This window comes from Trachurus japonicus, chromosome 18, assembly GCF_045865225.1.
Source record: "Trachurus japonicus isolate A0001 chromosome 18, Traja_1.0".
NCBI classification, from domain to species: Eukaryota; Metazoa; Chordata; class Actinopteri; order Carangiformes; family Carangidae; genus Trachurus; species Trachurus japonicus.
In genome coordinates, this window is record NC_140924.1 from 9,744,928 (window position 1) to 9,816,733 (window position 71,806).

Genomic DNA, 71,806 nt, shown 5'->3' on the forward strand with positions numbered 1-71,806 from the left:
TAGCCGCACCGGGCAGCGGTCGGAGATGACATCATCCAGATAAGAGGTTAGTAGTCAACCTACAGGCGCAGCATGTTGATAACATGCCACACGGGCTCGGAGGGGAATAGCACTAGTGTATCATAACAAAATATTGGCGAAATGAATGAGTTTTGCGGCGGATAATGTGTTATTTAGAGGCTGCATTGCGTGCCCCGTGCTCTCGCATTATACGGATATACGCGCCGCTCCACTGGGGCTAATTTCATCAAAACAACTCCAAATGACACCAAAGTTGTCTGGGTGAGTAAAATGATCTTATTTTATGCTAGAAATAAGGTCCAGGTTGTAAAAAACGGAAATTATCCTTTAAGTAGCCTTAACCCTTAACCTTACCCTAAACCTAACATCAACACAGTAGAATGGTTAGTCGGAGAAATGAGCCGTCGGACTTTTGGGCAGTCGGACTGACGTATGCTCCCCTTGAATATGTGAGGGATAATTAACGAGTAGTTGTGTTAAACGGATTTAAGACATGACTTCTTTGGTGTTGTTTAGGTCTGTCTCCATCAGCAGCTGATCCAGAGTCAGTCCTGGTTCTGTCTCCTGGTTCTTTGACTCAGGTTCTGTTGATACGACAGAGGACGGTGGTTCAGACGGTGCATTTTTTTCCTTGTCTTTAAATCGCAGACTGACAACCAGTAAAACTGCTGCTGCTAGTGCCACTGCTACATAGGCTGCAATCATTCCCCAACTCCCTGGTCCTGGTCTCTCTGGTTCTGGTTCTGGTTCTGGTTCTGGTTCTGGTTCTGGTTCTGGTTCTGGTTCACCAACAGCTTCTGTAAAAGACATAAAACACTTGTTGGTCCTTCAGGTCCAAAGTTCAGTTTTGGACTGTCTGTTTGTGTTTGAAGCTCCTGATGTTTGTTTCCATGTGCAGTTTATTCTACTGAATCAACTCACCAGTGACGTTCAGTCGACATTCATCAGAGCCACTCTCATACTCAGTGAGGACCTGACACCAGTAAAGTCCTGAGTCTTCAGTCCTGAGTCTGGACACATGAAGTCTGACTCGTCCTTCTCTGAGGACGTCTCTGTCACACTGGACTCGTCCTGAAAACTCTTCATCCTCAGACGCTGAGACCTCATCACCCTCATGTAGATGATACAGGACTGAGACTGTGAGATTAGTGAAGGCTTCACAGTAGATGATGAGGAAGCTGGATGAGCCCTGAGTGTTGGTGTTGAAGGTCCACTCCAGTGTGATGTTGTGGTTCTCCTCTGCCTGATAGGAGCTCTGTGTCACCTTCACTACAAATGTTGGTTCTGAGGAGACAGAGGGAAAGTGAGGAGCAGACTAACTGAGGACTTGTATCAGTTTGTAGAGAATAAAGTGAAGGAGTAAACTCACCACAGACACAGGAGGTCAGTGTGAGGAGCAGCAGGAAGCAGCACATCATCTTCTCCCACATCAACAACTACATCTACACTCACTTCTTCCTGTCAGGACCAGGCTGCTTCATCTTTACACCAACAGAACAATCAGACAGAGGTGAGATCAGAGGATCGATGTGTTTGACTCTGCTAGAATGATACAAACTGTAGAATAAATCCAAGTAGTTTTAGGTCCAGAGTGAAAACCTGTTGCAGTAGAAACACAGGAGGACGATGGACGATCTCCCTTTGAAGCAGCTTCATTCATCAAACCAACATGTTCTATGTCTTGTTCCTTCATCAAACCAAATGCAGAATCATTTGGTACTCTGTTGCACTCTGCGAAGAAAATAAATGCAAAAAATAACATTTGCTTCAGATTTAAAAAATGACTGGGGTTCCTATCATTGCAAGAACAGCTGATGTGTATGAAACTGGTCTAGTGAGGAGCTGTGGCAGGTTTTTAATGTTTTGGCCAGGACCAGCCTTTCAAGGGCCGTTTCCTCTGCTTCACCATGGGTCGCTTTCAGGCCATACTTTTCTGATCCACCACTTCTGCTCTATTCTCATCTATCTTGACAGTTGTAATGTCAGATATTAATACATGAAAGGAGGCTCCCACATACGTGAGCTTAAACTGCTGAATAATAAGAACAGACATGTCCTGTTATTTTTTTGCCTACAAGTCAGGGTCCTAAAATGTGTGTTTCTCTTCTATAATAAACATTACACGTCTCGGAGTTTGCAGGTATCACACACACACCTGTTGCTGTGTTATCTCTCCCTCCTCTGCCTCCGGGCTGGGCTGCCTGGCTGTTCGGGCTCCCAAGTCTGCATGGACCCCTATGGGCTTAGATTTGAGTTCTCAACGGGCCCAACCCGACGGGATGCGCCAGTTCGAGCCGGGTTCAACCCAAGAATGTAGCAATGACACGGTCAGGTCGGGCTGTGCCTCGCGCTTTTTCTTTTTTGTTTTTCCTCTGGTGTTGTTGCCGAGCAGATGGTTTTGTGTGTCACCGGAGCTCTGGAGGGGAGGCTGGGCGCTGTGCAGCCCAGCACAGGGCGCTTGTGTGTGGGTGAGGAGCAGGGAGACTGGGCTTGAGTTGGAGCTCGGCAGAACTCCGGTGTACCAGGGGAGGCTCTGACAAGGGGTTGCTGCAGCCCCTGCAATTGAGCACAGTTCGAAATACAGATCACAACACAAAACCAGACTAAGAATTAGTCTAAGATTAAGAAGTTAAAAAGTTTGAATACAGATCACAACACATCGACGCAATGAAAAAGTACAGAAATGTAAAATGCCAAATAGCCAGACTAAAAAGAGCTCATCAACAAATGCTTCTGTATTATAAGTAAAGAACAGCCAATTCTGTCCAGGCTGCATGTGTTGTTTATTCTATCATATGTCTCCAGCATTTAAATTAGAGCTTTAACAATCAAAAACAACAACGAAACAGATGCCATAGGAGACTTCTGCCACAAACAATGAAACACTGTTACACTACTGGTGGTTTCTTAGCTGTTCTAACCACTGATACATGTTCAAACAAGCTGTCCAAAAGTTTTGCATCACAGCAACAATAGGACCTGTAGCTCCGTGACTAAAAACTTATTTGGCACACTAACATGACCCATAAACCAGCTATAAACCTAATCGCAAATTATCAAGATTTAACAGCTTCACAGCAATAAACTTCAACAAAATCAATGGTCATGGTGTGGGGAGATTTCTTGGGTGTGCCTCATAGGTGTGACTTACTATCTCCCTCATAGAGCCCGTCCACACAAATAAGGGTTTCAATGAATCTGTTTCAGTGAAAGTTTTTTGTTTTGTTTTGTTTTGTTTTGTTTTGAGGGGGTGAAAACGGTATTTTTTGGAAATTGGTCCCAGAGTGGAAAAATCTGAAATCGTAGCCCCAGTGTTTTCATGTAGACACCCAAACAGATCTTTTGTGAAATGATGATGTCATACCCTCCACCGCTCTGAGCTTTAACCTTGAGCCACACGTAACAACGACTGCTCCCTCGGACACTGCAGCTAAATATCGCTTGTTTAATCATCATCCATTGTCATATTTAAGCTGACATGACTTCAAGTGAACATTTAATCAGCTTATAATGTTTGGAGTTTGAATACAGCAGGGAGCTTTCCTCTTTTTCTCCGTTTTTGGTGTTTATGAGTAGAGTATCAGATCAGAGCAGTAACACAACACCCACTGTGATCATGTTGTGTCCATTGAAGTGATCATCTCAGAGCTCACTGACCAGTCCATCACCTGTCCCCAACATGAGACTATATGAACGTCACTCAGTTCACTCTGGACCAATCATGAAGCCACTAGAGAGACTAAATCTGTAGGAAACACCTGAAGACTCTTCAAATGACGTCTGATGTGAAGCTTCAACACTTTGAGCTTCACAGGAGGAAACAGATTGAAAAGAGCAAACAGACTGAAGATGAACTCTGCTGGAGAGAAAACTACAGGAACAAACTTCTTACCTGCTGCTGCTGCTGCTGCTGCTGCTGCTGCTGCTGCTGCTGCTGCTGCTGCTGCTGCTGCTGCTGCTGCTGCTGGAACAGAGGAGAGCTGATGAGACTCACTGATTATTATTATGAATTAACTACTAATAGTGACTTCGAGTGAGTGGTTAAAGCCTGTGTGAGTAGCGTACAGGTAAATTACTGGCACTACTCTGCTGTGATTTCACTTCACCTGGGGGTAAAGTCTTGTCACATACTTTGACAGTATTAATCAGTCATTGGTTAAAACTGACAGACCACACCTCCTACTGTCCATGTAGCCTATCTGATTCGAAGACGGTAGATGTTATCGTCCAACCATCTGGGGGTCATGCCTATGTTCCCACAGCCCTATGTTCCCTCAGCCCTATGTTCCCTCATTTCTAACTTTTGTTGTCACTGAAAATTAGGCCCTATGTTCCCTCAGCCCTTTGGTCCCACCATTGGTTGGGTTTAGGCAATGAAGAAAGGAGTTGGTTAAGTTTAGTGAAAAGACCAGGTAGAGGCTAGACAGGCCAGATAGGTAGAGTCCAGATAGGTAGAGAGAGTCCAGAGGGAACATAGGGCTGAGGGAACATAGGGCTGTGGGAACATAGGCACGCAACCCTGTCGCTAACAACTTTCTGGCTGATAAGTAAGGGCAGGGCAGTAAGGGCAGGGCTCTTGCTGCCCTGCCCTTACTGCCCTGCCCTTACTTATCAGCCAGATAGAATAAGACAGTGCCATAGAAAGAGAAAGTTGCCACACTCCCATAGGCCTCTGCTGTGAAGGCATGAAGGCGCTGAATGATCTGAAGCTGCAGCATGAGGACCTCGAACAGAAGTCCAGCGAGGTCAGAAGGCGTATTCAGACCTGGTTTGTTGTTGGAAGCACTGTCAGACCGTCACCACAGAGTGTGAATCAGATCTGCAGATCTCTGTGCCGGAGAAGAAGCTGAAGGCCCTGACCGAGCGTCTGGAGGAGATGGTCAGTGGTCACTGAAGGTTTTTATTTTAAGCATGTTGCAGACTTGTTTGGGCCTGAAAGAAATGTGTTTTTTTTTTTACTTGCAGGAAAATCTCGACTCTTGCAATAAATCAATCAAAAAATTGCAGGATAAAAAAGCTCAGATTTCCAAGGTAAGGAGTTTATATCTGCATTTGTCTTGTCGTACCAATGATGACATTTAAACAACTCATGTAGAGATGTTCACATTTGTGTGAAATTATTTTGTGTCCAACAAGCTCATAAGGATCTGCTGCTGAGCTTTGAAGCAAAGCAAAGTGTTTCTGGTCAAAGGCCTTGAACCTCTCAGAGCGATCTTACCATGACAAGTCTGGACAGGAGTTGGATTTTGGCTTGCCCTTAAGTGAGGCCTAAAAAAAACAGTTTTTACAATAGCCGCGATTCCACTGCAGGAGTTCCTGGTAAAAGGAGGGTGTAGGAACTTCTACAGGAACCGTCCTCTCACTCGGCCTTCTCGGTGGCCATGTCTCCGCTGCAGACAGGATCCACCGGGGTCTTATGGCGATGTGCGACAGTTTCGATCTTCTTCTTTTTTTTTTACTGCTATTGTTGTTGTTGTTGTTTTCCGGCAGTATAGACACTTTCTAAAAAAATTTTTTAAAAAAAACAAGAAAAAAAGATGGGGTTTTTAATTGCCGTCTCGATCATCACGTAATCCCGCGATCATGCGTTTATCACACTTTTTCTTTTTTTTTTACTTTACTTTACTTTATTTTATTTCTCACGACCACGTAAGTGGTATGGAGTACTAAGCCTACTGTTACTCTCGTCTTTTACTGAGTTATTCTCTCTTTTTTCCGTTCGTCTCGCGTTTTTAGTAATGTTGGGTTTTTAAAATGCCGCTTATTTCGGGCCTTTCTCTTAATGTGACATCCTGCTTTGAGTCTGACCAATCAGCACAGAGTAAATCTCAAGCCCCACCAGGACTTCTTCAGGGCCGATCCGAGTCCCTACAACCAGGCAGGGACTCCGTTCGGCCCCGTAAAAGTTCCTGTAAGTGGCCCTGTGGGGGAGGTTCCTGCAGCCAGACTTTTCACGGAATTGAGCCTATTTGAGGAGATAGGCCCATGGATAGGTTCATCCCCCAATGGCAGCAGGGAGGCGGGGCGAGGCCGCGGCGGGACGTCTCAGAATGATGAGGAGCCGGGGAGTCGAGGGGATTGGATGGAGGGTACAAGAGAGAAATTGACCAATAGTAGCCATCCGGGCCGCATGGCTACTATTGGTCAATTTCTCTGCAGGCCTGCAGCCACTAGAGAGAATGGATTTTTTCGTTCCTTTTTCTCTTCACATTGTGTAGGTCATATAAAGCCATAACCACCATCTAAATGACGTTAATAATAATGATCAATCTTTCAAATCGTAGACCGTAGCTTTAACAAGTAGGCCTATCGAGCCTCCTTCACGAGTAAACAGCTCCAGACCAGTTTAGAAGAAGTTGTAGTTTCACTATGAAGTGTGACAGAGCGTCAGCGCCACCTAGTGGAGGAAACCACTAACAACAAGTCCAGTGACTTCAGTGGAGATGAGCAGCCAAACCTTCATCTGGTCACAGCTCCAGAGTTTATGATACATCTGGTCTGAACCACTGACAGTCCTGATGCAGGCACCTGAACGTCTCACAGTCTGAACCAAGCACCTGAAGGCAGCACAAAGCTTTGTCTTTTTGTTTGATTGTTTTCATTTTATTGTGGATGTAAATCTCCACAGCTCCACAATCCTGGAAACTTCTGAATCTCTGACATTAAGACTCTGAAACACACAAGAGTTACAACAACTTCACTAGAGAAACAGACTTTTATTTACAGCACATTCACATTATAAACAATAAATAATAATGAAAACAATAATGTACAAAGCTGCTGGATGAGACCAAAGAGACAGAGACTCAGAGACTGGACAGTGTGTGGACGTCTCTGCTATATGCAATATAATGAGGTTTTAGTTTGGATTTTTTCAGCAGTGCATACTACTCAAGGCATTTGTCATTTACATGGTCGCCATTGACTGGGGCAATGTATTTTGGAGGTTTGATCGGTCTCTGAAGGTCTGAAGGTCTCTGAGGTTGCTCTGCAAAAAGCCCTGAGATTTCTGAGGGGTAACTGCCTGTGGATATACCATGGCTCAACTCTCAATGTTCTCAGATCAGTTAACATATTGCACACATTCTAGCACATGCACAGACGTGTGGAAAGAGCGTAGCTACATAACCTACCTACATCAACAACGGTCTTTTCTTAGCTTGCGACGCGTTAGTAAACCAGCAAATTAAAGCAGAAGTAAGTGATCCGGTCGTTTTCGCTAATGCTGCGTTCCAGGCAGGCTTTTGAAATTGTAAATTACAGCTTCAAGTCACAACTTACGACTTTGTAGCATTTCAGGCAACCCACTCGTGTTTTTCCGACCTGTTTTACCGGTGAAAGTCACTATAACGGCCACTCGTAACTTCCGACCGGTGAACTCGTACCAGATCGAACTGGTACCACTTCACGGTCGGAAAAATACGAGTTTCCTTGAACGCACCATAACAGTCCTCGTCCCTACGTCGCCACATTCACGGCGTTCCTTGGCTGCACACACAGCCCTGCATGCCGTTCTCTCTCCTCATTGGATAAAAACTGTAGGATACGATAAATGTTTTCTCTTCGGCTCAGAGCAGAGCAGAGTGACTGACAGACCCGTGTTTCAGTCCAAACACTCTATGTAAGTGATTGCTGTCTGAAGATATAACTATTTAAGACTTATATTAACACAAATATATCACTTACTTCTGCTTTAAAGGTTGGATGTGGAGAATGCTTATTAAAAGCTATATTTTTTTTCCGAAAATAATACAACCACCGGGTGTTCAGACGGGTACAGAATACAAGTAGGCTATTGCTTTTCCATAAAAAGTTGTATTTAGTCTGAATTAACTAATTTAAGAAATTTTGACAGGTTCGACAATGACTTCATGTTTACCTCGTACCAGCCAAACCTGATCATGCGGATTTGGTTTTCAGACACGATGTAGAAGGAGGCTCCACTATCTCTGTAACAAGTTACAAGTCATTTAGCCTATCTAGCATCACAATTAGCCCAAAGCTGTTTCATGAAGGTAAAAATGAAACATACGTTAAATATCCTGCATAGTTTCTCTTCTCTGTGCTCCTCTGATCAAAACGGTGTCTCAAACAACGGTATGTTATAATTAGAAATGGTCTGCCAACCGACTGCTGGAATTATTTTTCTGTTGTTGTAATTCCTATCTTGATCAATAGATGGTGGTATTCTGCTAATTATCTGACTCAACATATTCAACCTTTAAGCATTTCCCATCTAGAATCACCACTGAACATGTGTGAGCACTCAGGGTGATGGTGGAGCAGCTTCTAACGGCTCCTTTGAGTCACGGTTTGACTTAGCTTTAGTTAGCTTGTAAGTCCTAATTTTAACCTGGTATGTTAGGGCTTAATTTATTTGGTTTAGGTAGGCCTATTTACAGTTAAATTTAACACAATTCTCAAACATCCTTTAGCTCTGCTTAGCTGTTATCAACAATAGATGATTCAGAGACAGTCCTGGATTCTGTCTAGGTCGATCCACATGACGATATCCACGTAAATCTTCACGTCTGGCAGCACAGCACAGAGCAGATACCAGAATAACTGCTGCTACTACTATAATCAGTCCAACATGGGCTGCAATCTTTACCCAACCCTCTGGTCCTGGTCTCTCTGGTCCTGGTCTCTCTGGTCCTGGTCTCTCTGGTCCTGGTCTCTCTGGTCCTGGTCTCTCTGGTCCTGGTCTCTCTGGTTCTGGTTCATTAACAGCTGCTGTAAAAGACATAAAAATACTTATTGGTCCTTCAAGTCTGAGTCTAAATGTGGACCGTTTATGTTTGAACTTCTACTGACTCAAGTAAATCAACTCACCAGTGACCTTCAGGTGACATTTATCAGATCCACTCCCATATTCAGTGAGAACTTGACACTGGTACCATCCTGAGTCTTCAGTCCTGAGTCTGGACACATGAAGTCTGACTCGTCCTTCTCTGAGGACGTCTCTGTCACACTGGACTCGTCCTGAAAACTCTTCATCCTGAGACTCTGAGACCTCAACACCCTCGGATAGATGATACAGGACTGAGACTCTGTCATGCGTGTTGGCTTCACAGAAGACAACGTTGGGCTCTGCTGAACCCTGAGTGTTGGTGAAGGTCCACTCCAGTGTGATGTTGTGGTTCTCCTCTGCCTGATAGGAGCTCTGTGTCACCTTCACTACAAATGTTGGTTCTGAGGAGACAGAGGGAAAGTGAGGAGCAGACTAACTGAGGACTTGTATCAGTTTGTAGAGAATAAAGTGAAGGAGTAAACTCACCACAGACACAGGAGGTCAGTGTGAGGAGCAGCAGGAAGCAGCACATCATCTTCTCCCTGTCACAGGAGACAACAACACATCAACAACTACATCTACACTCACTTCTTCCAGTCAGGACCAGACTGCTTCATCTTCTCTGTGTTGTGCCAGAAATACATAGAAATGTTTTTTCTTTCTGAGACTTTTCATCATTTACATGAAGAAAGTGAAGTTTAGTGTAATTGATTGATCCTTTCTTTATGGGCTGTAGCTTCTACAAGGTCTGTACTGTGACTTTGAGACATTTGTAGGGGTGATGCATAGGTGTCAGGTTAAATACGTGATGTGAAGCAACAAGCCCAAACCACATACTTTCAGTTTGCTCTAAACTTGAACTATTGCGGAAATGGTGAACAAAGAACAATAAAGAAAGTGTTAGATGTCACTCATTAAACTCGCACTGAGCAGAACTGAGCCGTGCTCGAACACGGTCCCTGGATCCACTGGTCAAAATCCACTCAGGTGTAAAGATCCAGATTTTCATTCTAATAACTTTAAAACTGCAGATGGTCGATGAAGCACTGGATGGTTTATGTCCAAAACATAATTTCCTCTGTGATCTAACAAGGCAACGTTTGCTTAATTAATATTTTAAAGTTTTCATTCACGTTTTGCACTTCACTTTGACCTTCAGTCTCCATTATGTTTTGTTGTATCATTTTCTTTTTAACTCATTTGTTTATTTACATCTCTGACACCAGCACTTAGCTACTTCCTATTTTTAATAGTTTACCACCTCTAAATGAGAAAACTGTTAATTCAGTTTTTTTTTTATCCAACAGAAACAGACTGAACTGAAGAGAAAGTGGCCAAAATCTTAAAATTGTTAAAGGATAAGATAAAATAAAAAAACGTTTAAAGAGGATTATGCCACTATGTGACTTCCAGCGGCCGTCAGCGTTGTTAAAGGGTTCAATTACATTCATCCAGTTCAGGTATCAGGAGTGAACATAAGCAGAGAGAGATGAAGAAATTATAAATTAATTTACCTGTTAATATCACTGGACAAGTGAGGAGGAGGAAGGAGAGGATTATAGATGCCCAATGTCCTGAGGAACCACAGTGGAGAGAACAACTCAGTCTGAAGTCTGAAGTTGTCTGTCCAACTTAACAGGAAACAAACAACCAGATATAGAGAATAGGAGGAGTCAGTGCTGTAGCTGCACTCTTTCTGTCTCTTTGGTAGAAACTATATGAACTGTGACTTTAGCCAAAGATGCTGTAACACTTTATACTTTCACTTTGACTGACACACACTAACAGCTGCGGTTTAAACAACTCTAACAGAGACTAAATTGGTCACAGTCGTCATGAAGTTTGAACATATCGACACAACAACCTAATTAAAGCAGCAGTAAGCGGAATATTTGTGTTAATGTAAGTCTTAAATAGTTGTATCTTCCGACAGCAATCACTTATATAGAGTGTTTGGTCTGAAACACGGGTCTGTCAGTCACTCTGCTCTGCTCTGAGCCGAGGAGAAAACTTTCCTTGTATCCTACGAGCTTTATCAAATGGGTAGAGAGAACGGCATAAAGGGGCAGTCCTCTCTGTGTGTGCAGCCAAGGGATGCGCGTGAATGTGGTGACGTAGGGACGAGGACCAATAGATCCATGACGAGGGCGGGGGCTGCTAACTCCATCGGCTGACAAGACGTTAGACAAAACGACCGGATCGCTTACTTCTGCTTTAATAGTTTAAATACAAAAATCTGAAACTTTATGAACATGGATTAACACAGATGAATAAGCATTTTATATTACAAATCAGCAAGCACAAAGAAAGGCTGAGGCAAGAGCATGCATAGTTAAGAGTTGAAAGAAAGAAAGAAAGAAAGAAAGAAAGAAAGAAAGAAAGAAAGAAAGAAAGAAAGAAAGAAAGAAAGAAAGTGTGGTATATTGATGTATTGATGAAAAGAAGGGATCACCGCCAACACGTATTCACTTGTATTCAAAAAGGAGTTTATTAACAATAAGAAGAACAGTGTTCAAAAAATGCCGAATCCTGGAGCATCTCTGGTGCCAATGTGAGATCTCTCTCTCTCTGGCTAGAAACCATAGCTTTATATGCTTTCTAAATCCAAAACTCCACCTTCTCCCAACATATGGCTTATTATATTAGGCACATTAACACGAGCATTCCATGTTTCCTATAGATCTAATCAATTCTAAATAGTCTGTATCTGTTTAACATACACAGTTCATGTTCAAGAAATACAACCTAAGTGGAAGCGATATCACTCCTGACAGTACAGCCGTCTATCTCGGAGCTGACATTGCTTCTGGTAAGTCTCTGACATTAGAAAGAGAAATAACTCAAACACACACAATATACAATGCCGGGGGTTATTGTAGACAAAACACAAATGCAATGAGAATGAGAGACGACACAGTTCAGTGATGTGGAAAGTACAAAGGTTTGATACTGAGCTACATTCACAGTGTGATGTCCTTTTGTCCTTTTGTCAAACTCAGGTTTTCATGATCAAACTCAACTGATCCCCAACCCACAGTGATCTACAAGTTCAAGTCTTAATGAAACAGGTGAGATCTATTACAACCCAACTACACTGTTACCACGAGTAAGTAGCTAAACCTCCTGTTGTTGCTGTGCATTGTGGGAAATCACCACTGTCAGTATTGGATCAATGGTTGTTGATAGTTGAGCTGAATCTCAGCGTCTCAAACCAGTGGAGCGACTCTGACTCCTTTAAACAGAACATCATGTTTACAGTTCATATAATAAGACAACGGTTAAATATGACAGAGGACAGTGTGTGTAGTGTTACATAATAGGAGCTCTGTGTCACCTTCACTACAAATGTTGGTTCTGAGGAGACAGAGGGAAAGTGAGGAGGACACTCACACACTAACACTAACAACAACAACAACTGACCCAACCACTACAGATAACAGTGAGGATTCAATGTTCTGTTCTGTAATGTTAACACTATAATGGTATGGTGATTGACTCCTTCACAGATTAGATTACCTCCTCTAAGCCTCGTGAAAACCCAAACAGGTGAAGTGAATCCATGTTCTTGACTCTGTTTTGGCAAACTCTGGTCATAGCAACACAAACGCACCTCCACTTGTTCTGACTCAGTCGATTTACAGTTTTTCTCAATTGCTAAAACACTAAACCCTGTTGTCTGAATCAAATTCTCAGTTGCCTGAACCCACTGATTGAATCAGTCACTCTTTTGGCAAAACCATCAGCACTTTTCACCTGTTTAGACACATCTTACCAACACATTTTCATTGTGATGCACCTGTGTTGCAAAATGCTGAGCACAGGTGGCAAAAGTCAAACACAAGTGAAGCACAAGTTTCACCGGTTGAACACAACAACTCAAAATTGATAACACTTGTGTCCAATGATGTGAGGGCCCCATATACTGTAAGCTACTTCAGGATGAAGACCTGATCCAGTACAGAGAAATGATGCTGTGGCTGAGTTGTGCACTTCTCATTTCTATATTTTTGTACTTTATTTTTATGTAGGCCTACTGTATACAAGTGCTAAATGCACAAGATTTCTGTTTGTCTTTGTACTGTACAAGTGCTACGTGTAAATGCACAAGATTTCTGTTTTTTGTACTCCTTTTTTTTTTACTATGTACAAGTGCTAAATGCACAGGTTTTTTGTTTTGCAAGAGGAGAAGATGAGAGGCGACAGGGTGAAGAAAGAAAGGATGAGGGAGGGAGGGAGGGAGGGAGGGATGAACTGGGCAGAAAAAAAGAAGGAAGGAAAAGGGGATGAAATGGATGTGGAGAGGTACAGTAAGGAGGAGGGTGAAAGAAAGGGAAGGAGAGAAGTGCTACAGTGTAAATGCACAGGTTTTTTGTTTTGCAACATGCATTTAGCTACAGTGAACGATAAACATTTATTTCTACAGCTTCATGTGCTGAGCATTGTGTTTTCTATTTTTCTATGTTGTGTTTAGTGACTGCTCAGTAGTGTTTTTAATTTTGATTGACTCGGGGCACGATTGGGCAACAAAGTTCAGTTTTGGGCACAGATTGAACTGTTTTGAGGTGAAAGTTTGGTTTTGCAAGAAGAGTCTGAGGTTTTGTGAATGTAGCTTGAAAATTGGGGTTTGTGTTCACAGTTTAGAGAAAATGAGAGAAGCTTTCGAGAAATGTGTCTTAGCAATCGAGAAAAACTGTAAACAGTTTTTACATTTTAAAAACGTCTGAGACATCTTTGTTTAATTTCTCACTTTATTGTGAATGATTGGAGGTTTTAAACAGACCTTAGATCTGTTCTCCATGAATCAACCACTGCGGTGTTGAGGGTGGTCATTAAAACAAAACAAAACAAAACAATCAAACAAACAAAACACACAGTCCATGTGAAAACAGAAGCTGCCAAATCATCAGTTAGTCTAAATGTTACCATACGGTGTCTGCAGTTGCGTGCACAGACATTTTTGGGAGGTGCTCAGTGGAAAAAAGGGCACTTTGTGGGGCACGTCACATGAAAAGGCCGGCTGCATTGTTACAGCAGCGTGAGATTTTAAATTAAAACGAAACATTACAGGCACATGTTGCATGTAGGGTAATTGCATAGCCTATTTATTTCATTGTGTTAATAAAATAACCATATCAATTCAAAGAGACTATGCATTGGAAACAATTAGCAGTGCCATATTGTGCATTGTGTCTATAGAACAAATAACCTCTAGAAATCAACACATTTTAACACAGTATTGAAAAAAAAAAAGCGACTCATATTATGAGTCCCCCCCCCCCAAGGCTCTGACCGGAAGTGACGTTTGTGTGGGCGTTCCCTTGGACTACAGCACTGGAGAAGAGAGTAACGACACGCATTGGTCCAATGGAAGCGCCTCCTGATGGTGGAATATGGGTATTGCAAAAGCGCCCAGGAACTGACAACTCTGCATTGTTGGTGAATGAGCAAGTGTGGTATTTTCAATAATTTAAGGACATTTATAGACGTTAATAGCAGCATTGAGGATCCTTTACAGATAAACATTAACACATAGGCAAGTAAAAAAAACAACAACAACAACAACAACAACAAAAATCTACATTTTGTAATAAACAAATTATAAGTATAGGCTAATTTAATATGACCAAGACACATAAAAACAAAAACACGGCCGTTTTCATCAATTTACAAGCAAGTGGGCAACACACATACATTGGAGTGAATGAGTTTTCTGGGCGCTTTTGCAATACCCATATCCTGCCACTCGGGGCGCAAAACCCTTACCACGGGAGTCAATGGTGGTGTTGTTACTCTCTTTTCCAGTGCTCTACCTTGGATTTGTTGGGTGACGACGTGCACAAACCGGAAGAGAAGAGAGCCGAGCAGCGGGGAAGAGTTCGGGTCTCCTGCCAGGAACAACAAAAGAGTCTGAGTAAAATGTCTGAGGTGGAGTTTCTGAGAGGATTTGTTACCGAGAGACTCGCCGCCGCCTCCCAGGAAATCTTAGCGGCCGTGGACAAAGTCGTAGCCGGGTACGAGGCGGAGGCTTCGGGCTTCAGACAGGAGATCGAGCGGCAGAGGAACCTGCTGGATGTTCTCCTGCAGCCTCGAGTCGTCCTCAACAAAACCGGTTGGTGATTCAGTTTTAGATCATTTCACCTCAAAGTTGTGGTTTGAAGAGAAAGGAATGCGGTAAAGTGAGCCGCTGTTCAATTTCGGTTGCGCCTGAATTAGAGTAAATACGGTAGGCACGGTCTTTGTGCAAAGTGAAGGTCCTAAAAGATACATAAAACCCACGTGATGATGATGATGATGATGATCTTTATTATGGACTCTAAAATGGTCCACTCTCATACACAAAATCACAATAGGCAAAAAAAAAAAAAACATCGGTCCGTTCTGCTTCTCTCAGAAAATCTTTGTATTGGAGTCAATGAGGAGCAGAGACAGACGTGGCCGCACTCAGAGGCTGATTCTGTAAATTCTGTAAGTCTCTCTGATATTTTGAGCACATGGTGAGAGACAGAACAAGTTTGTCTACAATTTTCTGAAAAAAATATAGTGTAAATTGTGGCCGGTGTCCCGGGCCGAGCGTGGAAAGAGAAAAAGTCTGGAGTTTTTCTGGCCTCTCCCACTCTAACCGATGATGTCACGCACTCTGACACGAACATTCCGTGCAATACACACCCATTATAAACTCATAATTTCTCCAAAAATGATCATGGTCATTGATCATGGATTGATCAAAAACTATATGACCTATCAAAACGTGGAGTAATACGACAATACACAAGACTTGTGTCTACTGTTTAAAGTTTAAATGAAGTCTTTAGGTGAAAGTATGCCTGAGCAGTAGACGTTTGTTAAAGGGATAGTTCAACATTTTGGCAAATTGGCCCATTGCCATAATCGCTATAGTCATAGCAGTAGGTTCATTACCTTTAATTGTAGGTGTAAGCTATTTTCAGTACGGCGGAGCGCAGCAGCTGGCTGCTCAGAGCTACGCTATGGAGGCTAACGGAATTTCTTGGTTTCCCTCATTAAACTCATCAAATTCAACATCCCAAAACTCCACAGCGCTTTTGTAGACAAGTTGTGACCTGCACAACCACCACGCTATGAGATAATGACGGAACGATGCGAAACGGAGCCGTTTTCGAGGTAAGTACAGGGTAAATACGGAGACTGCTTGCTGAAAAACTGTCCCTGAACGCAACGCGCATCAGCGGTTTTGTATGAATTTACCTCGAAAACGGCTCCGTTTCGTATCGTTCCGTCATTATCTCATAGCGTGGTGGTTGTGCAGCTCACAACTTGTCTACAAAAGCGCTGTGGAGTTTTGGGATTTTGTATTTGATGAGTTTAATGAGGGAAACCAAGAAATTCCCTTAGCCTCCATAGCGTAGCTCTGAGCAGCCAGCTGCTGCGCTCCGCTGTACTAAAAATAGCTTACACCTACAATTAAAGGTAACGAACCTACTGCTATGACTATAGCAATTATGGCAATGGGCCAATTTGCCAAAATGTTGAACTATCCCTTTAAACTCCAATGACTGGTCTTTTTCGCTCTTTTTTTTCCGCCTGTCCCATTTACTTCAATGCAAAATTTTTGCGCAAAATTCGTAAACTGTTGAGAAAAGTAATAGCATACCGATCCCGATCAAGACGCACGTTTTGATATATAATTCGTGTCGGTAGCGAACCGAAAGTCGTCCGGAAGATGAAAAATAATACTAGAAAATTTCCTGTGGGGAAATTTTGAAAGAGCCACAGGGCTACTGCCGGTTTTGCCATCTCTATCAACATGGGAATCAAACCCACGATCTTAAGGTCAAGACAGAGCTGATCAGACAGACACATGATCATCTTTCTATAAGCACTGATATGGAGGAGCTGTAACCACATTAGGTTAACTGTGTGTGTGCGCGTGTGCGTGTGTGTGTGTGTGCGTGTGCGTGTGTGTGTGTGTCGGCAGACCTGCTGGAGGCTGCCGAGCCGGCCGCTCAGGAAAACAAAGCATCTGTACACACACTGAACAAAAACAGCGCTGTCCACGGTGCTGTAAAACTCGACCCTTGGACCGGCTATACAAGCCCTGATGCTCATATCATGGCCACACAACGATGGGACTTTAAGTTTCCATTCAGCACACAGTCAGGACACCCATAAACACTTCATTGTATCATGAAATACACTCTCACCAGGGGTGGAAAGACACTGTTGTTCATGATGTGTTTCGTTGTTTCTGCAGGTGATCAGCACCTGTTGACTGAAGCAGAGGATCCTCCTGAGTTGACCTCTAGTCTGGATCAGGAGAACCCAGAGAGTTTACATATTAAAGAAGAAGAGGAAGAACTATGGATCACTCCAGAGTTTCCCTTCACTTTGGTTCATGTGAAGAGTGAGGAGGAGGAGGAGAATCCTCAGTCCCTACAACCTCATCAAAGACAAACTGAGGCTGAGCCTCCATCCAGCAGCTCAGCTGAACAGATAGAGGCCGATGGAGACGACTGTGGAGGATCTGAACCAGCCAGGAACTCAGTTCAACATGAAGATCTTCAACCAGATCCAGATGATGAGGTCTCAGAGTCGTCCTCTGAGACTAAATACATTGATGACTGGAGAGAAACCAGAGAACCTTGGTCAGGTTTTAACAGTGAATCTGTTCATGTAAGTGATGAAGAACGTGACACTAGTAAGAAGTATCACCGCTGCTCAGAGTGTGGGAAAACATTTAGATCACCCTCGGTTTTGAAGATACACATGAGGATCCATACAGGAGAGAAAACTGTTGACTGTGCTACCTGTGGTAGACAATTTAGTCGAAGAAGTAGTCTTTATAGACATATGAGAATCCATACAAGAGAGAAACTATTTGACTCTGCAGCCGAGTCAAGTTTGAACAGTGAAGCTGTTCATGTCAGTGATGAAGAATGGTACACTGGTAAGAAGTCTCACCGCTGCTTAGAGTGTGGGAAAACATTTAGAAAACCCTGTGATTTGAAGACACACATGAGAATCCATACAGGAGAGAAACCATTTGACTGTGCTACCTGTGGTAAACAATTTAGTCTAAGTAGTAGTCTTTATAGACATATGAGAATCCATACAGGAGAGAAACCATTTGACTGTGCTACCTGTGGTAGACAATTTAATCAAAGAAGTAGTCTTTATAGACATATGACAATCCATACAGGAGAGAAACTATTTTACTGTGCACCTGAGTCAAGTTTGAACAGTGAAGCTGTTCATGTAAGTGATGGAGAATGTGACACTGGTAAGAAGTCTCGCTGTAAGAAGTCTCGCTGTAAGAAGTCTCGCTGTAAGAAGTCTCGAAGCTGCTCAGTGTGTGGGAAAATATTTAGCAGACGCTGGGATGTGAAGAGACACATGAGGATCCATACAGGAGAGAAACCATTTGATTGTGCTACCTGTGGTAAACGTTTTGGGCGTAAAGATGATCTTAAACTCCACATGAGGATCCATACAGGAGAGACACCATTTGACTGTGCACCTGGGTCAGGTTTGAACAGTGAAGCTGTTCATGTAAGTGATGGAGAATGTGACACTGGTAAGAAGTCTCGCTGTAAGAAGTCTAACCGCTGCTCAGAGTGTGGGAAAACATTTAGCAGACCCTCGGATTTGAAGATACACATGTGGATCCATACAGGAGAGAAACCATTTGATTGTGCTACCTGTGGTAAACGTTTTGGGCGTAAAGATGATCTTAAACTCCACATGAGGATCCATACAGGAGAGACACCATTTGACTGTGCACCTGGGTCAGGTTTGAACAGTGAAGCTGTTCATGTAAGTGATGGAGAATGTGACACTGGTAAGAAGTCTCGCTGTAAGAAGTCTAACCGCTGCTCAGAGTGTGGGAAAACATTTAGCAGACCCTCGGATTTGAAGATACACATGTGGATCCATACAGGAGAGAAACCATTTGACTGTGCACCTGAGTCAAGTTTGAACAGTGAAGCTGTTCATGTAAGTGATGGAGAATGTGACACTGGTAAGAAGTCTCGCTGTAAGAAGTCTCGCTTTAAGAAGTCTCGCTGTAAGAAGTGTCGCCACTGCTCAGAGTGTGGGAAAACATTTAGCAGACCCTCGGATTTGAAGATCCACATGAGGATCCATACAGGAGAGAAACCATTTGACTGTGTTACATGTGGTCAAACATTTAGACAACGACAGCATCTTCATAAACACATGAGGACCCATACAGGAGAGATACCATTTGATTGTCCACCTGGGTCAGGTTTGAACAGCGAATCTGCTCAGAGTGTGGGGAAACATCCATGGAGCTGGAGACTTTGGTGATTCACATGAAATCCCATAAAGGAGGGAAACTTCAGTTGGAGTTGGAGTACATGTAAGGCAGTAGGTAGTGTTAATGGGGAATTAAAATTTTTTTACAATCTATTCTGGGCCTTATTTCTAGCATAAAATATGATCATTTACTCACCCAGATAACTTTGATGTCATTACAAGTCATTCCAATGAAATTGGCTCATGCCGATGGCCGCGTATATCCATATAATGCGAGTGCATAGGGCAGCACAATGCAGCCTCTAAATGACACATTATCTGCAGCCAAATTCATTAATTTCACCAATATTTTGTTATGATAGGCTAGTGCTATTCCCCTCTGAGTCCGGGGTTAGCCGTTATCAACATCTGCGGTCTGTATGTTGATCTACTAACCTCTGACCTGGATGACGTCATCTCTGAGCACCAGGTCAGAGGTTAGTAGATCAACATACAGACCCCGGACCGTTCCCCCCCTGGGCATGACGATGTAGTTTGGCCGGCTAACGAGCACTTCAGACGGGTTGCTGAGGAGTTGCTGTGGAGCTCGCTGGAGCTTCACTTCTCCCAATGTCGGAGCAAACTTCTAAACAGCCGTCATTTTGATCAACTAACCGTATATTGTGGATCTAAACCCTGTAATGGAAATTTTTTGTGTTCATTTCTACTGTTTTGTGCTCTCTGTCTGATACAATAGAGAAATACATGTTGTGCATGTTCTCACTTAACATCACCTGATTCTTGTATTTGACGCCTGTTGCTGACCTTGGTGTACATTGTAATCTGTTTCAGCAAGATAAAGTTCACTTGTGGGGGGGTGTGACAGATTCTACAAAACTCCTCTGTTCAATGTATTTTTTGTTCCTTGCAGACTGCGTTGCACTCTGTTTGACTGAGAACCTTCTTTGCAAAGAATAAAACCCTTCAAAGACAGTCGATCTCAACATCTTTATTTCAGATCTTGCTGTCAGGATGAAAAAACAGGAAAACTGACATTGCGTTTTCGTTTATTCCAAGAGAGGACAAACAACGACGTTCCAGTTAACCATTTATTAAATTGGATCATCAAAGGAATCAGATGCAAAAAACTCTCCTGTTCAGGAAATCACAGTCTGCAAACGGTTAGCTGCAACCACCATCCCAAGAGAGCGAGAATTCTCTGTCATCTGCCCAAAACAAAGGCGTTACATTAATTCTTAATACTTCGTACTATGTGTGTGTAATTCATTCTTATTGGTCAAAAACAGGTGGGGAGTGGCTGTGGTTTAGACTTAGCCCTCCCTTCGTTGGTGCCCTCTGGCTGGCACAGGCTGGTCCCATCTGCCCAGCACACAAACCTCTGGGCTCTGGGCCTGAAACACAACAACATCCTCCCTACACTGACATAACTTTTCTGTCCCAGGTCTCTGAGAGTCCAAGGCCGTAATACAGATAATTAAAACTCTTCCTCACAATGTTTCATTCAGCAGGGCTCACAGACCTCTCATCCTCTCCTCCCTTTGGCCTTGGAGATGTTTTCTTTTCACTGTGGCTCTCTGTGCTCTCAACTTGCCTCTGAATGATCAAACAGGTTACTGGTACTCATTGCATTATATTATAACTCAATGTGTTAGTCAAAAATATAAGACACAATAGGTTAGTTAAAACATGAGACTAAACTTTAAAAGTGAATGCATAAACAGTTACATAAAGGCAAATGTTTCACACCACGCAGGATTAACTTGTTTGATTGGGTTAAATGAGTAAGTGCTCAATCTCATAAAACAATCATCAGTGAGATATATTCAGTGTTGATCAGTAATGTCAAAGTGGAGAATATAGTATGTGTGACTGTGTGCAGTTTTGCAGTCTCCAGTGTAGAGACACAGGTTCAGCTTTATCTCATCAGTCAGTAAAACATTGGTGTTCTGTTTTATTTATTAATCAGTAAGGCACAATATCAACTTCAGTTAGTAAAAGGCAAACATTCAGTGTTAAGACAGTTTTCACCCTAACAACTGTCACTTATCTTTCTGTGAAGAAATTAGACCAGAGGGCAAATCTGTTTTGCTTTTGAATGGTATCAACATACAAGACAAGAAATGTAACAATAAACATATTCATTCATTCACACATTCATTCTCCACAAGGAAAGTTTTATTTGAAATCTCATTTAGAAGACATAGACTGGGAAAAAGCATGGCTTTTACCTCACAAATACTGTATTCATAACAAAGTAAAAGAAACTCATTTCAAAATTCTTCACAAAATATATCCTGTTAACTGTATGGATTGTGGACAGCTCGTTTTTTGTGGGCATGCTGACTTTACTTTAAACCATCTGTTTTTTGAATAATGTCACAATGCAATTTTGGTCGGACTTGTGTTCATAGTATATCTTCCCCCATGTCAACATATCATACTGCTTTTCCCTTAAAGATGTTATATGTTATTATGAAAATAAGAACAAGTGTATTCAGTATTTAGTTTATCTTTTCATTTTATTTGGTAAATATTTTATTCACGAGCAAAAATTTTCAGCCTCCAAACCAACCTTTTCTCATTTTTTAATTTAATTCATTTCACTTTATAAAATCCCTAGCCTTAGTCAAAAACAAAAAGAATACAACATTTTTAGACAACTATGAAAAGATATTTGATATACCCCCTGGCATTTAATGAAATTTATGATAACAGAGATTATTACACACATACATCTATGTATTGACATGACAATGTTTATTTATTCATTTATTTATTGATTTTTTTTTTTAATGAGATCCTTGCTGTATTTATTTTTTCTATTCATTGTTTTTTTTTATGTGATAAAGCTCTCATGTGTTGTCTTAAAAGAAGAAGAAAAAAAATCTTCCTTTTACAGTCTATGGGCGTGCCCAAACGGGAAGAGAGTCGAGCAGCGGGGAACGGTTTAGGCACCGTCTTTGGTTCAGGTCTCCTGGCTGCCAGGAACAGCAAAGACTTTGAGTAAAATGTCTGAGGTGGAGTTTCTGAGAGGATTTGTTACCGAGAGACTCGCCGCCGCCTCCCAGGAAATCTTAGCGGCCGTGGACAGAGTCGTAGCCGGGTACGAGGCGGAGGCTTCGGGCTTCAGACAGGAGATCGAGCGGCAGAGGAACCTGCTGGATGTTCTCCTGCAGCCTCGAGTCTTCCTCAACGAAACCGGTTGGTGATTCAGTTTTACATCATTTCACCTCAAAGTTGTGGTTTGTAGAGAAAGAGGTCACGTTGTACTACATTTATCTTGGTAAAATGAGCCGCTGTTTGATTTCCGTTGCGCCCGATCTAGAGTAAATACGGTAGGCTCAGTCCTTGAGCAAAGTGAAGGTCCTAAAAGATACATAAAGCCTATGTGATTTTGCTGATATTTGTTATTTACGAAGATTGAGCGTTTAACTCGTCTTTAATTGTCTTTTGCAAATTCTTCCTGTTAGTTAAACTGTCTCTGTTTGGGGCTTTGTACTTAGGGTTGAGAATCTTTGTCATCTCCCTACAAAATATACAGTATGGGAATGAATGACTGAGTGAAACATCTGTTGGAGAAAAACATGCAACTTTACATTCTCTGACTTGGTATACATTTGAACACATTCTCCACCTACCGAAATTCGGGGGCATCTACTGTGTCAAATTGGTGTAAGCCTTTTACCACAAACTGTGACATTCGTCTATGGCCTGGGTCATTTTACGCTTCCCTGCCTTGGTGAAAAGTGAAGCTAGAGGTAAACGCGAACTGGAGCGAATATTGCCAGCCTCTGAGCCAGTCAGACTCTCGTCATGGTCATCTTCTAAATGTAATGCAATGATGAGAAATACAGTTCATATGATTAAAATATGTTGAGAAGATGCATAATTCAATAATATAGGGGTTTTCTGTTGATCTGAGAGCAAGCAGTCAGAGCTTGATAGCTGGAGAAGCAAACGGTTTTCTTACCTGCTTTTTAGGTTCCGGGCTGCTCTTCTTTCGAGGAAGTCATACTTCCCATGGGTGAAAACTCACCAAACTTAACTTTGCAGAAATGTCCGGCCCCATTACTCAACTCCAAGGACATGTGCCCCCCTCCCCCTCCTGGGGGGGCCACAATAAGCGTTTAAATTTAAAAACTTTAAAAATTCCTACAAAGTCAACGGTACATGCTTCAGTGCTGAAACTTCACCAACCTGTAGCCCCAATACTGCTGAAACTTTTGTCAACTTAAACTCATTACAAATTATGAAGTCCATCACTCTGTTTTTTTCAAAAACTGTAAAACTTATAAAATGAATCTCCTCCTACAATTTTTTTTTTTTGATTGATCAAAAATTGAGCCTACAATCCATCAAAACGTTTGACTGTAAACAGTATAGACTATCCAATTCCAGCTAAATACATTTTCAATCTTCCTGAAAAAAATTGAGAATATTTTGGAGTCATGGTTGGTGAAGTTTGGCAAATATCAGAATTTTATCTCAAAAACTGAATTTTTGAGAACATTTTGAATTCTTCTCTCATTGGAACAACTGCAGTCAATGTAAGAGTGGCATTTTGAAACATTCACATTTTCTCTTATGAACCAAAACACTTATGGTTAAAAACAAATCACCAACATGTCCATGCTGTCAAGATGCAATTTATGTATTGTGAGATTTCTGTTTAGATAACAGAATTTCTGACATTTTGACCATTTTTAAATCTGCCTTGACAAAGAGCAGCCTGGACAGCGACTCCCAGAGTCTATTTGAGAAGCCACACACCAATTCTGATTACCAGCCAATTAGCTCAGTGAGTTTGGCACTGGATCATGGTTCCAGAGGTTGTGAGTTCAAGTCCAACATTGGAGAAAGATTTGTATATTTTTTTTCCTTCACTCTGTTTTTTCAAAGACCAATTATGCTTTTCCAGCTTTTCAGACTCATAATGATCATTACTATCCTGTCTTCCTATTCCCGTTTGTTGCTCAATTGCCAAAATTTGCCAAAAATAGCCTGGAACCGACCCATGGCTGCGCAGCAGCTATAATTAATAGTTAGTTGCTACAAGTGTGTTAGCCAGCCACTTTCTTTTGTAATTTTGTGGAATAAAACTGAAGATTTTTTATATTTTTTCTTCACAACAAAAACGTTTCCAGAGTGGATTTTGTTGACCTGCACAGCTGGGCTAGCTACAGACACTGCCTGTGGAATGCAACTTCTTGCTAGCAATAGACTGTTGAGTAAGCCACTGCAAGATCTCAAGCTATTTAAACCTCTACATTACCCAAGGACACTTCAACATGCAGACAGGGAGAGCCGGGAATCAGTCCACTGACCTTCCGGTTAGTGAACGACCCGCTCTACCACCTGAGGCCACAGTAAAAAGTAGTTCCGAGACTTCCGGCCAATCAGAGGCTCATAGCAGGAGCAAAATTCCTTCAGCTCAGACTAGCGTCCACTGAGAAGATCATTGGGGTTCATAGAGACACCAGTTATATGAGTGACAGTATGAAGACACTGTTGTTCACGATGTGTTTCATTGTTTCTGCAGGTGATCAGCACCTGTTGATGACTGAAGCAGAGGATCCTCCTGAGTTGACCTCTAGTCTGGATCAGGAGAACCCAGAGAGTTTACATCTTAAAGAAGAAACGGAGGAACTATCGACCACTCTTGAGTTTCCCTTCACTTCTGTTCATGTGAAGAGTGAGGATGAGGAGAAGAAACCTCAGTCTCTACAACCTCATCAAAGACAAACTGAGGCAGAGCCTCCGTCCTGCAGCTCAGCTGAACAGATAGAGGCCGATGGAGACGACTGTGGAGGATCTGAACCAGCCAGGAACTCAGTTCAACATGAAGATCTTCAACCAGATCCAGATTATGAGGTCTCAGAGTTGTCCTGTGAGACTGAAGACAGTGATGATGACTGGAGAGAAACCAGAGCAACTGAGGCAGGTTTGAACAGTGAAGTTGTTCATGTAAGTGATGAAGAATGTGACACTGGTAAGAAGTCTCGCTGTAAGAAGTCTTGCTGCTGCTGCTCAGAGTGTGGGAAAACATTTAGCACAACCAGAGCTTTGAAAATGCACATGAGGATCCATACAGGAGAGAAACCATTTGACTGTGCTACCTGTGGCAAAAAATTTAGTCAAAGAGGTAGTCTTAAAGACCACATGAGGATCCATACAGGAGAGAAACCATTTGACTGTGCTACCTGTGGCAAAAAATTTAGTCAAAGAGGTAGTCTTAAAGACCACGTGAGGATCCATACAGGAGAGAAACCATTTGACTGTGCTACCTGTGGCAAAACATTTAGTCAAAGAGGTAGTCTTAAAGACCACGTGAGGATCCACACAGGAGAGAAACCACTTGAATGTCCTACCTGTGGTAAAACATTTAATCAAAGAAGTCATCATAAACTTCACATGAGCATCCATACAGGAGAGAAACCATTTGACTGTGCTACATGTGGTAAGACATTTAGTCAAAGAAGTCATCATAAACTTCACATGAGGATCCATACAGGAGAGAAACCATTTGACTGTGCTACCTGTGGTAAGACATTTAGTCAAAGAAGTCATCATAAAATTCACATGAGGATCCATACAGGAGAGAAACCATTTGACTGTGCTGCCTGTGGTAAAACATTTAGACATAGACATAATCTTAAAATCCACATGAGGATCCATACAGGAGAGAAACCATTTGAATGTCCTACCTGTGGGGAACATTTTAGACATCGAGCAACTTTTAATGTGCACTTGAGACACCACACACAGGATAAACCATTTAGTTGAGCTATTTGTGGGAAAGGATTTACCCAGAAGACAAAACTTTTGGTTCACACAAAAGTCCATTCAAAAGTGAAGCCATTTGGTTGCAGTGTTTGTGGGAAAACATTTATGGAACTGGAGAATTTGGCGACACACATGAAATCCCATAAAGGAGGGATGAGCAGCACATAAACCATTTTCTTGTAGTGTGTGTGGAGTACATGTAAGGCAGTAGGTAGAGTTAAGACACCTTAAATCATTTAGTTGCAGTTTTGTGATGAGACATTTTGTCAACAGGAAGATCTTTACGTGTTCACAAGAATCCATGAAGGAAAGTAAACGTACAGTACAAGTTTTTGTGACCGTCATTTCTCTGATGTTTCTTGCAAGAAGAGACGTATGAGCAGGGATGCACCGATGCCACTTTTTTTCAAACCGATACGATACCGATACTTGGATCTGAGTACTTGCCGATACCGAGTACCGATGCCGATCCTTCTACCACAACAAAAAAAACAAACGATTAGGCAAAATGCAATGAATTGGTAGACAGGTTTTATTTTCTTCTCTGTTTGTTACAACAAATAATGATACATATTAATAAATGACTGTAAAATTAACATTTCAAGTGAAAATAAACATTTTCTGTGAAATCATTGCTGAGTTTCCGCATTTTAATCAAACAAAATATCAATTAACTATTTGGCACTGTCTTCAGCTTTTAGATTTGACAAAACATGAATTAACCTATTGCAGAATATCCACATTTGAATCAAACAAAATATTAAACTTCAGTCAGAATGCAATGGTGTGGTCTCTGAACTAAGCTTTTTTTGAGAAAGTGAGAGGCAGGTTCTTTTTGAAGAACAGAATCATCTCTGCTTGATCAGCTGTGAGCCTGTTTCTGCTTTCACTCACAATGTGTGACACTGCGCTGAACAACCTTTCACTGTCAACACTCTTGTTAACATTTCCCACATTCTGTGTCATAAACTATAAACTGTTTTCTTGTATGTAACAACATCTATTGCACGTCTGTCCGTCCTGGGTGAGGGATCCCTCCTCTGTTGCTCACCCTGAGGTTTCTCCAATGTTTCCCTGTTAAAAGGGTTTTCCATGGAGTTTTTCCTCAGTCGATGTGAGGGCCTAAGGGCAGAGGATGTTGTTGTGATGACATGTAAAGTCCTTTGAGACAAACTGTTTGTAAAAACGGGCTATACAAATAAAATTGCCTTGCCTTGCCTTGCCTAGTGCAAGGTGCTGAAAGGTATCTGCCCGCCAGTTTAGCCAGAGTTGGGAACCGCACTTTATTAACCACCCAGTATTGTAGTAGTAAATCGCGGCCTCTCCAAGATGTGTCTCTACTTGTACACTTGAACCTACTGCAGCTGTGCCCACTGATGCCTGCTCATCTGCAATTTCATCGAATATGCTGTCTAGACTGCTAGTGGTCTGGTCCGTGTGTGGTTTTCTTGAAGGTGGTTCATTCAGGTCATGATCCTGCTGCTCGTCCAGTTCTCCAGGCAACCTCAGCAGCTCAAGTTTCAGCACCTCTTTGGCATTTTCAGCAGTGGTAGCACTGGAGAAAAAACGATTTTTGTACCTAAAACAGAGAAAGAAAAAAAAATAGCTGAAAAAATGTTTGCTATTTTAGCACAGTCACACACAATTACAAGCACAGTCACAGTTACAGTCACTCAGTTGCACACACACACACAGAGTCACAGTTACAATCACATACAGTCACACACAGTTACTGTCACATCACCTGGGACTGAGTAGCGTTGCGATGCTGTAGAGTGGGTTTGCCTCCACATCAGTGAATCGCTTCCTGACAGCTGCAGCCAAGGTTCCCTTCATCGTTTTGACCCCATGGTCTTCGTCAGTCTCCCAAATCTGTGCAGCACAGTGACTGCTGGAATGACAGCTATAGCCTGTTTTATACAAGCATTAGCACAGCTCTGTCCACGACAAGGTCCTGGTACCGAGAAGGTGCTCTTCTGTTCCGGCCAGGAAAGAAAAGGTTTGTTTTCCCTTCAAGGGAAAATTGAATATGGGCCGAAGTTTTATTTACATGATTTAACTGAGTGACATCTTTTATTGTTCGTGTAGCACCTGTACACACAGACACACACTGCACAAAAACAGCGTTGTCCACAGGGCTGTGACACGCGACCCCTGGACCGGCCCTGGACCGACTTACAACGTTTTCAAGGTGCAGCGCGGGAAATATAATCCGCCGGCTCTGCGTGTTGCAAAGAGCTGACGGATGTCAGAGCCGGTGGAATTTGCTCTCTTTTGTTTTTTAGTCTCCTCAGACAAAACTTGCAGCTTCTGCCATGATAGTGGTAATCTGCGTTTGCATCGACTTCCGTCTTTTTAACGAATGAGGAAAGGGGGAAGTGTCTACCGTAAAGCAGTCAGCACATTTGTAGAGTTTTGTGTGGAGGGGTTCCTACCATCCATCTCGAAGCTGCTAGTGCCAGTGAAAGCGATACAGACTCCTCAGCCCATGACAGAGGTGTCATTCAACCTGTTGTAAGTTGATGTAAGTACCATCACAAAAGTACTGAAAATATTATGTGAAGGTTGAAAGTTCCTTACTGTTGGTTTAATAAAGAAATTGAGGGTCCATTCATAATAAATTGGAATACAATTTTCCCTGAAGTTTTGGGATTAAACGAGCTGCACTGCAAAAACTCAAAATCTTACCAAGAATATTTTAGTCAAAATGTCATTTCTAGTCAAGACAAATGTCCTTATACTTAAAATAAGACTCATCACATTAAAAAGGAGCTTGTTTTTAGACACATTTTCCTTCTTTCAAGCATATTTTCACTTGAAATAAGTAGAGAAATCTGATAGTGGAGCAAGTTTTTCTTTCTTAGCCTATTACAAGCACAAAAAAAAACTTGTTTTCACTGGCAGATTTTCTTGTGAAAATTTGTTTGAAACAAGTAGAAATAATGTTAATCTTTAGGTGATGGGTCGTCTTATTTTAAGTGGAAAGAGGTTAGTTTTGACTAGAAATGAGGCATTAATTTGTGACAAGAAGTAAGACAAATATTCTTAGAAAGATTTTGAGTTTTGCTTCAGTCACATTCAAAACACAGCAGTGTGTAGCAGTGGCTTTGACGCAATTTATGCATGGTGAGTCCATCTCCTTAGTGTTACAGTGTAGTAAATAACGAGTTGTGTATAGTTGTAATGAAAATCAATCATGAATGAAAGGTGGCCTAACCTGCTTGTTTAAAATGTCAGATGCCAAAAATAACTGACTTGATGTAAAGCCACTCGATGGACAGTTGATTTTTCTCCCTTTATAAAACACACAGCTCTAACCGGAAGTTACGTTTTGTGGGCGTCCCTTCGGCTGCCGACGTGACGTGCACAAACGGGAAGAGAGTCGAGCAGCGGGAAACAAACAGCTCGGGTCCCCTGGCTGCCAGGAACAACAAAGATTTGAGTAAAATGTCTGAGGTGGAGTTTCTGAGAGGATTTGTTACCGAGAGACTCGCCGCCGCCTCCCAGGAAATCTTAGCGGCCGTGGACAGAGTCGTAGCCGGACACGAGGCGGAGGCTTCGGGCTTGAAGGTTGTTTTTTCTTGTCCGAGCTATTAGCTTAGCTTAGCTTAGCTTAGCTTAGCTTAGCTTAGCTCATACGGCAATTTTAGCAGCGTGGTTGGGTGGGTAAGTTACTGGGGCTGTCCCATTCCTCCACACTTGACTCAGTGCGCTTGGCCCGGCTTGGCCACGCACACACTTTGGTGACGTTTTGCCGGCGTAACGTACATTTGCGTATAGTGTGCAAGCATGGATTAAGTGGCCAAGCGTGTGGGGGGATATTTAAGAGCAATCGGGACACACTTGACAAGTGCAGCCTGTGCCATTGCGCACAGTAGCACAACAACACACACACACAGCACCGGTTTTAATAAACAGTGCTGCTGTTCTCAAACTCCGTGTTAAGAACTTTGTTGCCTTGTTTGTTTGTACAACACACACATTTATTCATTCATTCATCCATTCTTTTCTTCCAGATGCATCCTTCTATATTAAAAGAGGGCGACAGCCTGATCTACTCCGTGTTGCCGTCTGGTTTTGGGTGTCCTCTCTGCCCCTCATTCAACACAAAACGTGAGAGCGTCATCCACAGGCACCTTCGGAATCATGTGGCAAATGCAGTGCATTTCAATGGTATGGCCATGATTACATATATTATTTAGATCATATGCCTGTACATGTCATTTTGAATGATACTTGTGTTTTTGCATGTCTAAGGTAATGTTTTAACCAGTCTTACACTGGGTTGCACTCCTTTGATGTCTGATAAGTTTATCAAAGAAAGCAAGTTACTCTCAAGAGATTCCTACTTGTAGCACTCCGTGGAGAAGTTTCACTTTTTGAAATGGACATACCGGTAACTGTTTATAATGAGGAAAAACACATCTGTATTATACTCTATATAGGATGTTTTCTCATATGATTTTCTTTTACGGCTAATTATTCTTTATTTTTAGGAAATATCATCTGCAGATGTAATCTGCAGTGCAGAAATGGAGGACATTTCCATTGTCCATTTTGTTGTTCAACAATAATTCGGAAAGAGGCCATTACCACACATGTCGCAGACTGTCAAAACAAATGTGATGTGCCCCAGCTCACACCGGTTTCACCCTCTCAACCATCAGTTCCACCCTCTCAACCGCCCTTATCAGAGACCCACCCTACTGTGTCATCATCAATGAGTGTGGACCATTTATATTCACTGCCAGCTTTGGTTTCAGCCATTGAAATGGACCATTCCTACACAATAGCATCCCCAAAAACCCCTGCTGTTGAGCCAGAAGAGCCAGATCACCCTCAGTCACCCCCAGCTACAACTTCAGAGGAGCCCATTGCTGCAGAGGAACAAGTCACTGAGGATGTGCTACCAACCCATGTAAAGTGCCCACACTGCCCAGTTGTCCTGTACAAGAGGAATTTGTTTTTACATATCCAAAGAAAACATGGCAAAGCAAAAGACATAACGGCACAATCCCACTTACGAAGTACATCGGTTGATCAAAGTAATGGCCTTTACACACTAAAAACTGTTGGGTTGAAAAATAACCCAACCTTAACCCAACTGCTGATCAACATAGGGACAGAACATGCGCTGGGTTGTTTCGACCCAAGTGCTGGGTTCCCCCGTTTAACCCAGAAAGTTGGGTTGTTCATTTGACCCAACTAGTGAGTTAAATGAACTCTATTGCTGGGTTAAAATGACCCACGTGCTGGGTTATATCCTGCCCCATTGCCCTGCTACTTTTACTTTTTTAATTGATAATATTAATAATAAATATTATAAATAATTGATAATCAGATTCTATTATATGACTATCTAATATTAATACAAAATATATTATAATCATTATTGTTGCTGTTGTAATTTCCCATAATCATACAAACACACACCATACACACATAGGCCACTGTTAACTTAAATTTATTGGCAGTTTAACAAATTTTACACCAGCACAGGTGCACAGGCTGAATGAACACAAATAGGTAACAATGCTCAGTTTGCAGGTTCTCTCTCACACACACAGATCTTGCAGTAGTGGGTCTGAAGACTTGTCCTCCTCTCCTGTAGATGGATGGAGGAAGCAGAGCTGGCAGGACCTTCAGCACCCTCTCACCTTTAACAACTAAACAAAAGAAAATGCACAAGTTCAATTAACATGAAATAGTTTCTATAACAATTGATATTTCTCAAACAGTAGTTGTTTGACTGGAATACCTGGTAAAAGGAAAATACACACTCCACTCGCTTTTTACACAGCTTGTGCAGCAACACAGCTACGCTGCACGCATTGTCGCTCCCGAGTCAAATTGTTAAGACTAAAAAGTTCAGTGATTGTTTCTCTAACGTAATTTGATATCAGGGCGTTCAGGATGTTTTACTCCGTGAGCCGAATTATCTGTAGCCGTATCCCCCTCTCCCACACCCGATGCTTAAAAGCAGTAAAAGCACGACTAAAGCAGTTTCGTGTTAAAAACCAGTGTTTACTTGACGCTGTTTGGCGGACACAGACAGGCCGTCTGCAGGGCTGGAGCCGAGCTGCTGCTAACCACTGCTCAGCTTGTTTCTCTGATAGCCTCAGAGCCACACGCTCGAGGGGTTTTTAACGTGAGCCGAATTATCCGCAGAGGTCTCCTCTTCTCCACAACACACAGACCCGGTGATTAACACCCGATAAAACGGGAAATAACGCAGTTTGAAGTGAAAACTCACCGTTTCTCCAACGCCGTTCGGCAGACAGCTGGGCTTCACGGAGGGGCTGCGAGTCTCCTGTTTGTCTCTCAGGTAAAAAAAAAAAAAAAAAGAAGAAGAAGAAGAAAAAACACTGATTAAAACATAAATAATAATAATAACAATACAGTAATGTTGATAAAGTACAGTCGGTTTAAAACGTTGTGTCCTCCCTCTTAAAGTAATGTTAACGTTACCTTGATTGATCACCCTCAGTTAACCGTTACTCCTGGGTTTAACGGCTCTGCTGGAGCTCGTCAGCTCGTTAACTGTGGCTAGCCTTAGCTACTGCTAACGACAGCTAGCTGCCAGCTACTGTTACACAAATATGAAGATATAAAATGTCCAATGGCACATTACAGCCAGATGAACAATAAACCCGGAGACTACTGCATATTAAATTGCAAAATTCAAAAAGGCTAATGTTATAGAATTGTAAGTTGGCTAACGTTGGCAAGCATCTAGGAAAATCTAGCCTAACTTCCCAGAAAACAACAACAACATTACCCCCCCTTTTGATCCAAGAGTGTGAAATGATATTGAGATCATCATGCTATTACCACAACCGATCAAGACTATAGGAAAATTATTATTTATATTAACCTACCAGAAAATCCTGATGTGTCTGGTCCAACTGCTCACAGAAAGATCCAGAAAGTTCGACAAAGGATGAGCGGGAAAATGAAGAATGACCCAGCAGTTGGGTCAAAGTAACCCAACCGGGTGGTTAGATAGAAATTAACCCTCACAACCCATTTACCCAGCATAAAACAACCCAACTGTGTGTTTACAGTACCCAAAACAACCCAGAATTTTCACCTAGCATGAATAACCCAGCAATGTGTTTACAGAAACAACCCAGCATTTTTTAGGGTGTATGCTGTTAGAAAAACTTTAAGAGGATTCAGTGTTCCAGTGCATGTGCAGCGCAAGACATGGGGACAGCAACATGTGACAAGATGTGAGATGGAGGATTGCCGGCAATACCACCTGCTTGCACAGCGAAGTGGCCTCTCTCACAGCTTGTGCCATCACATCCGTTCATTGGATTATTGTGACAGTACAGCCAGTGAGGACCAACTGGACCACCAAGTCCTCCAGGAAATGGTGGAAAACCGTTTTTTTGCAGACTCTAAAGTAGCAGTGTGCAAAACAAGGCAACAAGAAGCAGAAGCAGCACATGTCCCCTTGTCTGTCCTTGTTGACCTTACTGGTTCAAAAAATCATATCTGCCTTTCCATTCATGAACCAAAATTGCAACATTACAGCACTTTAGGGAGAGTCTTTGTAACGTATAACATTAAAAAAAACACCTGGCATTGTCCCTGCGCTAAGGCACGTGCATCTTGTACTCACAAATACATTGCAAAGTGGCACCTTTTCCAGACACACAAGCACCTTTTCAAGACGGTGCCACCAACCACCACACCAGCAACGACAACTCACTCTGTCAGTCACCCCACTGCAGAGACGGAGAGAAGTGTACTTGTATGTCTACAAGTACAAAAAAATGCCAACCACTCTCCCTGAAGATGTGACAGCCCGCAGAGCTCCAACAGATGTACGTTCTTAATAATTGTTCTGGATGTTTTCTTTTTTCTGATTTTTCATTACTACAAATATATTTCTCCTCTTAAATGTACAGGCTCAGAACATATGTGCAGGTCAATGGACAGAAAAAACTGGCAAGGACACGTGAGTGATGACACTATTAACGTTTGCATTTCTTAAAGGGATAGTTCAACATTTTGGCAAATTGGCCCATTGCCATAATCGCTATAGTCATAGCAGTAGGTTCATTACCTTTAATTGTAGGTGTAAGCTATTTTTAGTACAGCGGAGCGCAGCAGCAGGCTGCTCAGAGCTACGCTATGGAGGCTAAGGGAATTTCTTGGTTTCCCTCATTAAACTCATCAAATTCAACATCCCAAAACTCCACAGCGCTTTTGTAGACAAGTTGTGACCTGCACAACCACCACGCTATGAGATAATGACGGAACGATACGAAACGGAGCCGTTTTCGAGGTAAATACAGGGTAAATACGGAGACTGCTTGCTGAAAAACTGTCCCTGAACGCAACGCGCATCAGCGGTTTTGTATGAATTTACCTCGAAAACGGCTCCGTTTCATATCGTTCCGTCATTATCTCATAGCGTGGTGGTTGTGCAGCTCACAACTTGTCTACAAAAGCGCTGTGGAGTTTTGGGATGTTGAATTTGATGAGTTTAATGAGGGAAACCAAGAAATTCCCTTAGCCTCCATAGCGTAGCTCTGAGCAGCCTGCTGCTGCGCTCCGCTGTACTAAAAATAGCTTACACCTACAATTAAAGGTAATGAACCTACTGCTATGACTATAGCAATTATGGCAATGGGCCAATTTGCCAAAATGTTGAACAACCCCTTTAAATCAGGGCTTCCCCAGACAAGACTTTGGTTCTGACTGTGGAATATTCATGTTAATGGTAGGTCATACCATACAAGCTGCGGTATGTTGAAGTTTTTGAACCCACTTTCAAACATGTTCATTTTCATCAATTCTCGTCTCATTATTTCTTATAGTCTGCCTTGTACATTGCCCTGGATGCACAGTTTGACTACTCAATTGTAAGTACATTTCGACATGGAAAATGTCATCTTCAAGCTTGTAGTTGGTGTTGTGCAAGAAAGTTAAATACTAACAATACTAACAACAATTTCAGCTCGACATGCCTGTTTTGCGGAGATGGTGGTGTCTGTTGCTTTTGGAAAACAACACCTTGAACAGGTAGAAATAAGTATTCACTAGATGAGATGGCCAAATTAACATTGGTAGCCATTTTTATTTTTCCACTATTATGAAGTAACTTTTCTCATCTCTTTCTGTTACTGCTGTTGACTGACTGTCATTGCTTTATGTATTGTTGTTGCATACCAAGCATGGTTTTGGTTTTCTTTGATCATTAGGAGGCGTTGTAAAGCCATTTGATACTTGTTTGTTAAGTTAATACACAACTGGACTGGACTAGAAGAAGCTCAACTTCCTTGTACTTCTATGATATGTCATTGTAGTTATGGAAAAGTCTTTGCCCACTGGACCAAGGAATGCCAGGAGCTCCTTGAGGGAAATCATACTCCAGTCTTCAGGCTGAAGAGGAAGGCTGAGGAGGACATTGATGTTAGTTATCAAATGGCTGTGAACACATAACTGAAGTTTTAGTGATTTTAGAGTCATTAAAAACAGTTTAACACATAACTGTGTGTGTTGGAGTCCTTCACAATGGTAGTCCAGATAGTCTTGCATATTTTGATGACCTATTTGCCAGATAGACATGGATGTAATTCTGAAAATTGACTTCCAGAAAACCATGGCAGAGGGGGCGTCATGACAGACAGTGCATGGCTGACCCAGAGAGATTCTGTGTTTTCCAGATTTCAAAAAACACCGGAATGAGGTTGGTTTGAGACTTAATTTAAGAAATGATCACTTCAAGGGCTACAAAGTGTTTTCAAGAAGTGACTTGAAGGACTATGTTTATTTTTTATAGATGTATTCAGGAGAATAATGATTTATTCGTTTCACATGCACTGTGTAGGGATAACAATTGGATAGTATATATGTATGTGTATGTGCAATTTCAAAGATGTCTCCTGTGTGGTTAGACTGTTGTACCCAGATGCAGAGTCTCTGGAATGGGTCCAGTGCCAGATGTGCAAGGGCTGGTTGCACAAAGAATGTGCTGGAAAAACCAGAAATGACTGTGGATGCACAGATGACATTGAACGACCGAGGTATAACACCATTTACTATTTTAATATATGTATAGTGACACAATAAGCTGCCACTTAAAGTCTTCAACATTTGATTATTTTCAGGGGGGGTTTAGTCTCTCTCCAACAGGCAAGCAGAAGTGCTTTCTTAGTACTGTATCAGTCCACCTGCATATGTCCAGATTTAAAAAAAAAAAAAAAAAAGATTGAAAACAAATTAACATGAAGAATAAATATTCCTGCTCTGGTTCTGCCCCCTCTCACTTTATGTGACTGTTCCTAGAATCTGTCAGTACGTTTACATGACACTTGAAAAAACCGAATTATTGCCTTAATTCGACTATAACTGGACAACTGAAGTGCATGTAAACACCTTAGCCCGACTGAAATCGGAGTTGAGAACTCCGATTAAGACACCCAGATAATGCGATTGGAATTCGATTTTCTCCGTCATGTAAACACCTTAGTCGGAGTATAACTGGACAATGCATGTGCGCATGCTCCACAACCGTAGAGACGGCACCAAGTGGAGCAGAGAAGCCACCCAAAACCGGCAAAGTAAAGAAAAAAACCCAACATCAGCCGAGTCAATGCATTTCACACAGCGCAACCAGCAAGAGTGTTTTTTTAAAAAGAAAGAGAGAGAGGGGGGGAAAAGGAAGCCCGTATCCTATTCTCAGCGCATCCAGCCCAGACTGACGCGTCTGGTCGGGAACTGCAGTTGAGAATTTATTGTTAAGCTACTAAATTGTTTATATTCAGTTTTTTACAAGGTGACAGAGAAGTCAACAGGACAGGGGGGCGTATTAACCCGCTGAAGCAACGGGTGACGCCGCATGAGGGGGCGGACCCCGTCAGTTATTCGATTTTCTCAGTTGCATGTAAATTGAGACAAGGACAGAAGTCCGACTTGACGCCAAAATCGAATTTTGAGCATAGCTTGATTAAGCTCTGCATATAAACGTACTGTGTGGCTGAGTAATCCAGTTTTTGGAGTTTCTGGAAGTCCTAATATTTTCATGTTTCTCTGCAGGATCATGGATGCAGTTGAGGATGGAGGGATCCTGTCAATCTTTTCTAAGATGCAGATCAAGGTAACTTTTTTGAATAGACTGTGCTTTCAGTAGTTCCAGTCTGTCTTACTTTCTCTAATGATTACATGTTCACCTTTTACTCTTTGGTTTCAGAACCTGTATGACGATCTCATCAGTGGAAAGATGAGATCCAACCGGATGTACTGTATCTCTGGCAAAATCCCTCCACCTCATTGAATCTGAAGCAACATCTGAAACTGAGGACGCTTAACCTCAGTGACCAGCGAGTAAATGAAAATGCCATAAGTCATGTGTATGTGTGTTCAGAGGTAACAACGGTTAATTTGTTTACTTTGTGTTTTTGTTTTTAATAGATCTTTGAGGTCCTTCGAGTCATTGAGGAGGTCACGGGCGTGGGGGAACAGATAAAAAAAGGGGATATCCACCTCCTCGATTTTGTCTTTGATGTTATGCTCCCAGAGGTAAGAATGTCAATCGAGCTTGCATGGGAATTGTGAGGAAATTATTGGGTGTTCAATTTTATTCCTTTAGAAAGCATAAAAACAAAGAGAACACTCTTTACAGCATCATAAGGTTACTGTATGATTGGATCATGTTACTATTTTTCAGATTTTGATCAGAATCCTCGTGGAGGAAGGCCTCACCAGGCTGAAGGCTGAGGTTGTGTTGGCCAGTGGGAGCCTGTTTTAAGCCCCACCACCACCAGATACTGTGCCCCCAACAAAGCAGGATGGCCTGGCGACCCCTGTTTGTTCTGTTTGTTTGTTCTGTTTTGTAATAAAGGCATTGTTTACAAAAAATAACTCAAGTCAAGTTATTATTGCCAGTATGAAAGTGCAATATTGTGTTTTGTTTGATTCCAGAAAGATTAACAGACAGCACAGTTCCCCAAACTGGCCTTTATCTCCTCGGTCACATCTTACCTGACAGGAAGGATCATGATCAGTGCATAATGTCTGGTACCACCAATTATTTGTGTCTTCTATTTTTCTACCTCCCCAATAATTAAAATATTAATGTCAAAGTATGACTGTGTGGTGTGCATGTTGCAACTACTGACTAATCTGAAAGTGGTCAATTAATTTGATATTGTAAATTCTCATTTTATTAATCCTAGGTTTATTTAATGAGAATTCAGTCTATTCATTATTTATATTATTCAGTCCTATTGGGAGCTAGAGAGAGTGTGCGTGAGTGAACCCCACCACACAACCATATTTTTATGTTAACGTTGAACGTTAGAAGTTATAGAAGAAGTTATTAATCCATGAAAAGTTAACATTATATTTAGTGATTAGTGGACTTCTAACTTCTGAGTTTTACAGTAGCCTATAAACTTGCGAAGTTAATTACCTAGTCAATTATACCGTTACGATAAACATGTAACTGCAAAAAGAATCCATAATTATGTGTAAACGTACGTGCTTTTATTGTTGTAGCTCGCCTCAGAGCGGTGTTTAACTAACTTCCGCTTCCTCAGAGCGGTGTTTAACTAACTTCCGCTTGAAACTTCCGGTATGGATTGGATGTATGGCGCCGCTCGTGTCGGCCATATTGACTGCAGCAAGGTACTCTGAAACTTTCGCGACCCCCCTGCAGTACCTCCGCGGACCCCCTAGGGGTCGCGGACCCTGTTGAAGACCTCTGATGTAGGCTATTTGTTTTTACAAGAGGGAGTGACTCTCTGACCATTGGAGACAGTTGCATGTCTCTAAAATAATGCATGATTTCTGTTTCTTTGTACTTTAAGAACAGGTTGTAAATGAGATGTGAGCTTTTTTTATGTTTTGTGTTGCTGTTGTCCACTGTATGATGATGATCTATGTTGAATGTTTTGTGTTAAATTCTGAAACAGAAATGTTTGTATTACCCCTTTCCCACTGGCCAAAAAACCCGTTTAAACCCGCTAACAATCGGCTTTTGGTACGCGGGTCAAACGACTCGGCAAGCGACGCGGGTTAAAATCGCCTTTAATCGGCTCAGCTCCGAACGGCTTGCAGTGGGAACGCCAGACCCACGTCAACCCGCTAATTTACGTGATGACACTGAACGTTACGTGACGCTACGTCATCGCGCCGGTCGCGTCTCATATCACGTACCAAAACAAAGCTCTGCTCCGCTCTGCTCTCATCCGAGACTGGGATCAAAACATCAGAGAACGCTGACCGAAAACGATAGAAAAAAAGAAAAGAAGCGACAGCCTGTTTAACTGACGTGTTGTGCCGCGGACGTCCGTCATCCGGCCGCAGCAGACTCACTGTCCTCCGCGGTCCTGGTGCTCCAGGTCAGCCAGCCAGAGAGTCTGCCTCGGCGGACGGACACTCCGCGGCGGGCGGCTGTGGCATGACTGTGTGTGTCTCTCGCACCGCGGTTGAGAGCGGGGCGACTGGTTTATGCTCTGTCTGATCCCTCAGCGGGGGGTCAGACTCGGCTCATTTTGGTCAATGGGAAAGGGGCCAAATGCCGATTGTTAGCGGGTCGACCCGCGTTTAAAAAACCCGCGTCGACCCGCTAATTTTAGTGGGAAAACGGCTTAAGACGTTTTTGACCCCAGGAAGAATAGCTGCTGCGGGTCGACGCGGCAGTGCGCCTTTCCCACTGCCACCAAAAGCCGATTGTTAGCGGGTTTAAACGGGTTTTTTGGCCAGTGGGAAAGGGGTACAGCAGCTAATGAGGATCTAATAAACAAAGAAACAATCCTCCCCGGCCACTATAATGTGAAAGCGTGGCATTTAAACCTAAGCGCTTGTGTCTTGTTTTAGTTTGATTCACTTGTATGACAAAGCAAATTAGCTGAAGTTAGACGTCTTGTATGCATCGCATTTTTCATTCTTTGTGGCAATGTTGTATGTATCGTCCCTGCAAAATAAACATTAAAATAAATAAAAAAATAAAATAAAGAGCTAAAAAAAAATAAAAAGTCCGTACAATCATGGTCGATTGTTGCGTACATTTTAAAATACTGGGTTTAATGATCCGCGTTTTCATGTTTTTACAGTCTATGGTTTTCATGGTATAGGTCCCTCCCACGGCTCTGACCGGAAGTGACATTTTTGTAGGCGTTCCCTTGGTTGCCGACTGGTCGATCTATGCACGTGACGTGCCCAAACGGGAAGAGAGTCTAGCAGCGGGAAACAAACAGCTCGGGTCTCCTGGCTGCCAGGAACAACAAAGACTTTGAGTAAAATGTCTGAGGTGGAGTTTCTGAGAGGATTTGTTACCGAGAGACTCGCCGCCGCCTCCCAGGAAATCTTAGCGGCCGTGGACAGAGTCGTAGCCGGGTACGAGGCGGAGGCTTCGGGCTTCAGACAGGAGATCGAGCGGCAGAGGAACCTGCTGGATGTTCTCCTGCAGCCTCGAGTCGTCCTCAACAAAACCGGTTGGTGATTCAGTTTTAGATCATTTCACCTCAAAGTTGTGGTTTGTAGAGAGAGGACACATTGTACTGCATTTATCTTCTAACTTTTATGTGGCTATCAACAAAATTAGCCTAGGGAGTTACAAAATCTAAGAAGGTATTTTAGTTGAGGTGACATACTCTGTAAATTAAAGGAATAGTTCACTCAAAATTGAAATTTCACTCATCTACTCACCCTCATGTCGACTAAGGGCTGGGAGAAGTTTCAGAGTCCTCCGTGGCTTCTCTGAGTTACAGGGGGTCTCGGCGTAGCAGTGCATGTCCATATAACGGTTGCATATGGATACCTACTGTCTTCGTAACAAAAAGACACACCAGGAAGAGGAGCTTCCGCTGCAAACAAGCTTGAAATATAGACTTATTTAAATTTTTTTTGGAACAATTTAGCATTTCGGGGCTTCAATACAAGAGGGACATTACATACGAGCAGCATGGAGGTATTTGGTATTTGTCTTTTTGTTACGAAGAAAAGTGGTATCCATTTGCAACCGTTATATGGACATGCAGTGCTACGCCGAGACCCCCTGTAACTCAGAGAAGCCACGGAGGACTCTGAAACTTCTCTCAGCCCTTAGTCCACATGAGGGGGAGTAGATAATGAGTGAAATTTCAATTTTGGGTGAACTATTCTTTTAACTTGGCTATTATCGACTAGCGAGTTAACAAACAGCGTGTTTTTAATTTGAATTTATTCCCATAGTCCTGTATTTGTAGCCATCACCAAAGTTTCCCCACACGTTCTTTTGCTCTGTGGTTAATTTGAAGATGTAAGACAGTGCTTTAAGCCTGTGCATATTCTCATTTGTCCAGGTCATAGTATCTCAAAGGAAAGCAACTGCCTTCATGTGCTATGGTAATTATGGTAAATACCAAAAGACGACGTGAAAAGTGCACATGAACACCCCCTCATGTGGTATTTTCCACTGGGCAACTCATAGAATTTTTTGATGCCCGAGTTGCCGAGATGAGAATAACCTTTGACCAGGGGCGTCACTAGACCTAATACTGTACTGGGGCACACCTGGGGCACAAAGAATTCATGTGAGCGCGCAAAGTGCACGAGCAAAAACATTTTTAGCACTTACTTATAATAAAAAAAAACATAAATAGTGCTTTAAACTATACATGTCTACAGTCTGTAGATGATGATAAACCAAATTTTACACAATTTTACAGTTCATGTGGCACATAATGTACCACACAAACAACTTTTGCAGTCACCAACAAAATATTCTAGATCTAAACTGCCAGCAATTGAGACCCCCACACACCCTCATTTCTGTTCAAACACAGAGCCACAAAATGCTGAACTAGAACCAAACACACTATCTACATAGCAAAGATGATGGCAGATGTGTTACCATACATGCTCTAATCCAGACAGATTCACATCCTGTACTGGTCCCAATATTGGAACTAAGGATAAGATAGGACTCTATCTATAGGCCCAAAAGCCAGAGCTATGGTGAATCTCATCTTTACCATTAATTCAGAAGTGAGAAACATATTAGACTATTTTAAGAAAACTGTTCACAAAGTTTGATTTTGAGGTCACCAATTTCTTTTCTTTTTTTTTTGTATTATCAAAAAGATAAAAGCCCAACTAAACCACCACAGACTATTAAAATGAAATTATAAAACTTTTTTTTTTATGTGCTACATATAGGCTACAAATAGCCCAACACTGCACTACAAACACGCTAACAACTACATTAAACCATGCATTAAACTCATTCAACTCAACTCATTCACTTCAATTATGTTGTTTCCAAAAGGGGGAAAATGTCAAACCTGGCAACGCAGCATGCGGCTTTGTTTACAACCTGACGGCAGTGCAGCTTGCAGGTTATTATAGCTCCGCTAACCAGAGTGACTGCACAGGGCACAAAATGGATCGATTTCTAATAAGAAAAATCAAACGGACTGACAGGCGGCGTGATAAGGAATAGTGACGTTAAAGAGTTAGAGGAAGCAGCATTATGAAAATCAACATAAAGACGCCAGAGAGGGACGAGCAGGCAAGGGCCAGGTGTTCCTAGCAAAAAAAAAAAAAAAAAAGGTAGGAGGCATACACCTGACACAATATAATTCTGAAACTCTGAAAGTTAGTAAGTGTATTAAATAGCTTGGTAGCTACTTACATTAATTTACAGCGCTCCATGAGATGGCGTGAAGTCTTTTTTTTTTTTTTAATGCAGGCACCGACTTGGATGTGAGCCAGTCAGGCTCAGGCAATGAAATGGTTTAGTCCACTAGGGGTGTCTGAAATTTTACTACAAGCATCTTCCTGGCATAACTATGGAAAATACTGTTTATTGTAGTATTTATGATTACTAATAAGAAAGATAAATGTTTCAACCCCCCCCCCCTGTTATTTGTACCTCTTTTAGGGGGGTCGAAGTCGTAATTGGGAGGGTTTGGGGGGGTCAAACCCCCCTGTAATTCGCACTATGGTTGTCGGCTAACGTTACTCAGGCAGCGCCTCTCTCTCTCTCTCTCTCTCTCTCTCTCTCTCTCTCTCTCTCTCTCTCTCTCTCTCTCTCTGTCTGTCTGCAGCTTCAAGTTGAGCAGAAGTATAAATCAGCTGAAGTCGCTACACGTGAATAAATTACCATATTAAGTAGTTATGTGCGCATTCCGTAGCCTATGCTATGTAGACTTAAAACTCTGAAGTGAATTTTTTACTGGTGAAATTTTTACTGGGGCACTGCAGATCAATACTGGGGCACGTGCCCCAGTGAAATCTGTCTGGCGACGCGGCTGCCTTTGACCTTTTCAACATGGCGGCGAGCAATGCAAGATTCGTTAATGGTAAGCAAGGCAAGCCTTTAGAAAACAGTTAGCAGCTATTCACTTCATGTATGCATGCATGTACAGTAAAAAGCTAGCCAAATAGCCAGTGCTAAATCTCCATGAATATTAATATTTACCGTTTGAGTTTTGATAATTCATCTTCTTGCTGAAATGAACTAGGCAATCCAAGTTGTTTTACCCCATAGATATACACGTAGATGGCGCACATGTATTTATATCTATGGTTTTACCCAAGTAACAAGTCTGAATCTGTGTGTCCACCATCTTTATTTTCTCTGTACAACAACAAAAGCACATGAACACAACGCACTGGTAAATACCAGGTCACAAGTGGAAAATACCATCTGTACCATAGCACATGAAGGCAGCATTGGTTATTTGTCTAGGAAGACGTTTCACCTCTCATCCAAGGGGCTTCATCAGTTCATGCTCGCATTTGACCAGGCTGGGACTGGTCCAACTATCTGGTGTGGAGAGAGACCCAGGTAACCTCTGGGAGGGGCTTTCACAAGGCTGGTGATGTCACTGGTTCCCTTTTGTGCTCCAAGTGCCAACGACAGTCGTTTGAGTGACTGTATTTGGTGGAAAGTTGGTTTCGACTTCGTTAGTGCCCTATTGTGTTATAACGACAGTCGTTGGAGTTACATGCCACTTGTGAACAGTTGTTTTTCTTAGAGGCTAGATTGTTGAATCTCCTGGGAAGGGATGAAAGGGGTTGAGGGATGCTTTCTCTAATTTTACATAGATGGCTTCTTTTACTCTCCTCTTTAGGTTCAGATGTTGAATCGTGTCTTTATTACACACAGACTTAAAGTTCAGGAATATTTTTAGTAGCTAGTAAATTTTATGATTGGAGTATTGCATTTCAGGATTTAACCACTGGTAACCTTACAGAATCAGCCTCTGAGTGCGGCCACGTCTGTCTCTGCTCCTCATTGACTCCAATACAAATATTTTCTGAGAGAAGCAGAGCGGACCGATGTTTTAAAACTGCCAGCGTCTCCAAAATATTTACTGTAGAAACACCAAATCGTACCACATTTTTCAGGAAGTCCTTAGAGCAACGTTGATCTGTGTTTTTGTTCTGTCTCTTTTGTGAGACCAGTGCAGAGGCAGAAAATGGCTCTTTTTCTCCACGTTTCTGTCTTCCTCAGCCTGCGGGGGCCCCTATCGCCGTGGTAACCTCTGTGATTCTCAGGCCAGAGCTCGTTAACTTCATAAACAATCCACCTGACGCTCGTTTAAATGTTTATAAACACAGACACAGCTAAATCAGGCTGACACAGGATGCAGCTCATAACATGTGTCAAGTCAGTCACACACACACACACACACACACACACACAGACTCTAGAACCAGCTTCATGTGATTACAGTTACAGACACACACACACATCAAAACACACAGGTAACATACAACTCCTCTCCCACACTCTAACACACACAGGTAACTTCATGTGATTACACACACACACACACATTCTTAACCTAATGTGATTACAGCTCCTCCATATCAGTGCTTATAAAAAGATGATCATGTGTCTGATCAGCTCTGTCTTGACCTTAACTGTGCGTTCACACCAAAAGCTTCCAAAGCGTCAAAATGCCGGAAGTCAATTCATTTTCAATGAGAGCCCGGTGACACTGAGCGTCCAAAGCGTCAACAGGCGTCGCCGCGCTTCCAAAGCGTCCAAAGCGTCACCAGATGAGAAGTTGAGCCATGGTTAACTTTAGGGTAATTAGCTATGACGCGGTTAAGCGGCAATCGGCGGCAACCTGTCAGAATAGAGATGTCCGTCGGCTGCCTTTTTTTTTCTTTTTTTTTGTATTTCGGCTCCCCAATGACCAGCGCGATCGAACTTTGACGTCAGTCACGTGACGAGCGACCAAAGCGGCTGAAAATATTTGCAGTTTTGGAAGCTGTCTTGTCTGACGCCCACCCTCAAGCGTTTTTGACGCTTTGGAAGCTTTTGGTGTGAACGCACAGTAAGATCGTGGATTTGATTCCCATGTTGACAGAGATGGCAAAACCGGCCATAGCTCCGTGGCCCTCTCAGAATTTCCCAGAGGAAATTTTTTAGTTAAACATTTTTCATTGTGCTCCTAAAGTAAACTAACAAATGGTTGTGTAGAGTCCTGTATAAGCAATGTTCAGCCTGTTATATCAAAATCTCAAAAAAACCCAGGGAAAACCCTGTAATTATCCGATTATTCGACTAATCGTTTCAATAGTCGGTGACTTAGGGCCTGTCCCAATTCTCCCCCTAGCCCTAAATATTTGCCCTAACCCTATATTTTGCGCGTTCACGTGTAGGGGTAGGGTGTCCCATTACTCTAGGGAGCAAGGGGAAGTGCGATTTTGCCCTTAAAATCAGCTCTCAAAATGTAGTGAGGTCCGATGCGGGCTTAAAACGAAGTGGAAGATGAAATTACCCGTTGTCACGCTCGATCGCCGTTTAGACAAATCTGAAATGCCTGAAGAAACATTAGCCTACTATTTCTCTCGGTGTGTGTTTTGTGTCGCTATGTGTGGTATTTATTGGGGGAATCGCGGTGTCGCATCAGTGACTGCAGCTGACAGGGACAGCTAACAGCAGCAGCAAAGCTAACGGCGGTAGCTAAGCTAACACCAGGACGTCAGCTGTTAAAACCCTCCCGTTGTCAGACACGACATGAAACTACTCCAGTTAGCTCAGTCATGTTGTAACTCAGATATCCACTGGAGAAAATATTTTTTCATGGACCGTTTATTGAGTCACTGAGTTATTAAAGTTAAACAGGCAGCTAACCGTTAGCCCGGCTAATCTATGATAACCATGACTAATTACAAAAATTGTTTAGACTGAGATAAACACAGCCAACGCAACAGGCAACACAACAGCTGGAACCGCCGGCATTTTTCCTGAATGAAATAGTAGCACGCTCCACCGGTATAATTGTAAACATGTGACGTAGCTATGTTATCACGTTCACTACGTTCACTACACTAGTGGTGTCCCATTTCCATAGGGAAAGATTTTCAGCCACTTTCCCTCAACGAGGGGAATTTACAGTTGAGGGGCACTCAAAACCAAGTGGAAGTTTTAGGGGGAGAATTGGGACAGGGCCATAGTTAGTTGCAGCCCTATCAATAAATAGCTCCAACAGGTAGGCTATTACAGTTTTTCTCAATTGCTAAAACACTAAACCCTGCTGTCTGAACCAAATTCTCAGTTGCCTGAACCCACTGATTGAATCAGTCACTCTTTTGGCAAAACCATCAGCACTTTTCACCTGTTTAGACACAACTTACCAACACATTTTCATTGTGATGCACCTGTGTTGCATAATGCTGAGCACAGGTGGCAAAAGTCAAACACAAGTAAAGCACAGGTTTCATCGGTTGAACACAACAACTCAAAATGGATCACACTTGTGTCCAATGATGTGAGGGCACATATACTGTAAGCCAGTTCAGGATGAAGTCCTGTGGCCTGATCCAGTATGGAGAAATGATGCTGTGGCTGAGTTATGCACTTCTCATTTCTATATTTTTGTACTTTATTTTTACGTAGGCTTACTGCATACAAGTGCTGAGAAGCTTTCGAGAAATGTGTCTTAGCAATCGAGAAAAACTGTAATATCTCAGCCTGAAAGCTTTGATGCAGCTCAGGGCTCTCGGGACATTGGTTAGAGTCCAATAGTCTACAATAGAGCATGGCTACCCGACCCGAGCCCGTGGGTAACCCGAGGCCCGATGGGTATCGGGCCGGGCTGGGCCGGGCCTGGTTTTTAATTAATTAATTCGGGCCCGGGTCGGGTCGAGCTGCACGCGGACAGCTGGTCTTGGTCGTTGGTCGCAAGCGCTCTGAGCGCGCGTGTGTGTCGCTAGTGCCACTCAGACTGGTGCCACTTCAGGTGGATCCGTGAGCAGTCTGGGCAGAGGAGCCCAGATGCAGCTGCCCTCTGGTGTCGCTGGGCATGTCTCTCAGTCCTTCTCTGCTGGTTCCTGTCGTGTATGAGTGAGGTTGCTCTGGCACACATACACACACACACGGCCGTGTCCACCTCTCTCTCTCTCTCTCTCTCTCTCTCTCTACCGAGTCGTCTCACTTCCGAGCTGCTTGACGAGCGTCACGCTGTTAAATGTCATTGAAAATAACGTGCATTTTGCATAATAACACTTCGGGTAACAGGTCGGGTCGGGCCTGGTTTTTAATTCATTAATTCGGGCTCGGTTCGGGTCGGGTTTGAGAGTCTCGGCCCGTGCAGCCCTCTAGTCTACAATACTTTATTTCTACTGGTCTCGCTGGTCCGACTGTGATTCTGCGATTGCAGAAAAAAACACCCCGACCATTTGGATTTCTTTTTTTTTGTGATCAATTTTTTTATTAATTTTTATCTATTTCAATCCAGTAGAACAACAAAGATATAATAAAAAACAAACAAACAAACACCAACAAACAAACACACACCTTGAAAAGAATAAAAATAAAGAATAAAAATACCCCTAACGAACAACAACAACTAAAAATAACAGAAACAAAACATAAATTCAATATATACAGACATCTAAATGTATACCCCCCCGTCCCCCCAGGTCAACCTCCTTAAAACAACAACAAAACAATACAAAAACCAAAACAAAAAACAAATAGATCCAATTTAAACTGTAGAGACTGAATTTACATGTACTGTATGCGCAAACTTGGACCAAAAAATAACATTCTCTTCCTTCGCACCATGCATACGTGCTACAGACATTTCAAGATTTGCCAAGTCTACTACTGAGCATGCCCATTGGTCATAGGACAAAGTGTGTGGGGCCTTCCATCTCTGGGCAATGATCTTCTTTGCGGCCGTGAGGCCGAGCAGAAGGCACCGGCGTTGTCTAATGGACAAATTCAGACCAGAAAAATCATTCAACAACAAAGTGACTGGAGAACATGGGATTACAACATTCAGCATAACAGACAGTCTTCTTACAACAATTTTCCAAAAGGATAGTACTGGAGGACAATTCCATACCATGTGAAAAAACGTGCCTATGGTGCTCAGGGAGCAGAGTTGACAGTCTGGACGTTTCATCTGAAATAATTTCCGAGGAGTGCAATAAAGTCTATGTACAAAATTATAATGTATCATTTGATAATTGGGATTCCTAGATGATAACAGAATATTTGACCACACTATGTTCCAATCTACTGCTGAGGAGGAAACAGAAAGGTCCTGACTCCAACAGGTTTTAATGAGCAGAGGCGATTCTGCTGCTTTGCACATGAAAGCATACAGGTTGGAGACCAAACCCTTGGCAGATTGATTGGAACAGATTTTATGAATTGGGTGGATCTTAAACTCTTTTCCCCAAGGGATCCCGTAGGCACACAGAGCACTTCGGAGTTGTAAATAAAAAAAGAAGGATGTACTGGGGATATTATAAACTGTCTTCAGGTCAAGAAAGGTCCTCAGTATGTTGTTCGAAATTATATCAGAAAGAATATTAATCCCATTATTCATCCACTTAGGGAAGAGAATGGGCTGCCCTCCCAAACAGAGTGCAAAGTTATTAAACAAAGGGACATGTAAATTATATTTCATATGAATATTTGCGTGGTTTTCTACCGATCTCCAAATCATAATTAAATGGGAAATAATCAGACCATACTTAGATCTACAAAGTTTAAGGGGAATATTAGAGTGGATTAAATCTTGTAGTCTATGAGGGCACACCAGCTTCTCCTCCAGAGGACGCCAGGCCACTTGAGCGTCTGGGTTGAGCCAAATATGTAGAACGCGAAGAGTAAAAGACCATGAATAGAGTTTGAAGTTAGGAAGACCTAGTCCACCAGAGCATTTTGATCTTTGCAAAATGGACAATTTGACACGAGGACGCTTACCTCTCCAAATATAGTATGTAACTAATTTGTGCAATTTATCCCAGTAACCTAGCGGAGGGGGTAAAGGGAGCATACAACTACAAAAATTGACCCAAGGCAAAATATTCATCTTAATAACCGAAATACGTGCCTGGAAAGTATTTGGCATAGCGCCCCATCGGTCTAAATCTGCCTCCACTTGACTAAGAACCGAATTATAGTTATTTGAAGCAATAGCTTGCAATGAAGGGAAAATGGAGATGCCCAAATATCTAAAATTTTTAACCACCGGAATAGTATGAGGGAGTGCCGCCTTACGCATTGACTCATTCAGAGGGAGAAGAGCCGATTTGGCCCAACTGAAATCATTGAAAATAGACAGAATATGTGAAATGGAATGTACGGCGTCACCCAAAAAAAGTAAAATATCATCTGCATAAAGAGATATGAAATGATCCGTATTATGAACAGAAATGGGAGTGTGGGAAGACTGACATACAGCCTGGGCCAGGGGTTCTAGGGATAAAGCAAATAATAACGGCGAAAGAACACACCCTTGTCTAGAGCTGCGGGAAATAGAAAAGGGAGGAGAGCATAAACCACCAGTCATCACCATTGCCTTTGGAGAAGAATATAAGGTTTGTACCATGCCAATATAGTGATCTCCGAACCCCATGTGCCGCAAGACTGACCATAAAAAATGCCACTCAAGGCGGTCAAACGCTTTCTCCGCATCAAGGGAGAGAACGGCACATGGGGCACGGAGATCAGCAGTGGCGTCAATGATGTGCAGCAGTCTACGAACATTGTCTGACGACAGACGGGATTTAATAAATCCAGTTTGATCTGGATGAACGAGCTGACCCATAAGAGGTTCCAGCCGTAAAGCTAGTACCTTTGCAAATAGTTTAATATCAGAATTCAGAAGTGAAATGGGATGGTAGTTTGCACAATCATTGAGATCCTTACCCTTTTTAAGAAGCAAAGTGATTGTGGCCAAGTTGACATCCCTAGAGAAAGAACCTGTACCAATAGAATAGTTAATCATGTTTAAAATGAAAGGGCCAAGATTGGGCCAAAAGTACAGCAAAAACTCCGGGGGGATCCCGTCAAAACCAGGCGATTTACCTTTATTCATTTTACTCAATGCTGATTCCAATTCAACTAGCGTAATGGGAGCCTCTAAACGGGAAACCTCAGAAAGTGATAATTTAGGTAATTTCAAATTATTTAAAAAATTTTCAGATTTCAAAGGGTCAAAGGTCACTTCTGAACAATATAATTTGGACCATTTGGATTTCTATCAACCAATCACAGTCGTTGTGGGCAGGGTCATGGCAACGATGCACTTGTAATATATTGCCTGGGGGGATAAGCGTTAGCTTTAGCTTTGCTCAGTGGCGTCAGTTCATTCTGAAACCTGCTGGGTTTTATTATGTTTCGGTTTTTGACTTTTGTTAACTCTAATGGAGGTGACCATTGGGGTCATTGGGGTTCATAGAGACACCAGTTATATGAGTGACAGTATGAAGACACTGTTGTTCATGATGTGTTTCATTGTTTCTGCAGGTGATCAGCACCTGTTGATTGAAGCAGAGGATCCTCCTGAGTTGACCTCTAGTCTGGATCAGGAGAACCCAGAGAGTCTACATATTAAAGAAGAAAATGAGGAACTATCGACCACTCCAGAGTTTCCCTTCACTTCTGTTGATGTGAACAGTGAGGATGAGGAGGAGAAACCTCAGTCCCTACAACCTCATCAAAGACAAACTGAGGCAGAGCCTCCATCCAGCAGCTCAGCTGAACAGATAGAGGCCGATGGAGACGACTGTGGAGGATCTGAACCAGCCAGGAACTCAGATCAACCTGAAGACCTTCAACCAGATCCAGATTATGAGGTCTCAGAGTCGTCCTCTGAGACTGAAGGCAGTGATGACTGGAGAGATACCATGGCTGAGTCAGGTTTGAACAGTGAAGCTGTTCATGTAAGTGATGAAGAATGTGACACTGGTAAGAAGTCTCACCTCTGCTCAGAGTGTGGGAAAACATTTAGATCACCCTTGGTGTTGAAGAGACACATGAGGATCCATGAGAAACCATCTGACTGTGTTACATGTGGTAAAACATTTAGTCGAAGACGTGGTCTTCTTACACATATGAGACTCCATACAGGAGAGAAACCATTTGACTGTGCTACATGTGGTAAAAAATTTAGTCGAAGAGGTAATCTTATCCTCCACATGAGGATCCATACAGGAGAGAAACCATTTGACTGTACTACATGTGGTAAAACATTTAGACTACAACATCATCTTCATCGACATAAGAGACACCATACAGGAGAGAAACCATTTGACTGTGTTACATGTGGTAAAACATTTAGTCGAAGACATGGTCTTCTTACACATATGAGACTCCATACAGGAGAGAAACCATTTGACCATTCATCTGAGTCAGGTTTGAACAGTGAAGTCGTTCATGTAAGTGATGGAGAACGTAACACTGGTAAGAAGTCTCACTGTAAGAAGTCTCACCGCTGCTCAGAGTGTGGGAGAACATTTACCAGAGTCTGGGATTTGAAGAGACATATGAGGATCCATACAAAAGAGAAACCATTTGACCGTACATCTGAGTCAGGTTTGAACAGTGAAGTCGTTCATGTAAGTGATGAAGAATGTGACACTGGTAAGAAGTCTCACTGTAAGAAGTCTCACCGCTGCTCAGAGTGTGGGAGAACATTTAGATCACCCTCGGATTTGAAGATACACATGAGACTCCATACAGGAGAGAAACCATTTGACTGTGCTACCTGCGGTAAACTTTTTAGAGTTAAATCTTCTCTTAAACTCCACATGAGACTCCATACAGGAGAGAAACCATTTGACTGTGCTACCTGTGGTAAACAATTTAATCTCAGAAGTAATCTTCATAGACATATGAGACTCCATACTGGAGAGAAACCATTTGAATGTGCTACCTGTGGTAAACTTTTTGGAGTTAAATCTTCTCTTAAAAACCACACGAGGATCCATACAGGAGAGAAACCATTTGACTGTGCTGCCTGTGGTAAACAATTTAATCTAAGAAGTAGTCTTCATAGACATATTAGACTCCACTCAAAGGAGAAATCATTCTACTTTGTACCTGAGTCAGGTTTGAACAGCGAAGCTGTTCATGTAAGTGATGAAGAATGTAACACTAGTAAGAAGTCTCACTGCTGCTCAGAATGTGGGAAAACATATAGCAGACCCTGGGATTTTAGGCTACACATGATGACCCATACAGGAGAGAAACCATTTGACTGTGCTACCTGTGGTAAACAATTTACTCAAAGAGGTAGTCTTAAACTCCACATGAGGATCCATACAGGAGAGAAACCATTTGACTGTGCTACCTGTGGTAAAAAATTTAGTCACAGATTTAATCTTAAAGCCCACATGAGAGTCCATACAGGAGAGAAACCATTTGAATGTCCAGCCTGTGGTAAACAATTTAAACAAAGAGGGACTTTTAATGTGCATTTGAGACTCCACACACAGGAGAAACCATTTAGTTGTGCTATTTGTGGGAATGGATTTATCCAGAGGACAAATCTTTTGTCTCACACAAAAGTCCATTCAAAAGTGAAGCCATTTGGTTGCAGTGTTTGTGGGAACACATTTATGGAGCTGGAGAATTTGACGATGCACATGAAATCCCATAAGAGAGGGAAACTTCAGTTGTTGTCTTGAGCAGCACATGAAAGTCCATACAGAAATTAAACCATTTTCTTGTAGTGTGTGTGGAGTACATGTAAGGCAGTAGGTAGAGTTAAGAGACACCTTAAATCATTAGGTGCAGTTTTGTGATGAGACATTTTGTCAACAGGAAGATCTTTACGTGTTCACAAGAATCCATGAAGGAGAGTAAACGTACAGTTGAAGTTTTTGTGGTCGTCAATAATTATCTGATGTTTCTGGCAAGAAGAGACGTATGAGTGTATGTAAACTCAGGACTGTTACTGAAGGCAGCAGCAGTGTGTGTGAGGCTGCAGTTATTGAACTGTAACAGCTCATCACAACACAGTGAAAATGAATTTCACATGTAAAATATTTTGTTAAAGTTCATGATTTTGATATGTAAGAAATGGATTGTTCATTAAATTAATGCTGAAATCAATGACAGCAGTAAGTGAGTCTGCAGAGTTGTTGGTTGAGCTGAACTGTAACAGCTCATTCCAACACAACAAAAAATGTCATTGTTTTTTTTATCAAAGTGTAGCAGATTCTGTAAAAAAAAATCTCTTTCTGGTATAGTTGTACTTGGTGAAAACTAGGGCTAACCCCAAAAAATCGAAGCTTTGAAGCCAAGTTTGTTGCCATGGTAATCGATCATGAAGTCCATGATCGATTTTTTTTTTCTTTCCTTTTTTCGTTTTTGACACCGGTTCTCATCGGCAATTGTTACATTAAAATGAGTAGGCTACTTGGCATCCTGGAAACATGCCAGATTTTGGAGATATGCAGTGTTTGTTTGCTATTACTGTCATTATTTCCGCTACGATCGCGATGTCTGTTATTTTTTTGTGCCTTTAAGTTTGTAAGATGTAGATGCATCAGAATCTGTCTTGTGAGTTGTGTAATATAAATGCTCATTTCTAACCTTTATTAAAGGGATAGTTCACCCTAGAATGATATTTCGCTCATTATCTACTCACCCTCATGTTGACTAAGGGCTGGAAGAATTTTCGGAGTCCACCGTCCCTTCTCTGAGTTACAGGGGGTCTTGGTGTAGCAGTGCATTTCAATGCCACGGTAGCAAAGGGACACCAGAGCTCTTCGTAAAAAAACACACAAAAAAAAACATCCAAATACCTCCATGCTGCTCGTATGTAATGTCCGTCTTGTGCTGAAGCCCCAAATTGCGTAATTGTCCCGAAAAAAATTAAATAAGTCCACATTCCAAGCATGTTTGTAGCATTAGCTCCCAGTATCTGTTGTCTGGTCTTCCGCTGCCAGCGCGCATGCGCAAGGTTCGCACTGAGACCGACTCGAGTCTCAGTCGGTCTCAGTATCAGTGCGAACCTCTGGTGTCCCTTTGCTACCGTGGCATTGAAATGCACTGCTACACCAAGACCCCCTGTAACTCAGAGAAGGGACGGTGGACTCCGAAAATTCTTCCAGCCCTTAGTCAACATGAGGGTGAGTAGATAATGAGCGAAATATCATTCTAGGGTGAACTATCCCTTTAAGTTTGAGCTTTGTTTGCTTAGATTCTTTTGTTCAATTGTAAATTGATCTTTATGTTTGAGTTGTCTGGACTAATATTTAGTTTAATAGTTCTTTCATTTTTATTCTTTTTCATCAGAACATAACCAGCTAAAATAATAAACGACAATGAACAGGAGCATTGGCGTTTGTGCCTTGTTTTAACCAACAACCCATTGCAGTGGTCCACCCTAACTATGAACCAGTGTCTTCACCACACTGAGTCAATATTTTACACAAGAATTATTTTTCATTATGAACCTAACTTAAAGGAAACCACATCTAATAACTTATAATTTAATAATTAAAGCAGAAGTAAGCGATCCGGTCGTTTTGGCTAATGCTGCGTTCGAGGCAGGCTTTTGAAACCGTAAGTTACAGCTTCAAGTCACAACTTACGACTTTGTAGCGTTCCAGGCAACCCGCAACTCGCGTTTCTCCGACCTGTTTTACCTGTGAAAGTGCACTATAACGGCCACTTATAACTTCCGACCCGCGAACTCAAGTTATCAATCAATCAATTTGTTTATTTCGGGCATGTCAATTTAAATCGTCATCATCACACTTCATCTTAGTTCAAGTTACAATACACATGGCTGAAAGGGAAAGTGGGAGAAGCAAAAGCTTATCTAGTCCCGCCCCCGTTACCCACAGAATAAAATCTTTATCATCATCTTTTCTTTTCTTTTGCTTTTTTACATTTTGACATAACATGTCACAGCAGTAGGTAGTATACAGAGCTGAAGTTTAGCTCTAGACAGTACAGATTACATGTGTGTGTCTGCACATGTGTGTGTCTGCACATGTGTCCATATTTATCCATCATGAGTGAACAACAGTCTCATCTTGTAGCCTGGCATGTCACAAAGTCACAGAATGGTCCAATCGACAGAGAGCAAAAGTCCAGTGTACTTATTATTATTTGTTGGGATATAACTTGAGACTTCAATTGGACCATAGCTCAAATAGCTCAAATACTTGAATGAGCATTATTCTTATGCTTTTAAATGAAAAGAGACCCACAGTATGAATAAGACTGCTTCGTGACATTACAACAAGACAGACAGCTGCCTGCACCATTGATCTGTTTTCAGATGCCACACACACACACACACACGGCTTTGACCGGAAATGACGTTTTGTGGGCGTTCCTTATCTTTGCTGGTGGGTGGATCTGCGCATATATCTATGGGATCTGCGCATGTGACGTGCACAAACCGGAAGAAAGTCTAGCAGCGGGGAAACCAGCCCCCCTGTAATCCTCTCAGCAGGCACGCCGATTTTTCCCAGTGGCCACCCGTGGTACTGCAACAAAAAATCCCATGCGGCCCAGAAAGGATTTTTCCCATAGACCGCAATAGTAAAAGAGAAGCCTGTAAAACTGTTCACAGGACACCTCCAGCTGTAACCTCCGTTAATTACTAATCTTTGTATTCTATATTTTTAAGTCATGGACTTTTTATCCGTCAAAATGTTTTCTAACGGCCAGAAAAGCCACAGAAAAGTCTCATTTCTGGCCGTGACGTCACGGCTGTGTCCGTGCACCAGCAGTGCGCGGTCGTGTGTCTCGGGACCGAGGATGCCTGAAACTAATGAGACGCTGTCCGGTGCTAAAATCACTCAGAAAAGTGGAAGACACGGCTCAAAGGTGAGTTTTTGTTTGGTCACATCGAGTTAATTTAACTTTATGATAGTTAATGTCTGTTATTAGTCTCTTGTCAACTCGTATTCTTAAACGTAACGTTTTAATTGATGAGATCGCCTCGTAATGACTGCTTTTACTGACGTGAAACCCGGACTGTTTTACATTACTGCTCCTGTAAAACTCATATTTTTCAGTCATTTTAGCTTGATAAGTCATTTATGCTGTATGTGTGTGTGTGTGTGTCAACAGTGTCTCATCGCGGCTGATGTTCAACACCTGTTGCTTCGTTCACAACGTCAACGTTAATTTATTTTACGGCTTAATTAATGCCACGGTGGTAAAATGTAAACCGAGACTTCTCCAGACTCCCCCATGGTCGGTGTGTGTCGTGGTGTCCTGACGGTGCAGCTGCTCCCCGTCTTCACCGGGGCCGGAGGAAGAACCATGGACGTCCTCCTCCTCCTCCTCACCGTCGTCAGTGTGTGTTTGTTCAGTGTCAGTATGCTAAATGATCACTTAAACTCATCATATTATTAAATTGTTCGGAAAAAAACAAACATGCTTGTGACTTTTTTCTTCTTCTACCAAATCCAACATCTGCAACTGTGTCTGGGGCATCGTGTTTAATTAAAATGTCTGGTTCTGTAACAGCTGTATTTAGTGGACACTGATATTCTGTGTGTTGTGGAAATATTGTAAGGTTAAACTGTTGAATTACAAAGAGTCTCATCCACCTGAAGGCTTAATGATGATGATGATGAAACTATGAACACAGCCAGTACAGACAATTATTAAAAGGAAGATGCATTTGCCAAAGAGCTCTAATTTTCTTTAATCACAGCTGTGGTTGATAAAAACAAAACACGTGTGACTAAGCTTATAATACCTCCACCAACATCCTGTACAACTGGTGAACTGTGCAGCAAGTTAAATATACTATTCAATATAAAAAAGGTAAGAGTAAAGCCTCATTACATTATTTGAGGTGTTCTGTGGTCATCTCTGTCATGTTTAACAAAAATACAGTTAATTATGATTTATTTTCCATTGTGATTTAAGCTTGTTCGGACTATAACTCGTTTTCAGTGTAGCATGTATATTAATTAACTGTCAAAACGATTTAACGATCATATAAACGACCGTAGTAAACCTACGATCGGTCGTCTTACTTTTTAAATCATTATCTTTGTTTTAAAGTCCGTGTGAGTCCTGTGAAAGTCTTATTACTCATTCCTTAAATCCACAATAACTCATACACGCGCAGCGCCAAAACTAGAACGGCGGTTGCTCGTTCTCATTGCCCCAGGGCATGATGGGAGACCGCAAAGCATTATGGGGGGTGACTCAACTGCGCATGCTCTATGGGCCGCATAACGCGGAAGTAAACCCGGAAGTCAGAAACTTTTTCGGCGTATGCGCCAGGCGAGCAACTTCCATTGAAATGAACGGCGGCCATTTTCCGGTCCTGTATCCAGTTAATATAATACATCCATGGGGGAAACGGACTCGGGTCTCCTGGCTGCCAGGAACAACAAAGACTTTGAGTAAAATGTCTGAGGTGGAGTTTCTGAGGGGATTTGTTACCGAGAGACTCGCCGCCGCCTCCCAGGAAATCTTAGCGGCCGTGGACAGAGTCGTAGCCGGATACGAGGCGGAGGCTTCGGGCTTCAGACAGGAGATCGAGCGGCAGAGGAACCTGCTGGATGTTCTCCTGCAGCCTCGAGTCGTCCTCAACAAGACCGGTTGGTGATTCAGTTTTACATCATTTCACCTCAAAGTTGTGTTTTGTAGAGAAAGAGGACACGTGGTACTACATTTATCTTGGTAAAATGAGCCGCTGTTTGATTTCCGTTGCGCCCGATCTAGAGTAAATACGGTAGGCTCAGTCCTAAAAGATACATAAAGCCTATGTGATTTTGCTGATATTTGTTATTTACGAAGATTGAGCGTTTTCCTCGTATTTAACCCTCTGATGCACCTCGAAACATTTATGTGTATTTTGAATTTTATTTTTTACATATCTAATCCATTTCTTGTGCAAATAGCTTTAACTTACATCAGGTTGTGTATACACTGATTCGGCGACGTCACCGGAAATCGAACGGCCGCCATTACTGCGGTGACAACTCACAGTCAGGCAGCTGTTGGCTCTGTGCGCGAAGCGGGCATTTGAATGCAAGTGGACCTTTTCTCTTCCCTTTCTCTTCTGCGAACATGTCCAGGAAGGCTGGGAGGACATGTGCCGTCCTCGACTGCTCTAATATCAGCAAAACACAGCCCCTTACTTCAGGAGGAGTGTCCGTGTTTAGACCGTAACGTTACGTACAGCGTGTCAGCAGCAAGGGGGCAGTTGTCGGTCTGAGAAGTGAAGCTCACTTCCGCGTTCAAAAAGCTGCAATCCCCTCGGCTGTCGCTGGGGGCTGGCTCCAGAAGGGAGCAACTCCAATTGAGCCCCATGTTAAAATAGCCGATTTTACAGCTTTAAAAAACATATTTACAGCCTGGTACATTTCATTTTTTTGGTCTCAACCGATAGTTTCTACCCCCGCACACACTCTGAGGGGGGTGAATTTTTTTTAAACTCTACCGTTTTACTGTTATTAGGTTTAAAGTTCTGGCCAATTAGGGCGCAGAACCGTTGAGTGACAGGTCCGGCGACCGCTGCTACGAGGCCAGTGGGCGGGCTCTCCGCCGGCCAACGGCCGCACCGCTCCAAATATGGCAAGTAGAATCCAACATGGCGCGGCCCAAACCCCCGTAGTAGAGGCACAAAACAGACTCCCCCAAACCAATGGGTGACGTCACGGACGCTACGTCCATTCTTTTTACAGTCTATGGTCAGCAGCAGCAGCAGCAGCCGCCAGCGACGCAGTCACAGCTGACCTGTACAACCTGGCTACCCTCCCTTCTCACCGTTACCTTCACATCGTGTGGACAGTCTGTGAATGTCTCACTGATCCCTCACCGATCATTGTCGTCTAAAAGCCGGTGTAAAATATGTCCGACCCATCCGGAGCTCAGGTAATTTTGACCATCAATCAGAGACCTGTCCTGTAATTGACGTTTTTTCTGATCATCGGAGGCCAGCTGGTCAATAAAATATTCTTGAATATCTAAAACAAAGCAAAAGTTGTTGTTGTTTTTATAATCTTATTCATGTAGCCTGTCCACATGATTAAATATCCCGCTGCTGGCTTGCTAACGTCAGCACGCATAACGTAACGTTACCGGTATGTTATATCGTTTATGATACAGTCTCTTATCTCCCTGTTACTCTAATCTTTCCTGCTAATCGCTCAAACAAATGATTAATTACTAAATGAATATTGGTATTCATGTAAGATACCTTAATCAGTTACTGGGGGGCACTAAACATCACAAATGCAGCCTATTTATGATGCTGTCATAGAGAATCAGTTTACTATGACTGACACATGTCACCGCAGCAATGGCGCCGCCGCAAGATGGCGGCATACACAAAACGTTCTCCGAATTCGTGTATATTTGCATATCAAACTTAAAAATTATTGTTATTTTTAAAAAATTAACTGGAGAATTAGTCGTCCTCAACAAAACCGGTTGGTGATTCAGTTTTAGATCATTTCACCTCAAAGTTGTGGTTTGTAGAGAAAGAGGACACGTTGTAGCTACTACATTTATCTTCTAACTTTTATGTGGCTATCAACAATTGTAGCTCTACAACAGGGAGTTACAAAATCTCAGAAGGTCTTTTAATTGAGGCGACTTACTCTGTAAATTACGGTGGCCCCGAGGTGCAAATCACAACAGCAAATCAGAAAACACAACAGCAAAAGAGAAAACACAACGCAAAAAGAGAAAATACAACAGCAAAAGAGAAAATACAACAACAAAAAAGAAAGAAAGTTTAGTAATTTGACGTGTTTTCTCTCTTTTTTTTTGGGGGGGGGGGGGTGTTTTCATGCCTTTATTTGATAGGACAGTTGAGAGAGACAGGAAATGGGGAGGCGGAGAGGGTGTTGTGTTTTCTCTTTTTGCCGTTGTGTTTTCTGATTTGGAGCCATCACCAAAAACAGATTAACAGTTATTTTCCCCACACGATCTGTTGCTCTGTGATTAATTTGAAGACGTAAACACCAGTGCTTTGGGTTCAGATGTTGAATCGTTTCTTCATCACACACAGACTTAAAGTTCAGGAATATTTTTCTACATTTTATGATTGGAGTACTGCAATTCAGGATTTAGGCTAACTACTGGTAACCTACAACAGGACCTGTTGGACACACTCAACAATACAATGGTATTGTAGTAGCCGTTTGTCAAAAAACAAATCAAATTTCAAATCATAAAATTGAAAGGGTCACTGCTGCACCATGGGTTGTGGCGTACACAGAAAATCTGATGTCCCAACAAATGTGAAATTTCAACAACAAATGTGGTTTATTTGACCAGAAAACAGAGCGAACAGAGAACAAAGAAAATTCCTCCGTGCCTCTCATGCTTCGGTAAAAACCCATTTGCCCACCCAGGTGCATGCTGGTCCCTTACCGTAAACCTGCCTATATAATCTCAGGTGTCCCTAACTTGCCAAAATGAAACAAAAACACAAATAATAAACAATAAAACATATTAAACAAATAAACTAACAGAGATCTATTCATATTGAAATAAACTGATTCAAAATAATCAAATCTTAATAGTAATTCAACTAAATACCACACTCAACAGCACTAAATACTATTAATAAATAGCTCCAACAGGTATTAATATCTCAGTCTGAAAGCTTTGATGCAGCTCAGGGCTCTCGTGGCATTGGTTAGAGTCCAATAGTCTTTATTTCTACTGGTCTGGCTGGTCCGACTTCTGCGATCTCGATTTCCACTGCAGGAATTTTGGGGTAATTTTACGGGGCCAACCCCGTTGGTGTGTGTTTGTGACGACCACGCAATGATCGAAACTGTAGGTGCGTTCGAGATAAACTGCACCTCGCCTGGAAGGTTGGTGAGAGCAGTCGGGCGGTGACAGAAAGCTGCAGTCAAGTCGGACAGTTTCCAGCCGCCGTCAATACAAACAGGAAGTCGCCGAAATATATATTTCTTATGCTGTGCTGCAATTGTCCAATAAATAACCAATATATTTCTCAGAACAGAAGTTTGACTCATTGTGAATAGTTTTGAAGCAGTACAACATGAGATTCATATAATCTAGCATTATACAACGACACGTAGTGTTTGCAGTCCTAACTAAGAGCCAATCAGCTCATGATCCGGCGCGTTTCCCATCATGCCCTGGGGCTTGCAGTCGGTGGAGAGCAACTGCGGCGCCTGGCTCTAAAAACTGCGGCTGCCTTGATCTTGTGAGGTTATCTGCAGTCCAGCCGGCTCCCCAAACATTCGCACCTGCCGTTTCCTTATCCCAGTGCTGGGGCTCACAGGCACACACAAACAATGCCTGGGACACGGACTTACAGGCGCCTGCCGACCCCTGCTGTAGAAGTTCCTACCCCCTCCGTTTACCAGGAACTCCTGCAGTGGAAACGCGGCTATATATTGCCTGGGGGGATAGGCGTTAGCTTTAGCTTTGCTCAAGGGCGTCAGTTCATTCTGAAATGTGCTGGGGACAATAACCCTATGCTGGAGTTTGTTTTAAAGGTCCCATATTATACTCTTTTTAATCAATTTCACTCAGCTGTCAGACGTCCAACTAAACTGTATTCGAAATGTATTGCCCCAAACTGATCCGTGGTCCTGAATGTCAGCTGTCTAAAAGTCGCTAAAATGAGCTCTGCTGAGAACAAGCTGTTTCTGTGCCTGCACCTTTAAATGTTAATGAGCTCCGTCTGTCACAGCCTTGCCTTGCCCCTCTCAGCCAATCAGAGGCCTAGTAAGGCGGGTCTTGGCGTGGCCATAGTAGGAAAGATTCTGCCTCAGGGACAGGATGTGGCTAACGGTAGCATGGGCTAATGTTTATGGGTGGATGTATCACTATGGCCAGAGCGATTGATATAACAGCGTGGCGACAGCTCTTGACGTCGTCGCCAGTGCGATCTCGTGGTTCATGTAGCTCCCAATAGTCCCAAACTAGGCTTGAAACAACGTTCAAAACACACACAGCCAGTATCACAACTAAGCATAAAGTCCGCTTAGCTTAATGCTAATGTATAATGTGAAACCTCATAGACGGGCTAACAGAAATTAGCATCGGCTGTCGAACAACGAACGAACAGCCATAGAAGCAGCCATAGAAGCTGCTAAAAACCTGTTTTTAATCAGGCTTTAGCACTCTTAACATGTCACAGTTTTAATATTTTTTCATGCGAGAAAGTTTAATCCAGAGTCTGTGGTCAGTTTGCTCCGATGTCTGTCCTGGGAGAAGTGCAGAGTCTGTGTGAACCCCGACCGGGGACCGTGGCAGCGGCAGCAGCCGCTCTACTGAGCTGATCTGCCAGCACGGACAAAACAAGCCAAGTAACGTATCCGCATGCTTTTAGAGGTTTACCGCTGGCTGGTTAAATTCTTTTTAGGAGATTAATGCTGGTCTCATTGATGAAATTTAACAACTGTGGCAGTGACATTAGTTTGTTTGAATGAAAAGTGAGGAGGAGCTTGGTTTGTAGGTCACCACATTTACGTAAATAAAGGGGAGGGGGATGACAGCGGAAAAGCGACCGGACTTGCATAGTTTGTCCACTTTAAAACATTTATTGATTGAAATGTGGTGATAGATTACTTTGGCGCTTGTGTGTGCAGCCAACAACAGAGCAACCGCTTCTTCCAGGTCATACATTCGCCATTGTTCTAACCAGAGCTATGTTAACAAGCGGGGAAAAAAATTGCACTGTTTAGAAAATTTCTTCAGGCATGGCAAACCTTCAACTGGGGCGGTGCCACCAACCTAGGAGGTGGCGTCGAGTCTGTCGGTGACGTCACCCACAGACTATCTTCAACTGGCCTGTATAAGCACACATTTTCTAAAGACAGAGAAAGCAAAAAAGGGAGAGGATGAACTTTTTTCATACCAGGGGGGATTGTAGACAGGCCGGGGATGCATATTATTGATAGAAAACCGCTCTAAAGTGCATTTTGCATAATATGGGACCTTTAAGGGATGTTGGGTACAATTGACCCTTTGTCAAGGCCCCGCCCCCCACGGTTACTGTTGCTAGGTTGGACAAACAATGGTCACGGAAGGGTTAACTCCCATTGGAAACCATTGAAAATTAGGCCGATTTAAATTGCTTGTAAGGAAAATTTGAATTAACTTACACATCAGAAAAATAGTGTCCATGATAGAGGACAGACGTGGCTCAATAGCGATTGAACGGGCATTACCTGACTTTTCCGAAAAATGGGGAAAAATCATTGTTTTGGTCACTCACTAGCTAGTAGCTAACGGCGCTAGCTAACGTTAGCTACAAGCTAACGCTTAATCTCCGCCGATCTCCCGTTTCTCCTCGTAAAACTTCACAAAGTTCAAAAGACATTAGTAGCGGTAATGTTACGTTTGCTAGATAACTTGAAGTGAAGGTGTTAGATCTTCTCTGTCTATGAACACGACCAGAGAGTGGACTGGAGAATGAATGAGCTTCAATAGCACTTCAGTACAGCCAGGGAACAGGCTCACTTCTCATGAGGACTGCACACAACAACAACAAACAAAACTATGCAGTTAACCCCTGACCTATGCCTAGAGCTCCCCCTAGTGGACCAAACCCTATTTTTATTTATTTTATTTTATTTATTTATTCATTATAAAAATGACTCCAATACGTTCCAGATATCCTGAGTCGCTATTGCAGGAACCCCAGGCACAATTTAACCAAATTGAAAAATTATAAAGTAGTTTTTGCCGAAAAACTTGCTGTCTACCTATCTCGTTTCATAGGGTTTCATTCCAGGGTTGTCCAACCTTAGAATGTTGCACAACACGTGACATGGGGAGAAGCGCTCTGATTGGTGGAACAGCAGACCAATCAGAAGGCCAACAAAGGGTCAATTATGTTCCGTTGGTTTTGACTTTTGTTAACATTAATGGAGGTGACCATTGGGGTCATTGGGGGTAGAGGCTGACATTTTCTCGGGATTCCGTGATTCGGGAGTCAATTTATTTTGAATCACGTGATCGGACGTGACGGGAAAAAAATGTAAACGGGAGTGAACGGGACCGGGAGTCAAAGCGTGACATTCAAAGAAGCACAAGCCAGGCAGTGCTACGGATGGTGCGCTCAAAACGGTCCAAAAGTTTTAAGTGTGTGGACTGATGCACACTTCACACCCTCAGTGATCACTGTCGTGGCTACGAAGCGGTGTATAACATGTGTAAATCAACTTACCGGTAGGGAAACGTTTTCCGCCAGTCAGACTGACTCAGAGGAGTCAGCTGATGCGGCGGCGGCGTAATCTCCACCTCGCATTAAACAGCTGATGCACACAAGCAAAAAAGAAAGAAAGAAAAAGAGAGAGAGGGAGAGAGAAAGGACGAGGAGGGCATTCATTATCGCTAATTGAAATAACAAAACAAGACGGTAGATGTGGCGTCAATCTACCGTCTTGTTTTGTCTGTCATTCAGCCTGCAGTATGCTGAGACAGGGGGGGGGGTGTCCGTGGGATCCGTAGCCTACCTGTCAACACAATCGTTTACATGATGACTGTGTAAATAGAAAAAAACGGGAGCAGGACGGGTTTGGGAGTGATTTATTCGGGATTTGAACGGGACAGGATTTTTTTTTGACTTTGTCACGGGACTGGGACGGGACGGGAATTTTTTTGCGGGAGCGGGACAGGACGGGATTGAAAAAACACTCCCGTGTCAGCCTCTATTTGGGGGTTCATAGTGACACCAGTTATATGAGTGACAGTATGAAGACACTGTTGTTCATGATGTTTCATTGTTTCTGCAGGTGATCAGCACCTGTTGAAGATTGAAGCAGAGGATCCTCCTGAGTTGACCTCTAGTCTGGATCAGGAGAACCCAGAGAGTCTACATCTTAAAGAAGAAAAGGAGGAACGATCGGCCACTCCAGAGTTTCCCCTCACTTCTGTTCATGTGAAGAGTGAGGATGAGGAGGAGAAACCTCAGTCCCTACAACCTCATCAAAGACAAACTGAGGCTGAGCCTCCATCCAGCAGCTCAGCTGAACAGATGGAGGCCGATGGAGACGACTGTGGAGGATCTGAACCAGCCAGGAACTCAGATCAACCTGAAGACCTTCAACCAGATCCAAATGATGAGGTCTCAGAGTCGTCCTGTGAGACTGAAGACAGTGATGACTGGAGAGATACCAGAGCACCTGAGTCAGGTTTGAACAGTGAAGCTGTTCATGGAAGTGATGAAGAATGTGACACTGGTAAGAAGTCTTGCTGCTGCTCAGAGTGTGGGAAAACATTTAGCAGACCCTCGGATTTGAAGAGACACATGAGGATCCATACAGGAGAGAAACCATTTGACTGTACTACCTGTGGTAAAACATTTAGACTACCACATCATCTTCATCGACATAAGAGACGCCATACAAGAGAGAAACCATTTGATTGTGTTACATGTGGTAAAACATTTAGTCGAAGACATGGTCTTCTTACACACATGAGACTCCATACAGGAGAGAAACCATTTGACCATTCATCTGAGTCAGGTTTGAACAGTGAAGCCGTTCATGTAAGTGATGGAGAACGTAACACTGGTAAGAAGTCTCGCCACTGCTCAGAGTGTGGGAGAACATTTACCAGAGTCTGGGATTTGAAGAGACATATGAGGATACATACAGGAGAGAAACCATTTGACTGTGCTACCTGTGGTAAAACATTTAGTCAAAGATGTGGTCTTCTTACACACATGAGACTCCATACAGGAGAGAAACCATTTGACCATACATCTGAGTCAGGTTTGAACAGTGAAGCCGTTCATGTAAGTGATGGAGAACGTAACACTGGTAAGAAGTCTCGTCACTGCTCAGAGTGTGGGAGAACATTTACCAGAGTCTGGGATTTGAAGAGACATATGAGGATACATACAGGAGAGAAACCATTTGACTGTGCTACCTGTGGTAAAACATTTAGTCAAAGATGTGGTCTTCTTACACACATGAGACTCCATACAGGAGAGAAACCATTTGACCATACATCTGAGTCAGGTTTGAACAGTGAAGCCGTTCATGTAAGTGATGGAGAACGTAACACTGGTAAGAAGTCTCGCCACTGCTCAGAGTGTGGGAGTACATTTACCAGAGTCTGGGATTTGAAGATACACATGATGAGCCATACAGGAGAGAAACCATTTGACTGTGCAACCTGTGGTAAAACATTTAGTCAAGGAGGTCATCTTGAAGAACACATGAAAGTCCATACAGGAGAGAAACCATTTGAATGTCCTACCTGTGGTAAAACATTTAGATTAAGAGTTACTCTTCATAGACACATGATGATCCATACAGGAGAGAAACCATTTTTGTGTCCTACCTGTGGGAAACAATTTAGACATTTAATGAGTTTAAAGATTCACTTGAGACTCCATACAGGAGAGATACCATTTAGTTGCGCTATATGTGGGAGAGGATTTCCCCAGAAGATGAATCTTTTGGTTCACACAAGAGTCCATTCAAAAGTGAAGCCATTTGGTTGCAGTGTTTGTGGGAAAACATTTATGGAGCTGGAGAATTTGGCGACACACTTGAAATCCCATAAACGAGGGAAACTTCAGTTGTTGTCTAGAGCAGCACATGAAAGTCCATACAGAAGTTAAACCATTTTCTTGTAGTGTGTGTGGAGTACATGTAAGGCAGTAGGTAGAGTTAAGACACCTTCAATCATTTAGTTGCAGTTTTGTGATGAGACATTTTGTCAACAGGAAGATCTTTACGTGTTCACAGAATCCATGAAGGAGAGTAAACGTACAGTTGAAGTTTTTGTGGCCGTCAATAATTATCTGATGTTTCTGGCAAGAAGAGACGTATGAGTGTATGTAAACTCAGGACTGTTACTGAAGGCAGCAGCAGTGTGTGTGAGGCTGCAGTTATTGAACTGTAACAGCTCATCACAACACAGTGAAAATGAATTTCACATGTAAAATACTTTGTTAAAGTTCATGATTTTGATATGTAAGAAATGGATTGTTCATGAAATTAATACTACAAATAAATGACAGCAGTAAGTGAGTCTGCAGAGTTGTTGGTTGAGCTGAACTGTAACATTCATTCCAACACAACAAAAAATTTCATTGTTTTTTTTATCAAAGTGTAGCAGATTCTGTAAAAAAAAATCTCTTTCTGGTATAGTTGTACTTGGTGAAAACTAGGGCTAACCCCAAAAAATCAAAGCTTCGAAGCCAAGTTTGTTGCCATGGTAATCGATCATGAAGTCCGTGATCGATTTTTTTCTTTTCCTTTTTTCGTTTTTGACACCGGTTCTCATCTGCAATTGTTACATTAAAATGAGTAGGCTACTTGGCATTCTGGAAACATGCCAGATTTTGGAGATATGCAGTGTCTGTTTGCTATTACTGTCATTATTTCCGCTACGATCGCGATGTCTGTTATTTTTTTGTGCCTTTAAGTTTGTAAGATGTAGGCTAGATGCATCAGAATCTGTCTTGTGAGTTGTGTAATATAAATGCTCATTTCTAACCTTTATTAAGTTTGAGCTTTGTTTGCTTAGATTCTTTTGTTCAATTGTAAATTGATCTTTATGTTTGAGTTGTCTGGACTAATATTTAGTTTAATAGTTCTTTCATTTTTATTCTTTTTCATCAGAACACAACCAGCTAAAATAATAAACGACAATGAACAGGAGCATTGGCGTTTGTGCCTTGTTTTAACCAACAACCCATTGCAGTGGTGGTTAATAATGGCCACTGTCTCAGAAAATATAGCCTCTATGATGTGGAGGTTTTCAGCCGGACTCTGGAAGAATGAACATGTAGCTTTTCTGTGCTGTGCTGTGTTCTGCAAATAATTAAAAAATACAAATGAAATAAAACATCTGGTCCATATGAAGTGCTGTAAGTTAACACATCAAAAAACAGTAAGAACTGCGTATTGTTTTATTTTGAAAGGGGTCGGAAGTGTAATTAATTAATGGCAATTTACGTGATAATTTGACACCCCTATTTACAAGAAATCAAAACCTGGTTCTGGCCAATTTCCTGAAACTCAACAGTGATAAAACCAACAACAACGAGGATGACAACGCAATACACACACACAATGGAGGACATCGACAAGATGGTATTTTTGATCCTACCGGTATCAACTTCCGAATCTGTTTTGTTTTTTAAATGGCATTGATGATGCAGTGACAACTCTGACCAATCAGTGGTTTGCAGTGTCCACACGTCACATTTTAGTACCTCTTCACCAATTTTGGAACCACAGCCATCTATGCATCTTTATATGTAACACATCAACAACGACATCTACACTGAATTCACCACTACAGTCTGAACACACTCAGTTATGGCATGTGCACATTGATGTTTTATGCACTAAACTAGCTCAGAGACTGCATTTCCTTCACCGTTTAAAAGACTGTTTGGCGTGAATACCAGGGCCATGACCATATTCTACCATGCTGTACTGGGAAGCCTGATCAGATATGGAATGACAGCCTGGTTCGGCTCTCTTACAGTTCGGAGCAAAAAGAGGCTGGAAAAACAGGTGAAAATGGCCATGAAAATAAAGACTACCCAACCCTTCAGTCAGTTTACGAAGGCATCGTGGTGAACCTGGCACATAGACTTCTAAATGATCCCTCACATATTCTGTATTTCATTCTTTTCTTGAGATTGTTTTTTTTTTAAATCTTTTTAATGCTCCAGACACTCCTGCACTTTATTTGAGTTTTTAATAGTTTCTCATCAGTACTTTTTATCTACCATATTCATATTTATCTGTGTGAATGGGAGAATTGTGTATGTGAGAGAACACACACACACACACACACACACGGCTTTGACCGGAAATGACGTTTTGTGGGCGTTCCTTATCTTTGCTGGTGGGTGGATCTGCGCATAGATACGTACCTTTCTATGGGATCTGCGCATGTGACGTGCACAAACCGGAAGAAAGTCTAGCAGCGGGGAAACGGACTCGGGTCTCCTGGCTGCCAGGAACAACAAAGAGTTTGAGTAAAATGTCTGAGGTGGAGTTTCTGAGAGGATTTGTTACCGAGAGACTCGCCGCCGCCTCCCAGGAAATCTTAGCGGCCGTGGACAGAGTCGTAGCCGGATACGAGGCGGAGGCTTCGGGCTTCAGACAGGAGATCGAGCGGCAGAGGAACCTGCTGGATGTTCTCCTGCAGCCTCGAGTCGTCCTCAACAAAACCGGTTGGTGATTCAGTTTTAGATCATTTCACCTCAAAGTTGTGTTTTGTAGAGAAAGAGGACACATTGTACTACATTTATCTTGGTAAAGTGAGCCGCTGTTTGATTTCCGTTGCGCCCGATCTAGAGTAAATACGGTAGGCTCAGTCCTAAAAGATACATAAAGCCTATGTGATTTTGCTGATATTTGTTATTTACGAAGATTGAGCGTTTTCCTCGTATTTAACCCTCTGATGCACCTCGACACATTTATGTGTATTTTGAATTTTATTTTTTACATATCTAATCCATTTCTTGTGCAAATAGCTTAAACTTACATCAGGTTGTGTATATTTGCATATCAAACTTAAAAATTATTGTTATTTTTAAAAAATTAACTGGAAAATTAGTCGTCCTCAACAAAACCGGTTGGTGATTCAGTTTTAGATCATTTCACCTCAAAGTTGGTTTGTAGAGAAAGAGGACACGTTGTACTACATTTATCTTCTAACTATGTGGCTATCAACAATTGTAGCTCTACAACAGGGAGTTACAAAATCTAAGAAGGTCTTTTAATTGAGGCGACTTACTCTGTAAATTACGGTGGCCCCGAGGTGCAAATCACAACAGCAAATCAGAAAACACAACAGCAAAAGAGAAAACACAACGCAAAAAGAGAAAATACAACAGCAAAAGAGAAAATACAACAACAAAAAAGAAAAAAAGTTTAGTAATTTGACGTGTTTTCTCTCTTTTTGGCGGGGGGGGGGGGGGTTCATGCCTTTATTTGATAGGACAGTTGAGAGAGACAGGAAATGGGGAGGCGGAGAGGGTGTTGTGTTTTCTCTTTTTGCCGTTGTGTTTTCTGATTTGGAGCCATCACCAAAAACAGATTAACGGTTATTTTCCCCACACGATCTGTTGCTCTGTGATTAATTTGAAGACGTAAACACCAGTGCTTTGGTTTCAGATGTTGAATCGTTTCTTCATCACACACAGACTTAAAGTTCAGGAATATTTTTCTACATTTTATGATTGGAGTACTGCAATTCAGGATTTAGGCTAACTACTGGTAACCTACAACAGGACCTGTTGGACACACTCAACAATACAATGGTATTGTAGTAGCCGTTTGTCAAAAAACAAATCAAATTTCAAATCATAAAATTGAAAGGGTCACTGCTGCACCATGGGTTGTGGCGTACACGGAAAATCTGATGTCCCAACAAATGTGAAATTTCAACAACAAATGTGGTTTATTTGACCAGAAAACAGAGCGAACAGAGAACAAAGAAAATTCCTCCGTGCCTCTCATGCTTCGGTAAAAACCCATTTGCCCGTCCAGGTGCATGCTGGTCCCTTACCGTAAACCTGCCTATATAATCTCAGGTGCCCCTAACTTGCCAAAATGAAACAAAAACACAAATAATAAACAATAAAACATATTAAACAAATAAACTAACAGAGATCTATTCATATTGAAATAAACTGATTCAAAATAATCAAATCTTAATAGTAATTCAACTAAATATCACACTCAACAGCACTAAATACTATAGGTAATAATATCTCAGTCTGAAAGCTTTGATGCAGCTCAGGGCTCTCGTGGCATTGGTAAGAGTCCAATAGTCTTTATTTCTACTGGTCTGGCTGGTCCGACTTCTGCGATCTCGATTTCCACTGCAGGAATTTTGGGGTAATTTTACGGGGCCAACCCCGTTGGTGTGTGTTTGTGACGACCACGCAATGATCGAAACTGTAGGTGCGTTCGAGATAAACTGCACCTCGCCTGGAAGGTTGGTGAGAGCAGTCGGGCGGTGACAGAAAGCTGCAGTCAAGTCGGACAGTTTCCAGCCGCCGTCAATACAAACAGGAAGTCGCCGAAATATATATTTCTTATGCTGTGCTGCAATTGTCCAATAAATAACCAATATATTTCTCAGAACAGAAGTTTGACTCATTGTAGTTTTGAAGCAGTACAACATGAGATTCATATAATCTAGCATTATACAACGACACGTAGTGTTTGCAGTCCTAACTAAGAGCCAATCAGCTCATGATCCGGCGCGTTTCCCATCATGCCCTGGGGCTTGCAGTCGGTGGAGAGCAACTGCGGCGCCTGGCTGTAAAAACTGCGGCCGCCTTGATCTTGTGAGGTTATCTGCAGTCCAGCCGGCTCCCCAAACATTCGCACCTGCCGTTTCCTTATCCCAGTGCTGGGGCTCACAGGCACACACAAACAATGCCTGGGACACGGACTTACAGGCGCCTGCCGACCCCTGCTGTAGAAGTTCCTACCCCCTCCGTTGACCAGGAACTCCTGCAGTGGAAACGCAGCTATATATTGCCTGGGGGGATAGGCGTTAGCTTTAGCTCTGCTCAAGGGCGTCAGTTCATTCTGAAATGTGCTGGGGACAATAACCCTATGCTGGAGTTTGTTTTAAGGGATGTTGGGTACATTTATGTTCCGTTGGTTTTGACTTTTGTTAACATTAATGGAGGTGACCATTGGGGTCGCTCTTTTTCCTCAACGTTTCTGTCTGTCTCAGCCTGGAGGGCCTCTATCGTCATTGGCAACCACCTCAAGTTGCCGTGGTAACGTCTGATTCTCAGGCCAGAGCTCGTTAACTTCATAAAC

The 71,806-nt window shown here is 42.3% G+C and overlaps 4 protein-coding genes, 2 long non-coding RNA genes and 1 pseudogene across 7 annotated transcripts in view; 5 read left to right on the forward strand and 2 right to left on the reverse strand.

The window, feature by feature from the left end:
* LOC146968664 (uncharacterized) overlaps window positions 1–1,464 on the reverse strand; it is a 91,750-nt gene extending 90,286 nt beyond the window's left edge. The window contains exons 1-2 of one of the 2 annotated variants that reach the window (XM_085806424.1): window positions 1,391–1,464; window positions 943–1,305 (exon numbers count right to left, since the gene is read on the reverse strand). In XM_085806424.1, the coding sequence (XP_085662550.1) occupies window positions 943–1,305; window positions 1,391–1,451 (424 nt within the window). In that variant the 5' untranslated portion in view covers window positions 1,452–1,464. Of the gene's footprint in view, window positions 1–942; window positions 1,306–1,390 lie in introns of those variants that run through there. The other variant, XR_015038212.1, reaches the window with a different exon arrangement.
* Window positions 1,465–17,971: 16,507 nt separating this feature from the next.
* On the forward strand, window positions 17,972–19,998 carry LOC146968673 (uncharacterized). Its single transcript, XM_085759296.1, has 5 exons — window positions 17,972–18,314; window positions 18,402–18,578; window positions 18,666–18,758; window positions 18,876–19,047; window positions 19,974–19,998. Exons 1-5 carry the CDS (start codon window positions 17,972–17,974, stop codon window positions 19,996–19,998), a joined length of 810 nt encoding a protein of 269 aa, XP_085615422.1.
* A 5,125-nt stretch (window positions 19,999–25,123) lies between these two features.
* LOC146968674 (uncharacterized) lies at window positions 25,124–26,014 on the forward strand (annotated as a pseudogene).
* A 5,280-nt stretch (window positions 26,015–31,294) lies between these two features.
* Window positions 31,295–32,797, reverse strand: LOC146968675 (uncharacterized). The gene is made up of 3 exons (XR_015038215.1): window positions 32,721–32,797; window positions 32,100–32,166; window positions 31,295–31,512 (listed from the first exon to the last, which is right to left on the reverse strand). It is a non-coding gene; the product is annotated as an uncharacterized LOC146968675 (long non-coding RNA).
* Window positions 32,798–35,567: 2,770 nt separating this feature from the next.
* LOC146968676 (uncharacterized) lies at window positions 35,568–37,701 on the forward strand. The gene is made up of 5 exons (XR_015038216.1): window positions 35,568–35,886; window positions 36,899–36,959; window positions 37,053–37,186; window positions 37,274–37,381; window positions 37,530–37,701. It is a non-coding gene; the product is annotated as an uncharacterized LOC146968676 (long non-coding RNA).
* A 13,384-nt stretch (window positions 37,702–51,085) lies between these two features.
* LOC146968677 (uncharacterized) lies at window positions 51,086–52,738 on the forward strand. Its single transcript, XM_085759298.1, has 3 exons — window positions 51,086–51,413; window positions 51,774–52,094; window positions 52,344–52,738. Exons 1-3 carry the CDS (start codon window positions 51,086–51,088, stop codon window positions 52,736–52,738), a joined length of 1,044 nt encoding a protein of 347 aa, XP_085615424.1.
* A 12,722-nt stretch (window positions 52,739–65,460) lies between these two features.
* The window catches only part of LOC146968678 (uncharacterized), a 15,707-nt gene continuing 9,361 nt past the window's right edge, over window positions 65,461–71,806 (forward strand). The window contains exons 1-3 of the mRNA XM_085759299.1: window positions 65,461–65,767; window positions 65,831–65,941; window positions 66,104–66,361. Coding sequence (XP_085615425.1) covers window positions 65,461–65,767; window positions 65,831–65,941; window positions 66,104–66,361 — 676 coding nt within the window. The remainder of the gene's footprint in view (window positions 65,768–65,830; window positions 65,942–66,103; window positions 66,362–71,806) is intronic.

What these genes read in the sequence shown, in the direction of transcription:
- LOC146968677 (XM_085759298.1), top strand. Translation starts at nt 51,086, where the DNA reads ATGAGGATCCATGAGAAACCATCTGACTGTGTTACATGTGGTAAAACA. An exon ending in AAGACATGGTCTTCTTACAC is followed by an intron (nt 51,414 to 51,773) that starts ATATGAGACTCC and finishes ATTTGAAGATAC; the next exon opens with ACATGAGACTCCATACAGGA. An exon ending in TAAACAATTTAATCTAAGAA is followed by an intron (nt 52,095 to 52,343) that starts GTAGTCTTCATA and finishes TTACTCAAAGAG; the next exon opens with GTAGTCTTAAACTCCACATG.
- LOC146968673 (XM_085759296.1), top strand. Translation starts at nt 17,972, where the DNA reads ATGACAATCCATACAGGAGAGAAACTATTTTACTGTGCACCTGAGTCA. An exon ending in TGACTGTGCACCTGGGTCAG is followed by an intron (nt 18,579 to 18,665) that starts GTTTGAACAGTG and finishes ACCGCTGCTCAG; the next exon opens with AGTGTGGGAAAACATTTAGC. An exon ending in TGACTGTGCACCTGAGTCAA is followed by an intron (nt 18,759 to 18,875) that starts GTTTGAACAGTG and finishes GCCACTGCTCAG; the next exon opens with AGTGTGGGAAAACATTTAGC.